This window comes from Salvia splendens, chromosome 8 (genome assembly GCF_004379255.2).
Source record: "Salvia splendens isolate huo1 chromosome 8, SspV2, whole genome shotgun sequence".
In the NCBI taxonomy this organism is placed as follows: domain Eukaryota; kingdom Viridiplantae; phylum Streptophyta; class Magnoliopsida; order Lamiales; family Lamiaceae; genus Salvia; species Salvia splendens.
Genome location: NC_056039.1, coordinates 14,704,866 through 14,776,954, shown reverse-complemented (window position 1 = coordinate 14,776,954; position 72,089 = coordinate 14,704,866). Strand labels below are relative to the sequence as shown.

The following is a 72,089-nucleotide window of genomic DNA, read 5'->3' as shown; positions in this document are numbered from 1 at the left end:
TTTAAAACATTGGCTGGAATCTTTCCTTTTTGTTGCTTGCTTGTTAACTAATGGTGTAAAAAAACACTTTGTCAATCTAGTACAATAAGCAAGCTTCTGAAGTAAACAAAGTATCTCACTAATTAAGCACTCTCGAATAGAATAAGCAAAATATTTAACAAATTAAGCAATGTCCAGCACAAATTAAGCACATTCTAAAACAAATTAAGCAAAACTAATACTCTCTTCGTCGCAACCATGATGTCCACATTTTTGAGTGGCATATGATTTTATGATGAGTTGTTAGGTGGAGTACGTTTAGAAAAAAATGTGAGGTAGTTGGAATATTTTAATGAAAAGAGGGGAGAGGGATTTCTTTCCAAATATAGAAGGTGGACATGTTGAGTGAGATGGATGGAGTGAGTATTAATATAAAAAAAATCAATATGCAACACTTTACCCATATTTGAGGTCAAATTAAACCTAGGATTATTGACACAATTATGCATCGTCAGCCATATTGCCATGGAATAAACATATTAAGCACCATCAAGAAGCAGTACACCGTTTACAAGACACTGTTTCAAATACTATACTCGGATAATCCCACAAATAACGCACGAACAATACATAATTAAGCAGCAAAATAAGCATTAAGCAATCTGCCATACCGCATAAGTGAATTATCGATTAAATTAAACAAATTTTTGCAAAACAAAAGCAACTGCTAACACATAATAAGCATAGTTTAACATAAAGTAAACAGACTTTCGCAATAAAATTGCAAAATTTAGCAAATTCTCAAACATATGAAACAAACAATAGACATATTCTCCAACATATTCTCCAATAGTACGCCGTTTACACGACATATGCTCCAGCATATTTTCATAAGTAAGCAGTACGCCGTTTACACGAACATATTCTCCAAATTACGCCGTTTACACGAACATATTCTCCAAATTACGCCGTTTAGAATGTAGCTTAAGCAAACCAAAAACCAATACACAAAATTTCAAACAAAATAAGCACATTCAAAAAAGAAATTAAACAAAAATAGCATAATTAAGTAAAAAAACATGTTGTCGCTATCAATATTCAATAACCTATTATTAAACACATTAATCAAATTCTCAAACAAATTAAGCAAATCATTAGTAGCAATAAGCAAGAAGAATACACCATTAACCAAATACCACACACCAAATCAAATAATCTACTCGAATTCTCGCAGAAATTCAGCGACAACCTGACAAAAACACGAACCCAAATAAAACACTAAATTAGTACCATTTACGAAATTTCTCCAACATCAGCCCTGGGGTGTTTGAAATTGCCCGTCTTTTAGCCATTAAGCGAATTGGTGGTCGGTAGGTGTAGAGATTCATGCTATTCGCAAAAATAGTAAATTTCGGGTCTCCAAAAATGTGGAATGCGGCGAGATTGGGCTAGGGTTTCAAATTGAGAAGGTGTTTTTGAGGGTTTGAGAGTTGAAAGGTGTGAGATGAGTTGAATGCGAGAAGAATGATCGTGTATTGAATCACCATTGAAATCACGCGCCTTCTATTTCAGAGAGTGGGGGTAATATACGAACTAACTGATTGACCCTTCTATGCAACTAAAATGCCCTAAAATACAACCTCAGTTGATGAAATCATAACCCCACAAAATGGCTCTTATAGGCAGGATGTTATATATATAAGTCTATATAAATATATAAGTACTACTCCATCCGTTCCTTAAAAATAGACAACATTTGGAACGACACATGTTTTATGCACAAGTGGTAAAGTACGAGAGAGAGAGAGAGAGAGAGAGAGAGAGAGATAGAGAAACAAAATGTGATTGAAGTATTGTTAGTGGAGAATGAGATCCACCTTATTAGAGAGAGAATTTTTTTTAAATAGAATTGGTTTGTTTTTAAGGAACATTCCAAAATGGAAAATGTGATCTATTTTCAAAGGACGGTGGAATATTATTTAGGAATAAGATGTATTCTCGCGTCTGTAAGATTTATATACTCCCTCCGTCCTATCTCAAGTGATTGACTGCTTTTCAGCACTTGTTTAGGGAAAATGGTAATAAGTATTTAAAATGGAGAGAAAGTAAATTAAGTAAGAGAATAATATAGATACGACTCTCTTCTATATAATTTTCTCTCTTACTTAACTTTCTCTCCACTCTAACTATTTATTATTGTCTTCGCCAAACAACGGACAAAAAGAAATTAATCACTTGATCTGGGACATGGGGAGTATTAGTTTTGAGTCGAAATGACTCATACTTCTGTGTTAAAACACATACTCCCTCCGTCCTTGAAAATTATGAACATTTGGTTAGGCACGGGTTTTGATGTATAACTGATAGAGAGAGAGAGAGAGAGAGAATGTGTTGTGTTAGTAGAGAGTGAGCTCCATATCATTAGTAATGTAGTGTAATGGTATAAATAGTAAATAAAATGATGCGTATGGGTGATGTAATGTTTAATTATTCCAAAATTAAAAAGTTCATATTTTTCGAAAACGGATAATTGGAAAAATACTCGTTCATACTTTTCAAGGACGGAGGAAGTATATTTCTTTAGTCCAATTGGTCTAACGGATTAACATGAACATGAAAGTTTGGGGTTGGGGTTAAACTATTGAAACTCTATCGACCGAGGTGTGTAGTGTGTGGTGTGCATTCTAATGTTCTAGGTCGAGCTACTAACTCCAATGAATCCACTAGATCACTAGGTCTAGGAACTCAAGGGAATATAGAAGACTCAGTCGTTGGACACACAAAGCTCGTGTTTCAAAGATCCCTCAACCCGTTATACTATAGACTAGTATAGAGAAGCAGGGGTCGATCCCACGAAGATGGACTCGTAAGAAAGCATCTAAAGACTTTGGTTTAGAAAGCGGCTGCTGCCACGCAAATTGGGTTGAGGTTAACTACTATTAGACCTAGCCACAAAATCAAACACTAGACCTAGGAACTGTAAACATCACGCTGGCAACGAACATCAAAATAACCAACTAACCTCCTAGACTGAGCAAACAACTTCCTGATATAACCAAACAGAAAGTGAGTAACAATGGGGACCAAATTCCAGAAATAACAAGTACGGAAGAAAAAACTGCAACTAACTAACTAAAGTTTTAACTAACAACAACATGTACCTCATCAGCTCAACTAAACACGAACATGAAGAAAACAGATCACGAACCCAGATTCAAACAGAATGTAAAAATTCGGACGTCGGAAACTTGCGACTAGCCAGAAATAAAATAGATCTACATAAACTAGATGAAATGAAACGAAAACACGAAAGCTAGGCATCAACTCCGATCACCCTGTTTCAGATCCAACTGTCGGATTCTTAATCCACTCCGGATCCAAGCATTCTGAACCCAACAACAAACAAAATCAACTCCATAACTTTTGATTCGAACGATCTGCTCCGATCAACACAAAAATCAAACATCCAATTCCGCAGGATCATCAAACTCTAAATAAATGACATCCATGATCGAAATTAATCAACAACTCAAATACGGAAACAAAAATTTCATAAACAACGGAAATGCAACAGCAAACAGGGCCGAGCTTCGAACGGCGAAGCTCGTTGAAATTCACGACAGTAAAGTAAAACGAAAGCGATTAAATTGTTTCTTCGCCCTCTGTAAGGACGGTGTTACCCAACTACTAACTAGCAAAATAAACCACAGAATACCCCACAATTTCCCGATGAAACCCAAAAGTATGTAGACGTGAGTGAGCTAGAGCTACAATCTGGTCATAAGGCCTCCACCGAGAATGTCCCCTCTGATTGCATGCTTTCTTCTTTATATAGGTACAGACATAATCTTCTAGAAGCCTTCGTAGAAATCTCCATTCTACCCTTCAGCTCCTTGATTTCCTCCGTCTTGTAACTTTTCTTCAAATCGCTCACTTATTCGCCAGTTTCCTTAGACCATGCAAATGCCCTTTTCTTTTCCTGGGTCTGGCAAAAATCTTCTACATACCTGGCTTAAAACATATGTTAGACCCCGCAAATACAAGAATTTTACCCTATAACCTATGCATGAAATTAGCCTTATTAAACTGCTCACACTTAAACCATACTTGTCCTCAAGTATAAAGACAAGAAAAATGAATAAGACGAATTTCAATGCATGATTATCCTATGACCAACTCTAAAAAAGAAAAACTCCTAGACCTAGACATAAAACAGACTCACAAAGAAAAAAAACAAACACTTAAACACGAAGAAAAACACAAAGGCATGAACCAGCTTCAACTTTTAGGCAGCCGTCCCCACAAGTTTAAGGTCAATCCGATTCGTCTACAGTCTTCAAATCCTCCCCTTTTCCTTCTTCTACCTAGTCGGTCTGTCAGTTCGTCAAGATAGCCTATTGACTTTCCACTTGTTGGATTCACTCGATCACTCATTCCTCACCAGGGATGTTAGGATCGAATCACTCTTAAGTCAAAGTTATACCACTGATGCGTCGGGTTATGAGAGTTTCTCCTTTCTACAATCTTCTCATTTTCTAATTTTTTAATTCCTGTGTCAGGTTATTATTGCTTCCTGCCCTTAGGAATTATTTTCTCTTTTATCCCCCTTTTTTTAAATTTTTCCCTGGACTTCGTCCAGCTTATACCTCCGATTTCTTAATTTTATTCCTCTCCTGGACTTCGTCCAACTTATCCCCCTTTTTTAAATTTTCTGGACTTCGTCTAGCTTATCCCCCTTTTTTAAATTTTTTAAATTATCCCCCTTTTTAAAATTTTCCCCTGGACTTCGTCCAGCTTATACCTCAATTTCCTGGACTTCGTCCAGCTTATACCTCCATAACCCAATTTTTTTATTTTTCTCCTTCTGACTCTACTCCCTAAGCCTCAAGTGGTGGCCCCTTTTTATACAAGTTAGCTCTCAATGTATAGGCTTATAACTCACTCTTAAAGTGGGGCTTCACAACTAGGTTATCTAAGGCATCTTCTATTGTTCTTACTTCATTCAAACCGCATTCAACTTATTAAGGAAAAAAGACATCAAAGTTGACATGCATTCTATCTTCAATTGCTCTTACTAAAGGGATCTTGCCTTATTATATCCACTTGCTCATGCGGTACACAAAAACACTAGACCTAGAGACTCCTAAACACAAAAACACATACTGCACTGACTTCTTCTCCCTCCCACTTCACTCAAGCTTGTCCCCAAGCTATCCTAGTGAAGGGGGGGAACAGGGAAGTATGAACAGCACAAAACAGGCAAACAAACACAAAAAAAAACAAACAACACTCATAAACAACACAAACTTCTCACACTTAGACCGAACATCGGGCTAAGTGGGAGAAATTCCAACAGAACAAAAATCAAAACATACTTGAAAAGAACACAAACTTCTCACACTTAGACCAAAGATTAGGCTAAGTGGGAGAAGACAATTATAAATGCAAGCAAATACGTACAGAGCATGCCGGAAAAAAAACACAACACAGAACAACAAACAAACACACATAAGAAAGAAAGAAAATAAAAGAAAAAAAAAACTGAGAGTAAAGTTACTTGGTCAAGGAGGGTTTATTTCGGGGTTGGGCTCCCACGGGAGCCAAACTATGGTGGAACGTAAGGGCGGGTTACTATTGCTTTCTTCCTCGCCGGTGACTCCAGCTTATCTGACTCCTTCTCACTTGGTCTAGACACGGTCTGCTTAACTGAAACGGGCTTTGATGCAGATGGGGCTGTCAAGGGCTTTGACGATGGTGGGGGATGCTGGGGAGTTGAACTTCCTGGCCCTGGCTGCTTAGGCACACTGCTAGGTCCAGTAGGAAATTTCATTTGTGGCTCGGGAAATTTCTCCTTCAGCCATTTTGTCGTCATCATCATCAGGTTGACGGCTTCCTCCATCCGATCGTTCTGTGTAGATGACTTTCCCACCAAGATAGTGATGTACCCCTTGAGGGCATGCATCTCATCCCTAATTCCGCCTAGCTCTGTCATTATCTCTGCCACTTCTTTTCTAACTGCACCCAATTCCTTGCGCATAACACTCACTTCCGTTTTCATCTCTTCAAACTCAACACTGGCTTTCGACTCAATAACGTCCTGCTCCTGCTTCACCTGGGACTCCAATCTGCCGACTTCGTAAAAGCACACATCTTTTCCAGACATGTATAGCAATCCTTTGTTGAAGAAATATTCCACGTTAAAAACCTCCGGGGGTTCACACATATCTACCTCAGGGGCAGATTTGGCGATCTTCATTATCGTGTTGCGTTGTAAGTAAGCCCCTAACAGGTGACACGTGTACATATGTCTGGAAAGATTGGCGGCCATTTGATGACACGCCTGGGCTAACCAGTAGCCTAGGTGCACTTTGACTCCTTTGGCCATGCACCATGTGAAGTAGAGATCCGCCGTAGTCAAGGCAGAGTTGGTAGTACCCATAAGATTGTAGCTGATAAAAGTCTGAGCAAAACGAAGTACGTGATTCCCAATGTGAAACCCTTTCGAGTAGCTTGTTTTGAACTGTCCCACCTTCGGATGGGTGATGAACTCCCACGCAGATTGTGGTTTGAAACCAGGAGTGAATTTCGGCGCCCCTACCATCCGATCGTTCCAGATCCCCTTGTCATCCTCCGCAAGAGTGAACAGTCCCATTCGGAGAGACCATTCTCTAATGCTCATTTCATGTTCTTCCGTGAAAAGGCGAAAAGTGATCGAATCTGCATCCAAATCTGTGGTGGGCTTTAGTCGGAAAGTAGAGAAAAACTCACGTGCCAGGGTCGTTGTTACTTCCGCAGTGCTATGCCTTAACAGCCAGTCGAACCTGATGGCCTCGATATATTGCTGGAACTCCTCATCACAAGCTATCTCCTTCAACTCTTCAGGATCATAACGTTTTCCAGACTTTGCAAGCTTACCCGTGCTACACCGTTCCTTGTAAGTTGCTGCCCGCTTGGGATCCTCGAACTCCCTCATTGCGTCTAGCAGTCCTTTAGTGATCCAACAGGCTTCGCCGAGCTTCCCGCATAATTTCCCATTTTTCCACCGGCAAAACCGTCTCTTCCGGGACATCTGCCAGATCTACCACTAGATTCACCTCCCTATCGACGGGCTCCGGGGTTTCTTCAGTAACGGGGGCCACCGCCTCCTCAGACAATTCAGGGGTTGCTCCCTCAATGTAAATAGGGGTTTCCCCCTCCACCAACTGTTTCTCCTCCTGGGCTTCACCGCCCACAATCTTCACCGGGGTTTCCCCCTTACCAGCATTACTATCAAGAACAGGGGTTCCTCCCTCAGACACACCAACAGTAACATCAGGGGTTTCCCCCTCCAAAACTTCAACAGGAACAACAGGGGTTCCCCCCTCACCAAGACTGACAACATTAAACGGGGTTTCCCCCTCAGATAACCCAGCAGAAACAACAGGGGTTTCCCCCTCAACCACAAACGTTGACATTTGGTCTCCGACCGCTAAACACTCGAACCCAGCCGCCAGATCCGCCTCACCCCCTGTTTCTTCACCTTCCGCCGCGTCCGTCACGCTGGTGGTCGGCTCTGTTATTGTTTGCAAAACGTCGTGCCGAGTCGCCGAACCTTCGGGAATAGTGGGTGGTGGTGGTGGTACTGTTGTTGATGCGGTTGTTACGGCGGACGATTTAGTTTGTCCCATCATTGCTGTAAACATGGCAAAGACTTTCATCGCCTCTTCAGGACCGCCGAACTTCTGCATTAAGTCTGACATAAACGCTGTCGCACTGGCGTCAGCAGACGTGGTAGGTTTCCTGGCTTCCGATTTGTTTTCCATGGCTTGAATCTGAAAATCACTGAAAAACTTGGAAGAAAATTCTGATTAGGGTTAAAGAAATGTGGGTATTGCGAGAGAGAAATTTGGGGATTTTTTAGAGTGAGAGAGAGTTTGGTTTGAGAAATAAAGAATAATGAAGGAAAATACGTATTAGATAAGAATGAGAACGGTTGCAGGCATGAGGTCAGCAACCGTAAGCCTTCCCATAAAGTGTGACTTTAAAATTCAAATTGTACCACTTCCCTCCCAAACTAAAACTCTCCGCCCCATGTAAACGCTCCCTTCTCGCAATACCACACTCAGGCAAAAACAACAAAAATGAAACGCGAGACTCCTAGGTCAAGGATTCAAAGGTGACAAAGCAATTTCCCTAAAGAAATCTGGCGTTCCGAAAATATTTTTGGAAGATTAGAATTTTTTTCTTTGTTTGGTAATTTTTTTATTTTTAGGAAAGCAGTTAAACTATTTACACATTCAAACGAGTGCTCCTCGAGATACCCTGGTTCAGTGTATAGGTTGAAAATGCATTTCCATTTACCTGACCCAGGAATTCATCGAAATCACTTACTCATCAGACCGATTAGGCGATAACAGAGAGTGCCCGTAGTGGCACTTTCTCCACTATGCACAACTCAGAATTATCCCTAAAAACTTTTACCCGATGACCATTCACAAGGAAATGAGTAGAGTTTGAAGCACTGCCCTGAATTTCCATAACTCTGTTTGCTCGAAGGCCAACAATAGTGTATGGCCCGACCCATTTGGACTTTGGCTTCCCGGGCATCAGCATGAGCCTGGATTGGAAAAGGAGCACTCTCTGCCCTACTTGGAGTTCCTTGACCCGGAGGTTTTGTCGTGCCAGAGCCTTGTCTTCTCTTTGTACCACATTGAGGACTCATATGACTCCAGTCTCAACTCTTCCAACTCTTGAAGTTGCAATTTTCGCTCTTCCTCACAAGACTGGGGTCGCATATTAATTTCCTTGACCGCCCAGTATGCTCTGTGCTCCACTCCTATGGGCAGATGGCACATCTTGCCAAAAACCAGCCTGTAGGGTGATATTCCTATAGACGTTTTGTATGCTGTCCGGTATGCCCACAATGCATCTCCAAGTCTCTTACTCCAGTCCTTCCTTGACGGATTCACCGTCTTCTCCAATATCTCATTTATCTCCCTATTGGAAATCTCAGTCTGTTCATTAGACTAAGGATGATACGGGGTAGAAAGTCTATGGTGGACCCCGTATTTCCTCATCCGAGCTTCTATTGTCCTGTTACGGAAGTGCGTCCCTTGGTCAGAAATGATTGCACGCGGCACTCCGTATCTATTGAAGATGTTGGTTCTAAGGAACTTGGCCACTTCTTTGGCTTCACATGAAGTGGTAGTCTTTGCTTCTATCCATTTCGAAACGTAATCTACAGCCACAAGAATATAAGTGTTGCCATATGAAGATGGAAATGGTCCCATGAAATCCATTCCCCAAACGTCGAAAATCTCGCAGACAATCACTGGGAATTGCGGCATCTCTCTTCAAAATTCCTCCCTCTGCTGGTATCTTTCACAGTTTTGACAGAATTCGAAGGCATCCTTGTGTAACGTAGGCCAATAGAAGCCACTATCTAACACCTTCCTCGCAGTTTTCCTTGGTCCAAAGTGACCTCCACAAGCTAGGGCACGACAATGATTTAGCACATCCCTCTGTTCCCAATCTGGAATACACCTCCTTATTACTTGGTCGGCTCTCATTCTCCATAAATACGGGTCGTCCCAGAAATAGTACTTAGCTTCGCTTTTCAGTTTCATCTTCTGGGCCCGGGTGATTTCTTGAGAACTGGGTACTTCTCCGGTGACCAAATAGTTTGCTAGGTCTGTGAACCAAGGTTCCGCGTTCAGTTGACACTTCCATTTTTCAGAATCCCCTGGGCCTATTACTGCCATTATCTCTTCCCATCTGATGGGTCTAGCAAAATTTTCCATGTAATACAGATGCTCATCCGGGAATGCATCAGGTATAGCTTCGTCTGTTTTCCCCCGGAAAATTCTACTCAAGTGGTCTACCACTTTATTTTCTGTCTCCTTCTTGTCTCTGACTTCCCAATCAAATTCCTGTAAAAGTAATACCCAACGAATTAACCTCGGCTTGGACTCTTTCTTCGCCAGCAAGTACTTAACAGCTGCGTGATCAGTGAAAACTATCACCCTCGACCCCAACAAGTATGGGCGGAATTTCTCAAATGAGTATACGACTGCCAGCATTTCCTTCTCCGTGGTGTCATAGTTTTTCTGAGCTTGATTGAGTGTTTTCGAAGCATAAAAAATCACATAGCTTTTCCCATCAATTCTTTGACGTAGCACTGCCCCTACTGCGTAATCACTTGCGTCACACATTATTTCAAACGGTAGACTCCGGTCGAGCGCTCTAATGATAGGAGCAGAGACTAGTTTATCCTTCAATAACTGAAAAGCTTCCTTGCACTCCTCATTGAAAACGAAATCAACATCATTATGCAACAGATGGGTGAGCGGCTGAGCAATCTTCACGAAATCCTTAATAAGTCTTCTATAGAAACCCGCATGCCCTAGGTGAAGGGGCTGGCAGCGGAAGCGTGCGTAACAAAACGGATCACATGAATTTGATCTATTTAGCAGATTATTTAGACAAAATCTATTCGCGTAATTATCACATGTATCATGCTCATAACTTGAATTAAAACATGCTTTAGCACATTAAATTCCTAAAACATGCTTACTACGGAATTAGCCAATTTACCTCGTTGATTCAATCAAGAATCGATGATAGCTTGCTCCGTCTCCACGTGAAGATCTTCAATACAAGACCTCGGATCTTCTGACTGGTGTCCCGGACTATACGCTGATATTTGTGTGGGCAAATCTCACCAACGTACTAGGACTTGAATAATGGAAGACAGAACTCAGCTCACGGAGGAGAGCACAATTTTCGAAAATTCTCTTAAAGGAGGGGGATGAAAATTTTATGAATAAATTGTTGTGTTTTCTGTCTCCTTTATTCTCCTATTTATATAAGTCACATATTGGGCCCAGTCAGGGATCTAAGGAAGAATCTGGAACAGGCCTCACCCAATTAGCTTTTTACTAATTAAATTGAACCCACAATTTAATATAAGCTTATATTGGAATATTACGAGCAGCCACTACAGAAGTAATATTGCACTGCCTTCCAAATCTGAAATTACAAGTATTCCGGGTTTCCTTTAATTGTATTTGATGTATTTCCCGCGCTTAAGATGGAAACATCCATTAATTAATTAATGTCTGCTATAAACTTAATTAATTAACATATTTCGAATTCCAAGAGTGGACTTAGCAAGAAACTCTTATTTATTATTCATAGAGTAATCAAACTCCAACTAGCTAGGTTCTGAATAATAAAACCTCGTTTCGAGCTCCTCTTGTGGATGTTATCAAACAAGACTCTCCTCGCGCACGTTTCAACATAATAGCAATCCTAGCACCTCTAGATAATGATCACCACTACCCAATATACCTGGATCGTTGGGTTACGAAAAACCCGCACCTTTGGTAAGTCAAAGTAGTGGATACTCAATATCGTATGCTCAATGCTAACGTACATTGATTAAGAAATTAATTCTCAAGACCTCGTCTTTCAGTAGATAGCATAAAGACTCGTCTTGCTGTTAGATCCACTCAGTGCTATACCACACCAACGTCATCTTATTTCAATAAGGTTTAGAAATAATCGGACTGACATTGCAACCTTTCGCGATAGGTAGTCTAGGCCTATCTAGGTTGTGAAATTCTTATTTTTCTTTGTTTAGAACTGACCGTGTTACCTTAAATTGGACGACGCCCACAACCGGTCTACTAAAACAAAGACTTAGACTTTGTTACGTTTGCTCATACATTTAAATATGCAATAAACAACCATTAAATGTAAAACATAACAACATTATGACAAAAAGAATCTGTTGCATTTATTGGAAAATAACCATTAGAGTTTTACAGTATCCAATCACTCGAAAGGTGATTTCTAGTATACAAAACCCTAACACTAGGAATCCTCTAACCACTTTCTGGTTCGTTGGGTAAGGCAACTTCGAAATCACATTGACCTTTGCTGGGTCCACCTGTATGCCCTTCTCTGAGACTACGTGCCCCAGGATGATTCCCTTGGGTACCATGAAGTGACATTTTTCAAAATTGAGGACTAAATTCTTTTCCCGACATCTCCTCAATACTACGTCCAAACTTGCTAGACAGGAATCGAAAGAGTTCCCGTACACGGTGAAATCATCCATGAAAATCTCGATACAATCCTCCAGCAAATCCGAGAAGATGCTCATCATGCAGCGTTGAAAAGTGTCTGACGCATTGCACAGCCCAAACGGCATCCTTCTATAAGCATACGTGCCAAAAGGACACGTAAACATAGTCTTCTCTTGATCTTCGGGATTTACATAGATCTGGAAGTATCCACTGTACCCGTCAAGGAAACAGAAATATTGCCTACCCGCCAATCTTTCCAGCATCTGATCAATGAAAGGTAGGGGAAAATGGTCCTTCATGGTCGCTTCATTCAACTTCCTATAATCGATGCACATCCTCCACCCAGTGACAAGTCGAGTGGGCACCAATTCATTCTTATAATTCTTAACTACCTGTATCCCTGACGTTTTAGGTACCATATGGACCGGACTAACCCATTCACTATCCGGGATAGAGTAAATGATACCCAGTGAAAGCAGCTTTAAAACTTACTTCAGAACTTCCTCTCTCATGTTCGGATTTAGCTTGCGTTGGGGATCTCTACAGGCCTTTGCACCTTCCTCCAGCCTAATGTGGTGCATACAAAGATCAGGACTGATTCCAACTAGGTCTGAGAGAGTCCATCCTATCGCTTTCTTGTTCTTTCTAATTACTTCATGTAACTCCTTTTCTTGTTCCTTGGTCAAGCTGCTGTTGTTGATTACTGGAAATGTCTCATTTGCTAGATAAGCATACTTGAGTTCTGGTGGAAGCGTTTTCAATTCCTTCTTGGGAGTGCTTGTTTCCTGGGGCAATGGATCATTTTCTTCATCAGTTTTTATTCCATTCCCCAACCTAGGAGAATTTTCCATACTAGCCACATGAGCTGATCCTCTTGACCTAGCTGACTCCGGATTTGTGCAGAACTCTGAAATAGCTTCGGCCAGCTCTTCATCTGACAAATCCCTTGTGTTCATGTAACGCCCGTACTTTTTAAGTACTAATTTAATATATGTCATGAAATAATTAATAAAATTATTTCGGATGCTATGCTTCTCGTTAATTTTCTTTATAATGGAGTATAGTATTTACGTGCTTGGTATGAAATGAGACGTCCCTTTTATGTAAATGATGGAGGTTACTAGGAGACGTGTTTGAAAGTCTCGTTGAAGAAATGAAGTTGATGTTACTTGGCATGATTGAATGAGATGGATTTTATAGTGCTTGGCGCGCGTAAATCAAGGAACGGTTGAGGAATTTATATTTGTAACAACACCAAATATTAATTGTTGCGTTGGACGATTTTAATCTTCGTTGGAAACAAGATGACGAAATTAATTAAAGTTTCCGTGTTTTTTTTAAGAATAAAAAGGAATGCGAGAATGTAAAGTATATACACTTGGGCTTCTCAATTAAAATTTGAGTCCAAATGGGGCTTTGGGCCATGGAAAATAGAAGAACTCTATGGCAAATAAATAAAGTTTGGGCTTAATTTATTTACAACAAAATAAATCATTTTGGGGCTATGAACTTCAACAAAACAAATTTAATTTAAAGTGTGGGAGCCCAATTCATTCCAAAAATGTGGGAGCAAGCCCAACACCTTTTCTTTTTTTTTCTTTTCTTCCTTCTCGGCCGATATTTCCTCCATGGAGACTCTTCATCTCCAACTTCTTCACCTTCCATCTCCCTCAATTAACTCTACAAAATCAAGAGTCACCCAAATTAAATCTTATGTTTATTTATCTTTTCCTCTACCCTTCACTTCAACATTTCAAGCAAAAAAAAAAGTGAGAGAGAGGGAGCCGAAAGGAAGTAGAAGGAAGTGGATTGCTACCATTCTTGTTTCCTCCACAACCAAGTTAAATCCATTTGAGGTATAATCTCTACCCATCTCCAAAGCATGAAGTTTAGCATATATCTCATTACATCTTTCATACATTATTTCATACTCCCACAAGTAATTCAAATAAATTCAACAATTAAAACCAATCGAACACCCGCCGTGGTTAATCGAAAACACGAAAGAACATAATTTTGTAATAAGAACGTATCTTGCGGGACGTTTCGGGGTGGTTTCGGGCTTGTTTGGAATGGTTTCGGGGGAGGGAGACGCCGGCAGTGGCGGCTGACGGACGGTAGAGCCGCCGCCGCACCCTGCGACGGCCAACCAGCGACTGGACGACGGCGAGACTGACCGGCGAGCAGCAGCGGCGGCCCGTGAACAGCTGCTGCAACAGCGACCTGCTACTGCGGCGGTGAGAGGCAGCGACGGTGACTGCCCGAGAACAGCAGCGACGACCCCTCGGCGGGATGGGACGACGGCGGTGAGCAGCGACCGGCGACGGGAAAGAATTTACGGAGACGGCGAACCAATTTTGAAAAAAAAATGTAGAAGAAAGAGATGGGGGAAAAGAGAGAACGGAGGAGGTGAAGAATGGGGGAGAATAAGGAGGTGGACCTCTTTTGTTTTAAAAGATTTGGGCCTCACTAATTTAATTATGGAGGAAAGTAATTTGGGCTTTTCTCAATTAATTGGAAGTAAAAGGTGAGGTAAATAATTAAGTCTTGGGCCGATAATTAATTGTGATGAATTATTTAATTAATTTCTGAATAATCGGAAATGCATGAAAACCGAGAAAACGAGATAAAAGACTTTAATTAGAGTGCATGCATTCTAAATGTCTTCGTTATTGAGATTGATGAGTACTTTGTGCATTTTTCGAAAACGTGGTTCGCACGCCCGCTAAAGTTGGATCGAGAAGCTATTTAAGGAAATTCTAAGCTTTTGAGGTGGGCTTTATTACTTAAACTCTTTAATTGCAATTGATATGTTTATGGTGAGATAAGGGTGGTTTAAATATTATGTCATGTCGTACTTTATGTTTTGAATTGCCTATCTGATTGTCTACTAGAATAATGTTCTACTAGACTTTGATGGTTAACGAATTCGGGTCTAACTAGGGTCCAAGCCCTACTTAGGATAGTGCACTGATGGGGATCGTGAGTCGTCCCTTGGGTCGGCCGGTACGGTGATCGAGTTTGTGGCCACATTCTCGTTTCACATGATGGTTCAGATATGGTATATGATGGAGGATGACGATGACATTGTCTGCGCGGACACTATTTTATTTAAGGAATGATTTTAGTATTTCTCGGCCTTTTAAAGTAAAACCCGAGTTTCACTCAATGATGGCTTGACATAACTTTATCTATAAAATGTATTTCGGGCATGAGTTCACTGAGTGCATCAAGTACTCAGCCCCTGCATGTGTTTTCCCTATGTGCAGGCTGAGCGTGGACGGGAGGCTGAGGATGTTGAGCATTGGACAGAGACCATATTCAATAAACGTTCTGGTTGCTATTGTGTCTTTATACATAGTAGTAGCTAACTCTCAAATGCTTCCGCTACTGTAAGTCTTAAGAACTCTTATGTTTTCTTTAATCCGTTGGACTATTTTTATTCAAACTATGTTGCTTCGTGATCTGAGACTATGATTTGATAATGAAGTTTCGTCTTTTGATCTACATGTTGTACCCATTTGATTGTTTTCCCCCTTCTTCCCCGCTTCGTAATTCTCCCATTAGTCGCGACCCACCGAGCTTTCTATCCTTAGGAAGTGCGGTCGTGACAGAATGGTATCAGAGCAAATTTTCCTTCCACTCTGGACCGTGAGTCTTTTATACAATCTAGTCTAGACTCGTTTCGCTAGACTAAAAGAGTATTCATTGAAGGCTCAACATTCCGTCTCACCGCGCTCAACAAGAAAGAAGGCACAATGTTTTGAAACGAGGCATGTTGGACGTGATGATGAATGGGATATGATTGAGATGTAGACTTCAAAGGCCTTAGACGTAGGCTAGTCATGCGCGCGAATTTTCTTTCGTTTAAAGACGATATATGTAACGATGGAACGAATGGGGCGTGGAAAAGAGCGAATCCCAAAGGATGATGAGATGAAGAGACAAGGATAACCTTGTGAAGCGCGACTCGTGCTAGATCGAAAGATTGACAAGATTGTGAGTCACTACGTTCCTAATACACGAAACATCTATCCTTAGATGATAACTTAAAAAGAAAGAATCGTTATGACCCTTTTTCCTATGGTAACCGGCAGGTATACATACGGTAGCACATATGACGTTCTCTACGCGTATTTATCCTTCTCTACCCTGTTTTGTTTCTTTTCTTCGATTCGTTACTAAGGAAACTTACTTTCATGTAGATGGCGATTATGATTCACGCACCGCTAAGGGGCAGGTACGTCAAGAATGGGCTGCGAGCTGTGGAACTGTACCGGGGGTTCGAGAGAGACGAGAGGGCCCCTTTGATGTCATACGTTTATGACTACTTGGCACTGTGGAGGATGCCCATGGGTGTGGAGTGAAACACTACGAGGGCATAATGAGGTTGATTGATGGTTTACCGGCACCTTGGAATAGGTGGGCCGATGATGCCTCGCGGCCATACCTTTGGCATAGGCTCCCCGACTATAGTGTGCAAGGAGATATGCATGGTTTCGTGAAGGTTCTTTTGGAAGCCCTAGTTGATGCTCGTGACGGACCGCCGCCCTATGCCCCACCTAAGAAGGAGGCATCCTCATCGCGTCTCAGCCCCTACAGCGGGGGTCGATACGAGAGTGAGACGTCGCAGCCAAACTTTCCCAAGAGAAGGAGGCTTGGGATGAGCACTTCTGCACCTCTTGCGACGGAAGTCCTTGTTGTCGATAAGCATATCGACATAGCTACATATGTGAGAGAGAACGATGAAGAAGAGGAGGAGGAAGATCCTCTTGAAGATGAGGAAGATCCCATGGAAGAAGAGGATGAACCGGACGAGGATGAAGAACCCCTTGAAAGGGAGATTGAAGTTGAAAATGAGGGTGCGGCGAATGTTGAGAGAGCACCCGAGGAGTAGAGTTCCTCTTTCTGTTTTTCTTAGTTTTATGGATGTTTTGTTTTAACGAACTACGTAATAATTTCTCTTGAGTTTTTCGGTTGTACTTGTTGCAAAGACCTTGAAAGACGTACTTGTTTTGAGTTATGAAATTATCGTTGTTTTATCGTTGTGCTCGTGTTTACTTTGATATGTGTTGGAAAACATGTGAAATTGTTTTGGAGAGGTTGTGTGGTGTGGTGTGGTGATGGGTAAATTTCGGACAATTGTACTAACGCGTGTGTTAAACAGAATGCCTCCCAGACGCGCAGCAGCTCATCACGAAAATGAGGCCAGCAACGAAACCCAAAGTAGTGTGGGACCCGAGGGGCAACCACCACCACCACCACCACCGCAGCCAGAACGAAACATCGAAAAGGAATTTCGAAAAGAGCACCGTCCCGTGTTTGATGGAATGGGAGATCCGGCCAAGGCTGAAACATGGATTCATGCCATAGAGCGCATTTTCAAATTCCTAAGGTGCACCGATCAGGAGCGCCTATCATGCGTGACCTACCAGCTCACTGGGTTCGCAGAATTTTGGTGGGAGACCAAGCAGTGAACGATGACGCCTGAACAACTAGACGCCCTAACGTGGGAAAACTTCAAGGAGGAATTATACGATAAATACATCCCGAGGAGTTACCGTAAGGCTAAGGAGGCTGAATTCTACAATCTGAAGCAAGGGCAGATGACAGTGACTAAATATGACCGTGCCATATGCGACATGTCTCGATATGCACCAGAGCAAGTGAATACCGATGAGAAAATGGCGGAGAAATTTTGTGCTGGTCTGAGGCACAAAATAAGAATGGCTTTGGCATGCCGTGGAAGGCTCTCGTATGCCGAGTCACTGTCTCGTGCGTTGGATGTGGAGGAGGTAATGCCACGAGAAAAGACAGCAGCGCCTACTACCCCAACACCACCTACACCACAACAAAATTTTTGAGATAAGAGAAAGTGGGACGGGAACCGAGAATCCTTTGACAACAAGAGGTTCCAAGGTACCCCAAACTCTGCACGGGGCAAGGGAAAGCAAACTACTCCATACCAAGGTGAAGAGTACCGTCAGAGAGTACCTCCCTGCGCCAAGTGCCAAAAGAATCATTTGTGGGAATACAGGATCGGGACTAATGTATTCTACAAATGTGGTGGAGTTGGACACTTTGCCAAAGAGTGCCTGAGTAACAACAACGCTGGAGCCGGGGGAACACCAAATGGGCCTCGAGGGAACCCTACACCATCTCAGCAGCCGCAACAGCGTCGCCAACCATATCCCACACATGCTACGGCCTATGCTTTAGGACACAAGCAAGCTAAAGCCGCACAGGGAGATCTGAAACAGGATAATCTGGCAGGTATGGGAACACTACTTGACATGCCTGTTGCTGTTCTGTTTGATACGGGTGCATCGCACTCCTTTATATCCCACTCCTGCGTGGATGCTTTAAAACTTCCTATTGATGAACTTGAACAAATTGACTCTCAAGAACAAGTATCATCTGCCGAGAATAGATGACATGTTTGACCAACTAAGGGGAGCAGAGGTATTTTCAAAAATGGATTTAAGGTCGGGATATCACCAACTGCGGGTATGAAGAGAAGATATATCCAAGACGGCATTCCGAACAAGATATGGGCATTATGAGTTTGTAGTAATGCCGTTTGGGCTAACAAATGCACCTGTGGTATTCATGGACTTAATGAATCTAGTATTCCATCCATACTTGGACAAGTTCGTCTTGGTGTTCATCGATGATGTGCTAGTTTACTTGAAAAATGAAAAAGAACACGAGGAACACCTAAGGATCATCCTAGAGACACTAAGAACTGAGAAGTTGTACGCCAAGTTTAGTAAGTGTGATTTCTGGCTAAAGGAAGTGAACTTTTTGGGGCATATTGTGACGGCCGAAGGGATTCCGGTTAACCCTGCAAAGGTGGAGGCCGTACAACAGTGGAAAACGCCAAAGACCCAAATGAGATTCAGAGTTTCCTGGGTCTGGCAGGATACTACCGAAGATTCATCGAAGGATTCTCCAAAATTGCAAGGCCGATGACCCAGCAACTGAAGAAAGGGGTTAAGGTCAGCTGGACGCCGGAGTGTGAGGCTAGTTTTCAGTTTTTGAAAGAGAAGTTGACCACTGCACCTATTCTAGCCGTGCCAGAACTGAGAATAGACTATGTGGTTTACACTGACGCGTCTAAGGTTGGACTTGGATGTGTATTGATGCAGAACGGTAAGGTGATTGCCTATGCATCGCGTCAATTGAGGCCACACGAGCTAAATTACCCCACGCATGATTTGGAATAAGCAGCCGTTGTGCATGCTTTGAAGATTTGGAGGCACCATCTCTACGGAGTTCGGTGTGAGATTTTTACTGATCATAAGAGCCTAAAATACTTCTTTGAGCAGAAAGACTTGAACATGAGGCAACGCAGATGGCTCGAGCTAGTCAAGGATTACGACTGTGGCATTAACTATCATCCAGGCAAAGCAAATGTAGTGGCAGATGCACTGAGCCGGAAAGCCCAACCACAACTGGCTACTTTTCTCACTCAAGAAGAAAATCTGATTCATGAATTTAGCAAGATGCGATTGGAAGTAGTGAGAGCTCCTGAGACCGTAAATGAAAAGATCGCCACCTTGGTAATTGCACCCGACCTGCGAACGAGGATAAGAGAAGGTCAAAGAAATGATAAAGATTTGGAGAAGGTTCGACTAAAGGTAAGGAAAGGTGAGCAAGAGAAGTTCCGAGAAGAGGCTGACAATGCCTCACCTACGAGGGAAGGCTATGTGTGCCGAATGACAAAGGACTTCGAAATGAAATCTTGACTGAGGCACACGAGACCCCATATACCGCTCATCCTAGAAGTACAAAGATGTACCATGATCTGAAGGGATCATTCTAGTGGGATGGAATGAAGAGGGATATAGCTTCGTTTGTGGAGAAATGCTTGGCTTGCCAGCAAGTGAAAGCTCTGCATCAACGACCCTATGGGAAGTTGCAACCGCTAGAAATTCTGGAATGGAAATAGGAACACATCGCAATGGATTTTGTGACGGGTTTACCAAAAACTCAACAAGGGAATACTGCCATCTGGGTAATCATAGACCGCCTCACTAAAAGTGCACATTTTATACCTATTCCCATAACTCATGGATCCGACAAGTTAGCCCGAATTTATGTGAAAGAAATTATTCGGCTACATGGAGTGCCCGTAACAATCACGTCAGACCGAGACACAAGATTCACTTCGAGATTTTGGATAAGCCTGCAACGAGAGCTCGGTACTCGATTAAATTTTAGTACTGCTTTTCATCCACAAACCGATGGACAGTCCGAGAGAACGATTCAGACTCTCGAGGATATGTTGAGAGCCGTAGTTCTAGACAGAGGAGAAAATTGGGAAGTCGTATTGCCGTTAATCGAGTTTGCCTACAACAACAGTTTCCAGGCAACGATATATATGGCCCCATATGAAGCATTGTATGGGAGGAAGTGTAGATCACCACTCTACTGGGATGAGGTTGGTGAAAGGAGAATACTTGGGCCAGATTCGGTAGAAGAAATGATTGAGATTGTTCGACAAATTCGTCAAAGGATAAAAGAAGCTCAAGACAGACATAAGTAATATGCTGATGTCCGGCTATAGCACCCCGGAAAATTTGTGACTTTTTTTATTATTATTCTTATTTGATGGCTTTTTTTTTATTATTATTAATGTGGATGTTGAATAAGAATTTCTTTTGTGGAAATTGAGTCACTATGTGTTTGAGTTAATTATGAGAAATTAGTTGTTGTGGGTTATGTGAGTTAATGTGATTAAACTTCCAATGTGTGAATTAAATTAAGTGGAATCATGCATAATCATTCTAGTCATTTTATTTGAAATTTTCGGCCCTCCTAATTATAGGAAATAACACTTTATTTTTTGGATTTAATTAATTGTTTTGGGATATTTATCCAAATTAAATCCTACCATACCTTGCCAAATCTTTCATTAGCCTATTTAAATTGGGATTTAAATTATTTCCTTGTGGAAATACTTATAATTTTCGCCCCCTCCCTTCTTTTCTACTTGGAGATTCTTGAATTATTTTGTTTCTATTTTGTGGGATTCTTTCTCTCCAAATAAATTTGATTTGAACCATATCTCTATTTAATTAGTCAAAAAACCCCAACCACCTCAATTTCCTTCAAAAGTACACGCCTATTCCCTATTCTTTTTCTTCCATCAATTTTAATTTGTTTTATTTAAGTGGGGGAGTAATTCTTGAATAAATAGAACAAAAAAAAACCCTAACCCTATTTTCCTCAGTCTCACGCCTCCCTCCCTCTCTCCCCCTCTCCCTCCCACACGTTTTCTCCCTCCCTGTCTTCATCCTCTCCAAAATTCCTTCCAATCCTTGTTCTTGCATCCATTGGAGTTTGATTTTCAAGAGTTCTCTACGAATCGCATCAATCTTTGCTTCTACCGTTTGGTTTTCGATCCAAGAAGGTATAATTGAAATTTTTCCTCATCTTCTCCATTGAAACCTTGTTCTTGATTCTTTCATGCATATAGTGAGTGTAGGAATCTTAGATCGCATAATTAATCGGTGGGAATTTGTGTTTGTATGAGAACAATTGTGAATATGCGATTTTGAATGAATATGGGTGAAGTTTGAATGAATCATTTGTGAATGATGTGTGATTATATGAGAACTTGATTGTGAGAACCTTTTGAAGCATGATTGTGTGTTGGAAGCATGAAAAATTTGTGTTTGGATAAATGAGGAAGAAACCCTAATTTCGAAATTGTGAAGCCTGAAAACTGTGGTGTTCGGACAGTGGATGCCGACGTGTGTTTGACTGACCAAACGATCGAATTTTGACACGATATTTCAACTGAGTAAACTTCAAGGTGTTTTCTATGTTTTGTGTGAATTTCAGCCCCTTTTGACGAAAGATGAAATTTTAATAAATGTTTGAAGTTGACTGCGCAATTCTGCTAGAAACTTGTATTCTCGCCCAGAAGGTTTCGTTTTCTATTTGACTGACCAAATGGCCTCCTTTTGATGATGTGAAAATTTTACCTAGATGAATTTTGAAGTGTCTTCTGAGTTCCGTGAAAATTTCAGCTTCATTGGACATCAGATGGAATTTTGGTGAATTTTTCAAACCAACCGTGCAGTTCTGCCAGATTTGTTGTTATGTGGAAATATCACTTGTTGCCAAGTTTGAGGGAATTATATGATGCATGTATGATTTAGGAATGTATCTTATGACGTGGTTGTGTGTTATACGTTGATGTATGCTAGGGTGTTGTTTCGTTATGGTTGTGAACGTTTGGGATGGGTAAATTAAAGAGACGATGAAAGGAACGTTAGGGTATGCATGATAATTGTTGTGATGGAAGGCTGATTGTGCTATATATTTATGGTGTTGACAAAGATTGTTGTGCGTACGCGGGTACGAAGAGCAAGTGTTTCAATAAAGTTGTGAATAATGTTTTGTAAGCAATCGAGGTGGGCTTTCTTTAACTAAACTCTTTTATTTTTCCAAAGTATGATTGTGGAGCTATAAGGGTGGTTTAAAGTGTTATGTCATGTCGTGATTGTTTTGATGTTAAGATTGTTGCCTGATGCCTAGTTCGTTTGAGCTTGCTCCGTTAGGCTATAGTGCTATGTTGAGATTGTGCTTGATGCCTAGTTTGTGAGTTCGCTCCATTAGGCTATAGGGCTATGATAAACGAATTCGGGTCTGAGTAGGGCCGCAAACCCTATCAGGCTGTGTACACAGAGGGGATCGTGAGCCGTCCTTGCTAGTCGGCCAGTCTCGTGGGCGAATAGTGTGGCCACACTTTCGTCGCACTATGGTAAGAGGATGCGAATGATTGATTGTTGAGAAAGTGGGGAGATTGTTTTGCCTGGCCAGGCTATGAAACTGTTTTTGTGATACTCGATGATATTCCTTTTCTAAAATGTTAAAACTTGAGTTCACTATAGGGCTATGTTGAGATTGTGCTTGATGCCTAGTTTGTGAGTTCGCTCCATTAGGCTATAGGGCTATGATAAACGAATTCGGGTCTGAGTAGGGCCGCAAACCCTATCAGGCTGTGTACACAGAGGGGATCGTGAGCCGTCCTTGCTAGTCGGCCGGTCTCGTGGGCGAATAGTGTAGCCACACTTTCGTCGCACTATGGTAAGAGGATGCGAATGATTGATTGTTGAGAAAGTGGGGAGATTGTTTTGCCTGGCCAGGCTATGAAACTGTTTTTGTGATACTCGATGATATTCCTTTTCTAAAATGTTAAAACTTGAGTTCACTATGGTATGGATGACATAACTTTTATCAAATATTTTGGCGTGTGTCCACTAAGTATATCAAGTACTCAGCCCTGCATATGTTTTCTTTATGTGCAGGTTGAGTGGTGATGTTGCGGCGGATGTTGAGTCGAGCCTTAAGAAATTCCGGATGCGTCGTGTCTTCATACATAGGCGTCTCCCTTTGACTCTCTAGATACCTTTATTCCGCTGCCTTGTTTCGAATCGTTTTTTTTATAAAGTCTTTCGTTTTGCTCTACACTACTTTATGACATTATTTACCTCGAGACATTAATCCGTTGTTTAACTATTCGATAGAACAAAATATTTCTTTTTTGAAGTTAATTGAGTTTTCATATTCAATCTCGTCCTTTATTGTTGTCTTTCATTGCGTCCCCATTTTCTTCCCCGCTCCTTAATCCCTCCCCTCGTCACGTTTTCCCTGTCTTCACTATCCTTAGTAAGGGCGGTCGCGACACCGGCGTATCGAGTTACTGTTCAACGCTGGAGATAAAGTGTTTTTGAAAGTATCTCCGTCGAAGGGGATAACGAGGTTTGGTGTAAAGGGTAAGTTGAAGCCACGTTACATAGGGCCTTATGAAATTCTTGAGAAGGTAGGACCCGTAACGTATAGGTTGGCACTGCCACCGAGTTTTGGGACCGTGCATAATATTTTCCATGTGTCACAATTAAGAAAGTACGTGTTCGATCCCAAACACGTGGTTCACCAAGAGGAAATGATTTTGAATCCCGACTTGAGTTATGAGGAGAAGCCTGAAGCTATTCTGGACAGGAAAGTGCAAGAATTGAGAAATAAATCAATTGTATCTGTGAAAGTGCTTTGGAAACATCATGGTCACGAGGAGGCTACTTAGGAACTCGAGGATAAAATGAAAGAGAAATACCCAGAGTTGTTCGTTAGAGATGAGTAAATTTCAGGACGAAATTTCTGTTAAGGTGGGTAGAATCTAACGCCCGTACTTTTTAAGTACTAATTTAATATATGTCATGAAATAATTAATAAAATTATTTCGGATGCTATGCTTCTCGTTAATTTTCTTTATAATGGAGTATAGTATTTACGTGCTTGGTATGAAATGAGATGTCCCTTTTATGTAAATGATGGAGGTTACTAAGAGACGTGTTTGAAAGTCTCGTTGAAGTAATGACGTTGATGTTACTAAACTTGGCATGATTGAATGAGATGGATTTTATAGTGCTTGGCGCGCGTAAATCAAGAAACGGTTGAGGAATTTATATTTGGAACTACACCAAATATTAATTATTGCGTTGGGCGATTTTAATCTTCGTTGGAAACAAGATGATGAAATTAATTAAAGTTTCCGTGTTTTTTTAAAGAATAAAAAGGAATGCGAGAATGTAAAGTATATACACTTGGGCTTCTTAATTAAAATTTGAGTCCAAATGTTTATATAAAAAAAAGGGGGGGGGGGGGGGGGGGGCTTTGGGCCATGAAAAATAGAAGAACTCTATGGCAAATAAATAAAGTTTGGGCATGATTTATTTACAACAAAATAAATCATTTTGGGGCTATGAACTTCAACAAAAAAAATTTAATTTAAAGTGTGGGAGCCCAATTCATTCAAAAAATGTGGGAGCAAGCCCAACACCTTTTCTTCTTCTTTTTTTTTTCTTTTCTTCCTTCTCGGCCGATATTTCCTCCATGGAAACTCTCCATCTCCAACTTCTTCACCTTCCATCTCCCTCAATTAACTCTACAAAATCAAGAGTCACCCAAATTAAATCTTATGTTTATTTATCTTTTCCACTACCCTTCACTTTAACATTTCAAGCAAAAAAAAAGTGAGAGAGAGGGAGCCGAGAAGAAGTAGAAGGAAGTGGATTGCTACCATTCTTGTTTCCTCCACAACCAAGTTAAATCCATTTGAGGTATAATCTCTACCCATCTCCAAAGCATGAAGTTTAGCATATATCTCATTACATCTTTCATACATTATTTCATACTCCCACAAGTAATTCAAACAAATTCAACAATTAAAACCAATCGAACACCCGCCGTGGTTAATCAAAAACACGAAAGAACATAATTTTGTAATAAGAACGTATCTTGCGGGATGTTTCGGGGTGGTTCCGGGCTTTTTCGGAATGGTTTCGGGGGAGGGAGGTGCCGGCAGTGGCGGCTGACGGACGGCAGAGCCGACGTCGGACCCTGCGACGGCCAACCAGCGACTGGACGATGGCGAGACTGACCGGCGAGCAGCAGCGGCGGCCCACGAACAGCTGCTGCAACGCCGACCTGCTACTGCGGCGGTGAGAGGCAGCGACGGTGACTGCCCGAGAACAGCAGCGACGACCCCTCGGTGGGATGGGACGACGGCGGTGAGCAGCGACCGACGACGGCGGTGAGCAGCGACCGACGACGGGAAAGAATTTGCGGAGACGGCGAACCAATTTTGAAAAAAAAAATGTCGAAGAGAGAGAGGGGGGAAGAGAGAGAACGGAGGAGGTGAAGAATGGGGGAGAATAAGGAGGTGGGCCTCTTTTGTTTTAAAAGATTTGGGCCTCACTAATTTAATTATGGAGGAAAGTAATTTGGGCTTTTCTCAATTAATTGGAAGTATAAGGTGAGGTAAATAATTAAGTCTTGGGCCGATAATTAATTGTGACGAATTATTTAATTAATTTCCGAATAATCGGAAATGCACAAAAACCGAGAAAACGAGATAAAAGACATTAATTAGAGTGCATGCATTCTAAATGTCTTCGTTATTGAGATTGATGAGTACTTTGTGCATTTTTCGAAATGGTGGTTCGCACGCCCGCTAAAGTTGGATCGAGAAGCTATTTAAGGAAATTCTAAGCTTTTGAGGTGGGTTTTATTACTTAAACTCTTTAATTGCAATTGATATGTTTATGGTGAGATAAGGGTGGTTTAAATATTATGTCATGCCGTACTTTATGTTTTGAATTGCCTATCTGATTGTCTACTAGAATAATGTTCTACTAGACTTTGATGGTTAACGAATTCGGGTCTAACTAGGGTCCAAGCCCTACTTAGGATAGTGCATTGATGGGGATTGTGAGCCGTCCCTTGGGTCGGCCGGTCCGGTGATCGAGTTTGTGGCCACATTCTCGTTTCACATGATGGTTCAGATATGGTATATGATGGAGGATGACGATGACATTGTCCGCGCGGACACTATTTTATTTAAGGAATGATTTTAGTGTTTCTCGGCCTTTTAAAGTAAAACCCGAGTTTCACTCAATGATGGCTTGACATAACTTTATCTATAAAATGTATTTCGGGCATGAGTTCACTGAGTGCATCAAGTACTCAGCCCCTGCATGTGATTTCCCTATGTGCAGGTTGAGCGTGGACGGGAGGCGGAGGATGTTGAGCATTGGACAGAGACCATATTCAATAAACGTTCCGGTTGCTATTGTGTCTTTATACATAGTAGTAGCTAACTCTCAAATGCTTCCGCTACTCTAAGTCTTAAGAACTCTTATGTTTTCTTTAATCCGTTGGACTATTTTTATTCAAATTATGTTGCTTCGTGATCTGAGACTATGATTTGATAAAGAAGTTTCGTCTTTTGATCTACATGTTGTACCCATTTGATTGTTTTCCCCCTTCTTCCCCGCTTCGTAATTCCCCCATTAGTCGCGACCCACCGTGCTTTCTATACTTAGGAAGTGCGGTCGTGACAGTTCATTGCCTCGCACCATCTAGCTACTCTATGGCAATATAGTGACTTAATTCTGAATTAACCACCTGCTCCTGCATCAGCTCAGTCTCAAGATATTCCTGGACCAGGGGGTTAATAACATCGATAGCATGCAAATTTTCAACATCTAATGGTTTCTTCATTGCTTCATCGATGCTAAATGTATATTTCTCTCCATTATAATCCCGGCATATGGTCCCATCAAAAACATCAATTATGGTCTTAGCGGTACGGAGAAAAGGTCTTCCTAGGAGCACTCCGCTAGACTCAGCAGATTCATTATCACTCATTTTAATAACATGGAAATCGGCCGGATACAGAAAATCATGCACTTTGACAATAACACTTTCTAAAACTCCTTCTGGACAAATGCACGACCTATCCGCCAATTGGATTACCACCTTTTTATCTACCATCCCTACTCCTACCTGCTTCTTGTAAATGGAAAGCGGTAAAACATTTATCGACGCCCCTAGATCACACATGGCATGCTCAATGTTTACATCACCGATGGAAATAAGTAAGGTGAACATACCTGGGTCAGTGCATTTTGATGGCATCCTTCGCTTCTGAATTACCGCTGATACATTTTCTCCAATCAGAATCTTCCCACTGGGTCTGGTCATCCCAGCTATGAACTCCTTAATGAACTTACTGAATACCGGCAACTTCAGAGCCTGCAAGAATGGTAAGTTGATCTCCAACTTTCCAAAGATATCCATAAAATCCACCGGTTCATCCTTCTTCATAGTAGCTTCTCCTCGGTGTGGGAACGGTTTCACTTGTTTCGCTGCACCTGTAGAATCTTCAGCTGAAAATTTGCCCGGATCCCTCCTTATTACTTAATTTTCTATTTCCGGCTCTAAGTCTAGGAAAAATGGGTCAGCCACACTTGGTAAAGGTCTCCCCAAATCACCTTTCTGAAGGTCATCTCTATTCCTAGAACCCCCTGCTTCCAAATTCTCGGACTCAGGAATCAGATCCTTACTCTCATTGCCCTTCACGGAAGGTGTTTATTCCTCATTCCTTATCGCTGGACCTTCATAACCTTGCCCAGATCGTAAAGTGATTTGACTGATGTTAGCTCTGTCTGGCGGCCATACTGAGGCAGGAATCTCCCCCTCGTTTCCTCGCATCTCGCTCAAGGAGGTTGCGATCTGGGACATTTGTTTTGCCAACATATCCATTGCTGCCTTCTGTTCCAATTGAGCATCCTGGAGCTTATGTACTACGTCATTGTTCGATTGCAAATTGTTCTGCATATGCTGCTGAGAACTAACGAGGTCATGCACCATTTCATCCAGATTCCTCGGTGTCTTTGAATTAGGCTGGCCAGAACTTGGTCCTGGACCCAGATGTGGACCACTTCCTTGACTCTGGCTAATGTTTCCTTGACCTCCTGAATTATTGTTGTACTGATTTCCCTGCCCTTGGTAAGTGGTTTGGAAATTCCTTTGGTGTGGTGGTACATAGGAGTTCCTTTGATGGTTTTGGTTCCTGTTCCCCCAATTCGAATGATCTCCCTGGTTCCGATTGTTCCAGTTGCCCTACCCTTCTTGATTCTTTCCAGACCAGTTACCCTGCCTCTCGGGCTGAGGTGCAAACTGGATATTCTGTTGTGGTGCTGGCTGGCTCTGTTCGTTGTCAGACCATCTAAAATTGGAATGGTTCCTCCAGGGTGCGTCTCTCTGTCTTCTTGGGTTCCAACTCCCATCGGGATTCCAACTACCCATCGCATTCACCTGGGCCTGGTAATCTCTTTCGTGAGGACCATTATATTGCTGAAGTTGGGTATCTCCTAGACCTGGAGGCTTATCTTTCACTTGTGCAGTTGGCGGAGTGGTTTTCTCTATTGCATTCAACAATGCTTTCTCGAGCCTATCTATTCTTGCCTCAACTCTCTCGTTATCCTGCTCCCTCAGAGCATTTGCTGATCCTCTCCTCATAACATTTCTCGGGCTGTCATATGCCTTTTTAGCCTCTATCAACTTTCCTAGAATTTCTCTTGCATCGCTACCCCTATTCTTCGTAAAATTTCCCCCGCTCGAGGAGTTAATCAAATCCTTCGACTCGGGTTTTGCTCCTTCATAGAACAAATAATAAATCTCTGCCTCGATCATTCTGTGATTCGGGCAGGCGTCCAGCAACCCCTTGAATCGTGACCAATATTGGCTCAACGACTCGTCGTAGTCCTGCTTGCACTCCACAATCTCCTTCTTCAGAGCATTTGCCTTGTTGGAGGGGAAAAAGTAATCTAGGAACTCCAATTTAAAGTCCCTCCATGTGCGGATATAATCTGGGGGTAACCTTAATAACCACGTGTTGGCTTCCCCCCTTCAAGGCAAAAGGAACCGCGCGCAGGCGATAATCCTCCTTCGTTGCATCATTTGGCCTCTTCTGAATGCTACACAATTTGCTGAATTCATTTAAGAACTCATACGGGCACTCATTCCTACGCCCAGAGAATGTTGGTAGGATGCCGAGCACGTTCGTCTTGATCTCAATGGCTCTCTGGCGCGGATTCATCACTATAGCTTGGGCTGGCTCACCATCTAGATGGCAGTGAGCGAACCAATCTCCGGATCTGGATCGACTACGTGTGCCATGTCTCCGATTTCTGTCTCATCTGTATCTGTCTCTGAAGAAAAATCAAAACTATATACGCCAAAATTGTTAGGGTTTTGTATACTAGAAATCACCTTTCGAGTGATTGGATACTGTAAAACTCTAATGGTTATTTTCCAATAAATGCAACAGATTATTTTTGTCATAATGTTGTTATGTCTTACATTTAATGGTTGTTTATTGCATAGTTAAATGTATGAGCAAACGTAACAAAGTCTAAGTCTTTGTTTTAGTAGACCGGTTGTGGGCGTCGTCCAATTTAAGGTAACACGGTCAGTTCTAAACAAAGAAAAATAAGAATTTCACAACCTAGATAGGCCTAGACTACCTATCGCGAAAGGTTGCAATGTCAGTCTGATTATTTCTAAACCTTATTGAAATAAGATGACGTTGGTGTGGTATAGCACTGAATGGATCTAACAGCAAGACGAGTCTTTATGCTATCTACTGAAAGACGAGGTCTTGATAATTAATTTCTTAATCAATGTACGTTAGCATTTAGCATACGATATTGAGTATCCACTACTTTGACTTACCAAAGGTGCGGGTTTTTCGTAACCCAACGATCCAGGTATATTGGGTAGTGGTGATCATTATCTAGAGGTGCTAGGATTGCTATTATGTTGAAACGTGCGCGAGGAGAGTCTCGTTTGATAACATCCACAAGAGGAGCTCGAAACGAGGTTTTATTATTCGGAACCTAGCTAGTTGGAGTTTGATTACTCTATGAATAATAAATAAGAGTTTCTTGCTAAGTCCACTCTTGGAATTCGAAATATGTTAATTAATTAAGTCTATAGCAGACATTAATTAATTAATGGATGTTTCTATCTTAAGCGAGGGAAATAAATCAAATGCAATTAAAGGAAACCCGGAATACTTGTAATTTCGGATTTGGAAAGCAGTGCAATATTACTTCTGTAGTGGCTGCTCGTAATATTCCAATATAAGCTTATATTAAATTGTAGGTTCAATTTAATTAGTAAAAAGCTAATTGGGTGAGGCCTGTTCCAAATTCTTCCTTAGATCCATGACTGGGCCCAATATGTGACTTATATAAATGGGAGAATAAAGGAGACAGAAAGAACAACAATTATTTTGTTAAAATTTTCGTCCCCCCCTCTAAAGAGAGATTTCGAAAATTGTGCTCCCTATGTGAGCAGTTTCTGTCTTCCATTATTCGAGTCCTAGTACGTTGGCGAGATTTGCCCACACAAATATCAGCGTATAGTCCGGGACACCAGTCAGAAGATCTGAGGTCTTGTATTAAAGATCTTCACGTGGAGACGGAGCAAGCCATCAACGATTCTTGATTGAATCAACGAGGTAAATTGGCTAATTCCGCAGTAAGCATGTTTTAGGGATTTTATGTGCTAAAGCATGTTTTAATTCAAGTTATGAGCATGATACATGTGATAATTACGCGAATATATTTTGTCTAAATAATCTGCTAAATAGATCAAATTCATGTGATCCGTTATGAACGCACGCTTCCGCTGCCAGCCCCTTCAGTTGGTATCAGAGCCAGTCTTTGGCTCTGATTATTTGGATTTAAATTTTGCGAAATTCATGTATGCATGTGTTATTTGATTGCGACGCATGTTCTTGGTGTTGTTGTTAAATTTTATGCAGATGAACTCAAGAACTATCGAATCAAAGAACTTGAATTGCTCGAACGCACCACGTGCGATCGAGGTAGGGATGTCGAGACAGTGGGAGCCGGGAGCCGTGATCACTGGGAGACGCGCAGACGAGTGGGGACTCGTGCGCGCCGCCGGCCGAGACCACACGCACCAGACGGCATCCGGGTCGAGGCCGACACGGCGGTGACTGGCGCGGAGTGGTGGTTCGTCCGAGAACCACCGAGACACCACGAGACACCAGGCCAACCCTAGGCGGAAGACTTCCTGAGACGAAGCTCCAGTCGTGGACGAGACGTGTGCGCCATATGGCGCAACGTGCCAAGACGAGGGAAGAATCCAGGCTCGGGAGGGTCGAGCCGGGCGATGAGACACTGGCCGAGAGGAGCCGCGCCACCGCGCAAGCTCCTGGCCGAGGACCGCGTCACCCGACGTGCCGAGACGGGCGCTCGAGCTGGCCGAGAGCAGCCGCGCCACCGCGCGCGCCGCTGGCCGAGAGCTCACGCCACCCGTCGAGACGGCGGGCCGAAACGGGCGCTCGAGCTGGCCGAGAGGCATGTGCGCACCTGGCCGAGAAGCAGCGACACCCGACGAGCCAGGCGGCCGAGCGCCATCTGCGCGCTGGTGGCCGAGACGCTACGTGCGTCGTGGTCCGACGAAGAAATCGTCGGATTTTTGTCGTTCATCGTGCGAACCTCGTACGATGAGATAACGATGAAAGATTATTTTAATGATTATTTAATTATTTTATTAAAAGATATCATTAAAATATTATTATTTAATGGAATCTTTTTGGAAGATTTACCTAGATTTTAGGAATATTTTTATTATTATCTATATCTATGGAAATAAATAATATTATTTTATTCCTAGATGATATAGATGAGAATAATTTAATAGTTTCCTAATATTTATCTAGATTTAAGGAATATTTTTATTATTTTCTATATCTATGGAAATAAATAATAATATTTTGATTCCTAGATGATATGGATAAGAATAATTTAATAATTTCCTAATATTTATATATCTAAGATCCTAAAAAGGATAGATATGTATGAATACATTAAATAATGAAATATCTCTTCCTAATCTTGAACATGGAATTAATTTGAATTTAATTTTTCATGTCTTATTAAGAATTAAATAATTCATTTATTTTAGTCAAATCTTATAGCAGACATGAATAAGAATTATATTCTAGAATAATTATTCCCTAAAGGAAGATACCAATTAATAAAAGGTTTAATTATCCAGTAGATTAAATACCAACAGAATTTAATTAAGCCTTAAACTGTCTCAAGGCTAAGGATAATTAAAGTAAAACCATAACCCAAAATATCTAAGCTGTAATTACGAACTCAACGTTTGTATATGGTCTCCATCAATTGGTCTGCAATTTATGAAGCCTTTTTCCAATATTATCGCCACCTGCTCTGTGGGGACAATAATCCTAAGAAAACAACAAGTTCATGAGGGCGGACTTCTCAAATATAAATAGTATGAACTAGAATGTAGTTTCCAATATTATCGCCACCTGCTCTGTGGGGACAATAATCCTAAGAAACTGCGAGATTCAGAAGTTCACACAGGATTTATGAGATAGCTTGATCTTGTTAGTAGCACATGAGCATTGTTATGGGAGTGTGTTGTAGAAATGAGACTCTGTAATGCTAAAGAGATGGTCTTGCTTAGGCAACATTAGGCGGCCATGCCACTCTGTGGTCTCTGGACTATTCGTCGGTGTTGTGACCAGTAAAATTGTAAGATTTTAATGCGTATTGACTTCCTCTAGAGGGTACAAAATTTTAATTTTACAGTTGTAAGATTTTGAAAAGTTTCATGGTTAATCTAATCAAACTTCTTACATAAGTTTATGACAATAGTAAAATACTCTGTTTTGCAGTGCAAATCAAATCGTCATTATGTCGTTTAATCCTCTTTCCGCAATTCTCAAAGAAAATAAACTCGAGGGCCAAAATTACATAGAATGGAAACAAAATTTGGACATCGTTCTCACAGCAGATGAGTACATCTTTGTGCTCACCACCCCGCGACCTCTAGTGCCGGCGGCTACCGCTGCGGCAGGAGTCAGAGATGCACACAGACGGTGGCATAAGGCGAATGAGATGGATAAGTGCTACGTGTTGGCTTCTATGTCTTCAGTACTCAAGCATCAGCATTCAGCCATGGAAACAGCCGCCGAGATTATGCAGAATCTCAAAAATTTGGTACTCAGAATCGAACGGCGAAGTCTCAAGCCTTTCGGAGTATCATGTCGAAGACAATGAAGGAAGGCTCGTCTGTGAGGGACCACGTCCTCGAGATGATGGGCCACCTCAACCAAATTGAGATCTTGGGAGGGACAATCGATCCCGAGTCCCAGGTAACTATCATCCTTCAAAGTCTTCCCCCTAGCTTCCAACAGTTCAAGCTCAACTTCGAGATGAACAAAAGGAATTACACCTTGGCAGAGTTGTTGACTGAACTTCAGTCGGCAGAGGACCTTATGGTCCAGGCTAAGGCGGCCATGATGACTTCGGCGCCTCGTTCCTCTGGCTTAAAGCCTAGCAAAGGAAAAAGGCAGGCACCGAACTCAGGACCGGCCAAGATAGCTAAGGGAAAGAAGAAGAAGAGGGCTAACAAGAAGCCCACGGGGAAGTGTTTCAAGTGTGGAGAAAATGGGCATTGGAAGCCAGACTGTCCTAAACGGGGCAAGGCTACAGGTATGCACCAGGCTCTAGTTGTCGAGTCTTGTTTGACTTCGACATCAATTTGCACTTGGGTTATTGACACAGGAGCCACTGATCATATTTGTTTTGATCCTGACTTAATGCAGGTGACAAGACGGCTACATGATAGTGAGATCGAAGTCCAGCTGGGCGACGCTACCAAAGTGGCGGCCGTTGCAGTGGGAGACATTTATTTGCGTTTTAGTAGTGATAGAATTTTGATTTTGAAGAATGTTTTGTTGATACCTTCTTTTAGAAGAAATTTAATTTCAGTTTCTAAATTGGTTTATGATGGATATTCGATTTCTTTTAATGACAACTGCCTTATTAAGAAAGATGGTTCTTATATCTGTCGTGGTATCATGGAAAATAATCTGTACACAATCACTTCTACACAGTTTAATAATGGCAATCAGAACTCAATACAACATCGAAAATTTCAAAGAAACGAAAGGAACCTTCAAGTTCAATGAACGAAACGTACTTGTGGCACCTTAGACTTGGTCATGCCAATGAAAGGAGGATCCATTCTCTTGTTCAACAAGATCTTATCAAAGGTCTAGAGGAGGAACCTTTTCATAAGTGTGAGTCATGCTTAGAAGGCAAGATGACCAAGAGGCCTTTTAAGGCTAAGGGCAATAGGTACAAGGAAGTACTTGAGCTCGTTCATTCCAATGTATGTGGACCAATGTCAACTGAGGCAAGAGGTGGTTTTCGATACTTCATCACATTTATTGATGACTTCTCGAAAATTGGATATGTCTACTTGATGCGTCACAAGTCAGAGTCTTTTGACAAGTTTAAAGACTTTAAGACTCTTGTGGAGAAGTATCATGGGAAGAATATCAAATGCCTACGATCTGATCGTGGAGGCGAATACCTCAGTGCCGAATTTTTGGACTACTTATCGGAAGTGGGAATTCAATCCCAGCTGACTGCGCCGGGCACGCCCCAGTAGAACGGCGTGGCTGAAAGAAGGAACAGGACCTTATTAAACATGGTTCGATCGATGATGAGTTATGCACGTCTGCCTATTTCGTTTTGGGGACATGCCTTGCTTTCCGCAAGTCACATTTTAGACAATTTACCATCAAAATCCATACCTAAAACTCCATATGAGTTGTGGACTGGGCGTAAGCCCAATCTAGCACATCTCAAGGTTTGGGGTTGCCCGGCTCATGTATTGGAAAAGGATCCAACTAAGCTAGGATCTAGGACGGAGTTATGTTTGTTTTTAGGATACCCCAAAGGAACGAAAGGTTATGAATTCTTTAGTCTCCGAGATAAGAAAGTCATTGTGAGCACTCACGCGACATTCTTAGAGGAAGACTATGTAATGAATCATAAACCCAGCAGTGAAGTGGCTCTTGATGAGCTAACTTCTGTCACAAGTTCCATTAACCAAGAACAAGTACCAAGTGTACAAACAATTCCCGAAACTTCAACTTCTACTCAAAATATTGTATTGCCCCGCCGCAGTGGGAGGGTCTCACATGAGCCCGACAGATAAATTGGTTTGGGAGAATCTATGGATCACTCCTCGGACAGCAATGTATTAGATCCCTGGAACTTTGCGGAGGCGCAGACAGATATCGATCATTGTGAATGGGTAAAAGCAATGGATTCGGAACTACAATCTATGATAGACAAAGACGTCTACGATTTGTCCGTCCAACCCGAAGGTTGTACTGCCATTGGGAGCAAGTGGATATATAAACGTAAACGTGGACCCGATGGATGAGTTAAAGTCTACAAAGCAAGACTAGTGGCCAAGGGGTATACCCAAAAGGAAGGCATCGATTATGATGAGACCTTCTCTCCTATGGCCATGCTCAAATCGATCCGGATACTGTTGTCTATTGCAGCTTATATGGATTGGGATGTATGGCAGATGGACGTTAAGACTGCATTTCTAAATGGCAGTCTTGAGGAGACCATCTACATGGAACAACCCGAAGGATATGCCATAAAGGGCAAAGAACACATGGTTTGGAAGCTTAAGAAGGCCATTTATGGCCTCAAGCAAGCATCCAGATCGTGGAACCAATGTTTCGATCAAACTGTTTGCAAGTTTGGATTTGAAAAGTGCCCAAGTGAAAGCTGCGTGTATAAGAAAGTTGATGAGGGGAATGTGGTGTTCTTAGTTTTATATGTAGATGACATTCTTCTAATTGGAAACAATAAAAAGATGTTGTCATCAGTTCGAACATGGTTATCAAACCAGTTCGAGATGAAGGATATGGGAGACGCGGGACACATCCTCGGGATCAAGGTTCTTCGGAATCGAGAGAAGAAGATGTTGTGCTTATCTCAAGAATCTTACATCGAAACAGTACTTAGTCGTTTTAGCATGCAGGACGCCAAGAAAGGTTTCTTACCTTTTAGACATGGCATCCATTTATCTCAAGAGATGTGCCCTAAAACGTCGTCTGAGATACAAGCAATGAGAAGGATTTCATATGCTTCGGCAGTTGGAAGTCTCATGTATGCTATGTTTTGTATTAGACCAGATATTTGCTTTGCTGTTGGCATGGTGGCAAGATATCAGTCGAATCCTGGCCAAGGACATTGGACTGCCGTAAAGAACATACTCAAGTACCTTAAACGGACTAAGGACTATGCTCTAGTTTACAATGCAGCCGAGCTCTGTCCTTTGGGATATACTGACTCAGACTTTCAAGCTGATCAGGACTCGAGAAAATCTACTTCAGGATATGTATTCACCTTAGGAGGTGGAGCCGTAATTTGGAAGAGTGTGAAGCAGAAATGCATCGCGGACTCGACCATGGAAGCCGAGTATGTGGCCGCTTCGGAGGCTGCAAAAGAGGTTGTATGGTTCAAGAACTTCCTTATGGATTTAGGTGTGGTTTTGAATCTGCCCAAGAGCATCACCATTTATTGTGACAATTCTGGTGTTGTGGCAAACTCGAAAGAACCAAGAGCTCACAAAGCGAGTAAACACATAGAGCGGAAGTATCATATCATTAGAGATATAGTGCAGAGAGGAGACAAGATTGCGTCAGAGAACAACCTGGCAGATCCTTTTACAAAGGCTTTGGCGGTAAAACCGTTCGAGTGCCACGTTGAAGGGATGGGAGTTCGACTCATTCAAGACCTCAACTCGCTTTCAGTATAAGTGGGAGAAATTTAGACGTGTGCACTACTATTTAGTATACTCGAAAGCTGTTTTGAGTATAAGTGGGAGATTGTTAGGGTTTTGTATACTAGAAATCACCTTTCGAGTGATTGGATACTGTAAAACTCTAATGGTTATTTTCCAATAAATGCAACAGATTATTTTTGTCATAATGTTGTTATGTCTTACATTTAATGGTTGTTTATTGCATATTTAAATGTATGAGCAAACGTAACAAAGTCTAAGTCTTTGTTTTAGTAGACCGGTTGTGGGCGTCGTCCAATTTAAGGTAACACGGTCAGTTCTAAACAAAGAAAAATAAGAATTTCACAACCTAGATAGGCCTAGACTACCTATCGCGAAAGGTTACGATCCCACGAAGATGGACTCGTAAGAAAGCATCTAAAGACTTTGGTTTAGAAAGCGGCTGTTGCCACACAAATTGGGTTGAGGTTAACTACTATTAGACCTAGGCACAAAATCAAACACTAGACCTAGGAACTGTAAATATCACGCTGGCAACGAACATCAAAATAACCAATTAACTTCCTAGACTGAGCAAACAACTTCCTGATATAACCAAACAGAAAGCGAGTAACAGTGGGGGACTAAATTCCAGAAATAACAAGTACGGAAGAAAGAGCTGCAACTAACTAACTAGAGTTTTAACTAACAGCAACATGCACCTCATCAGCAGAACTAAACACGAACATGAAGAAAACAGATCACGACCCCAGATTCAAACAGAATGTAAAAATTCAGACGTCGGAAACTTGCGACTAGCCGAAAATAAAATAGATCTACATAAACTAGACGGAATGAAACGAAAACACGAAAGCTAGGCATCAACTCCGATCACCCTATTTCAGATCCAACCGTCGGATGCTTAATCCACTCCGGATCCGAGCATTCCGAACCCAACAACAAACAAAATCAACTCCATAACTTCTGATTCGAACGATCTACTCCGATCAACACAAAAATCGAACATCCAATTCTGCAGTATCATCAAACTCAAAATTAATGGCATCCATGATCGAAATTAATCAACAACTCAAATACGGAAATAGAAATTTCATAAACAACGGAAATGCAACAGCAAACAGGGCCGAGCTTCGAACGGCGAAGCTCGGTGAAATTCACGACAGTAAAGTAAAACGAAAGCGATTAAATTGTTCCTTCGCCCTCTGTAAGGACGGTGTTACCCAACTACTAACTAGCAAAATAAACCCCAGAATACCCCACAATTTCCCGATGAAACCCAAAAGTATGTAAAAGTGAGTGAGCTAGAGCTACAATCTGGTCATAAGGCCTCCACCGAGAAGGTCCCCTCTGATTGCATGCTTTCTTCTTTATATAGGTGCGGACATAATCTTCTAGAAGCCTTCGTAGAAATCTTCATTCTACCCTTCAGCTCCTTGATTTCCTCCGTCTTGTAACTTTTCTTCAAATCGCTCACTTATTCGCCAATTTCCTTGGACCATGCAAATGTCCTTTTCTTTTCCTGGGTCTGGCGAAAATCTTCTACATACCTGGCTTAAAACATATGTTAGACTCCGCAAATACAAGAATTTTACCCTATAACCTATGCATGAAATTAGCCTTATCAAACTGCTCACACTTAAACCATACTTGTCCTCAAGCATAAAGACAAGAAAAAGGAATAAGCGAATTTCAATGCATGATTATCCTATGACCAACTCTAAAAAATAAAAATTCCTAGACCTAGACATAAAACAGACTCACAAAGAAAAAAAAAACAAACACTTAAACACGAAGAAAAACACAAAGGCATGAACCAGCTTCAACTTTTAGGCAGCCGTCTAAATAATAAATACTCCCTTCGTCTAGTCTCATTTTACTATTTTAGGATGTCCACGAAAAATAGTCTCATTTCTAAAAATGGAAAATTTATATCTCATACTTTACCTATTTTTTTCTTTTCTCTCTTACTTTATTAATTTCTCCTTAGAACTCGTGCCGTCCACAAATAAGACTATATTTTGTGAACGGGGTGGAGTAATATTTTGAAGCAAACCACTCTTGGTATAAGACGTTAATTAATTAAAGTAAGTAGCCAACTTAATTAAATTAATTAATTAAAGTAGCGAACTTAATTAAATTAATTGATAGATATTTATATCTTAAATACAATAAATAATTAAATTAAAGAGGAAGTTTGGACATATTAGCCCATCGTGATGTATCCAAAAATTTTATATCATAAACATCATTGTATATAAAAATTAGATTACTTTCTACAAATTCATGACAAGTGCTATTAAAGAGTACTTTTCAGCCAAAATATTTTTATCATAAACATCATTGTATATAAAAATTAGATTACTTTCTACAAATTCATGACATGTGCTATTAAAGAGTACTTTTCAGCCATTGCTGTGAAATTTCATGAAATAGAAGACATATGAAAGAGGAGGATTGAGATAGAAGGAAAATACTTCATTAAACTTCAATCAATGAGGATTACAAAACTTCACTTATTTATACTAAGAGCTAAAACAATCGCAACTAGATATTTTGTGAAGCAAGCTAATTAACTCCTCAACTAATATCCTAACTAACTCCTAACTTCTTAACTAATTTCATGCTGACTGGATTCCAGCTGTATGATGAGTCAGTAACTAATTTCAATGCACAGTAACTTCTTAACTAACTTCTCATTAACTAATTTCAATGCACAGTAATCATTCCACGTCACCTCTTCTTCATTGCTATGCATACGTGCTCCCATCTTCCCTCTTCTCTTCTTTATTTCATGCATGGCTTTCTCTTGGTTCTCTATCTTTCACGTGCCCCTTCAAGATGGATTGTAGATACTTTCGAAATTCATCTTGCTAAGCATAGAATGGAAAGCCATTGGCCCCAATGGTTTAGTGAAGATGTCGGCTACTTGCAAATTGTTCCTGATATGCAAGGGTTTGATCACTCCTTCCAAGTATCTTTCCCTCACGGTGTGGTAGTCTATTTCAATGTGTTTTGTCCTCTCATGAAAAACTGGATTGGAGCAAATGTATATAGCCGATTGATTATCACAATAAAGAGGCACAGCTTTCTCAACCTTGACTCCAAAATCTCCAAGCAATGCTACTGCCCACACTACTTCACAAGTCGCTTGTGCCATTGCTCTATATTCTGCCTCGGCTGACGACCTTGAAATGGTATTTTGCTTCTTTAACTTCCAAGATATCAGAGAATTTCCAAGATATAGGCAATAACCTGTCATTGATTTCCTTGTATCTTGGCATGATGCCCAATCTGCATCAGAGAACATACTTAGGCTCAATTTGCAGCTGCTTGAGTAAAACAATCCATGGCCTGGAGTCCCTTTCAGATACCTCAAAACTCTCTCTGCTGCTTCCCAGTGTTCATCTGTGGGACTAGCCACATATTGGCTTAATTTGTGTACAACAAAGGTTACATCAGGTCTGGTTATGCATAGGTATAGCAGCTTACCAATCAACCTTCTGTATCTTGATGCATCCTCCATAGGTTTCCCTGAATCTACTCTCAGTTTCTTCAAGGGATCCATAGGTATTCCAGAAGGCTTACACCCCAACATTCCAGTGTCTCTCAACAAATCCATAATATATTTCCTCTGAGAAATCAGAATACCTTTCTTGTTTCTTGCAATCTCAACATCAAGAAAGTATTTGGGAACTCCCAAATCTTTGAACTTAAAATGCTGGGATAGGAAGGTCTTGAAACTCTCTGTCATCTCAGGATCTGTTGTGGCTACTAAAATGTCATCAACATATACAACAATCCCAAAGAAGCCACTGTTATCACTTTTAAAAAAGAAAGAGTGGTCTAATGCAGACTGTTGCAAACCAAAACCCTTCAAAACTTCTGAAAATTTCAAGTACCATTGCCTAGAAGCTTGTTTAAGGCCATAGAGAGATTTCTTCATCTTGCAAACCAATGTTAACTGAGAAGTTGCCCCCTCAACAGTCTGCCACTCTACATTGTAGCCTGGTGGTAATGTCATATATATGTCCTCCTCCAAATCCCCATACAAAAATGCATTATTTATATCAAGATGAGAAAGGGACCATCCTTTGATTGCTGCTAAAGCCAATAAAAGCTTAACCGTGGTCAGTTTAGCAACAGGAGAGTAAGTATCCAAAAAGTCCACACCTTCAAGTTGTGTGAATCCCTTGGCTACAAGCCTTGCCTTGAATCTTTCCACTGATGCATCTGGGTTGTATTTCACTTTATAGACCCATTTGCAGTCAATAGGTATCTTCTCCGATGGCAAGATAGTGACAAACCATGTTTCAGTTCTAAAAAAGGCAGCCAACTCTTCTTGCATAGCTTCCTGCCACTCAGGGTATTGTTAGGATTGAGCATATGTGGTAGGTTCGTAAATAGCTTACATGAGAATTATGTATTTAAGGTGTTCTGGAGAGAGTTTAGAAAGGGTAAAGTATGAAGAGATTGGATAAGGAGTGTCTGAGCTGACAGAATTGCAAATGAAGTCTGTCAAGTGAGATAGAGCTTTTATTTTTCTTCCAGTTCTGGAGAGATTAGGAGGAGAATTATATGTGTCTGGGATAGACAAGGATGAATGATTATTTGTGTCTGGAATAGAAGAGGATGGGGCAGAATGGTGGGTGGATGAAGCAGAATCAGAAGTGTTTGGTGGAATATCAGTGGATGATGGAGGTAAGTTTGGAGTTTCTGTGATTTCTAGATAAGATGGGAAAACAGATGGAGACTGATGTGAAAGAGGGAAGACATCCTCATGGAATACTACATCTCTTATGATAAGCTCTTGCATAGTTTCCAAATCCAAGAGTTTATAGCCTCTGAAATCTGAGGGATAGCCTAAGAGCACACATTTGCTTGCTCTAGGTGAGAATTTGTCTTTGCCTCTTTGTAGGGTTGAAGCATAACAAAGGCAGCCTATCACTTTCAAATGGGAGTATGAAGGTGGTTTTTGAAAGAAAGTTTGGAAAGGAGTGGAATTATGTGGCAAAATGGAAGAAGGGGTTCTGTTTATAAGATAAGAAGCACTTAGAACACATTCTCCCCAGAAATGAATGGGTAAGTGTGACTGAAAAAGAAGACTCCTAGCAACATTCAGCAGATGCTGATGTTTTCTTTCTACCCGGGCGTTTTGTTGAGGAGTTTCAACACAAGAGTGTTGTATGATAGTACCAAAAGAAGAGTACAAAGAGGGAATGTTGAACTCAGGGGCATTATCACATCGAATGGCCTTAATTTTCTTGCCAAACTGAGTTAAAACTGTACTGAAAAACTGAGGTAAGATTATTCCAGCATCTGATTTGTTTTGCATCAAGAAAGTCCAAACAAATCTTGAACAATCATCTACCAAGGTAAGAAAATATTTGAAGTTTTGATTGGTGGGAGGATTAAAAGGGCCCCAGGTATCACAATGCACAAAATCAAAGCAATTCACTGCAATACTATCAGATCTCAATGTTTAGGATGATGGATCCATCATCGCAGCCAAGCCGGAAACAAAAGATCATCATCGGCCGGTCGAAGAAGAACTCCATTGACGAAGGCAATTTTATTCTTCGCTAACAAAGCTGTGGTAACTGATCTGCTCCAATTGATGTAGTTTGAGCCAGTAAGGGCGTGAGGAACAAGTTGAAAGCTCGGATTATTACTCGGATTATCCAGCTGTATGATGAGTCAGCAAGCTCTCAATGCACAGTAATCATTCCACATCACCTCTTCTTCATTGCTATGCATACGTGCTCCCATCTTCCCTCTTCTCTTCTTTATTCCATGCATGGCTTTCTCTTGGTTCTCTATCTTTCACAATTGCATAACTAATGCTTTATTTGGAAAAGATCTCACTGCATTATTAGTCTTTTTTTCTTCAGACTACAATAGTTATGCTCTTGTTCTAATATATCCCAACCCTCGTTATTGGGATAAAGCTTTCTCTGACTACCTTGCTTATTCTCTTTTCCCCTCAGTTATTAGTTACCCCTCCGTTCCATACTAATGAAGTCATTTTGATATTTTTGTACGTTCCATAGTAGTGGAGTCATTTCTCTTTTTCAGTAAAAGTCAACACATTTCTTATCACTTACCTTATTCTCTCTTCATCTCTCTACATTTTTCATTTCCTACTTTAGTCTTGATTTACTTAACTCATTTAACACAATTTTTCTTAAATCGCGGGCCGAAAAGATATGCATCCACTACTATAAAACTAAAAGAATATTACTCTTAAAACTAATGATGTCAATAAGGTCGGAAATGCTAGTCAATGTGCCATTACACTAAAACTAACTTCCCACCCATCTACACCTGCTGTTCCCCACCCATCTACACCTGCTGTTCATAGGCCCCTCAACTTTGACCTCTAAGTCCCAACTCAAGCATTTTCACATGACATACTCCCTCCGTCCGCGAATAGAAGTCTCGTTTTACCATTTTAGTCTGTAAATAGGAGTCTCGGTTCACTTTTACCATAAATGATAATAGGGTCTCACCTTCCACTAACTCATTTCACTCACATTTCATTTAAAACTAATATATACAAGTGAGACATTTATCCCACTAACCATTTTCCACCCACTTTTCTGAACATTTCTTAAAACCCATGCCACCAAAAAATGAGACTCCTAATGACAGACAAATGGAGTATATCCTATTCCGATTAAGATAATAAAAAAGAAGTGACACGGTTTTATGATCTCTATACATTATCAGTGAGATAAATGCCCCAACAAAGTAACAACAGTGAAGCATAACACAATTAGACACATTTAAGTTACAAAAGAGCAAAGACATTATAGCACATCAGCTTGTCACTACTACAATACAACTCTACAACCAGTTAGGTGTCGCCTTCATTGGTAGTGGCTTTGAAGATGGACTCTCTGAAACTTTAGCTAGCGAGCGATATTGAAGCTTCACGCTTTCTGCATTATCCAAAGTCTTCACCACATACCTAGCACGGTGTATAGGCGAAGCAGATTGAGCAAAAGCAGCCATATAATAGTAAAAGACAAACCAAAAGGCTGATCAATAATCAGTGGATAATATTAGTATTTCAATAAAAAACAGAGGAAGGAGTTCATTTCATCTGTTTTTTCCTGACAAGCTTTGCTCTCTCTAGGATTGCACATTCAAGAACATTGAAGTTTTTTACATGCATCACAGCCACCTGGGAACTTGCAGATATGAATCTAATCTAAAGTATATTTTTCATCCCTCCTAGAAATTTAGAGCATGAATACTCAAAACGTTCACTGACAGCCTGATGTTGCACACAAGGAAATTGCATCTGTAGCAGCTTCTACACTCAACTTTATTTGGTTATTCCAATTCACTATCATTGTCTTTTTCCTTCTAATCAAGACGTATAGAGATTTAGTGGAACAGATGCTACTCAAACCATGATGATAGGAAATTCATTTGCAATTATTTAAACTTCCTCCAAAAAGATCAATCTTAAATCTTCCTTATAAATAGGGAGCGAATACACCATACGCATAGAGTATACAGTAACAATGTCCATTTATCAGATATATACCCACATAATAATGAAGGCTATCATTAAAGAATAGTACTGCAGGGTTTAGGACTAAGATTTACCATCCATTCAAGCACTGAGAGGTAACAATTGCCTCACGCCCCACAAATCGTTGAGGTGTTCTCTTGTTACCCTGATTCAGTTATTCAGAGTTAGAAATTAACTTGATTCACCAAGTTGTGCGCAGGAAATTTTGATATTCTTCAGATAAACCTTTATTATAACTCGATCCATAACGGCAAATGGGAACTGGACACCTTTTGCCCTTGGCTGATCTGTGAGCATAGAATCAACAAATGTCCCCTTCTGCTGTACAACAGGGCAATGGAAACTTTTGTTAAATTCAATAAATTATAAATGAAGCCCGAAGCTATGGAAGGCTGAAAATTAGTGTAGTTAGAGAAACCAAAGTAGCTATTTAATGGTTTCTTCCTATTGGCTTCTCACTTGGAAGGCTTGCTATATTTAATTTACAAGAGAAGTATAGTAGAAGATGAGTCAATGACTAACCAGATCATATCTTTCTCTTCTTCTTTTCGGCATATAATTAACATGTGATTCTTCTTCCCTAATGAAAGCCTGAACAGCTAAGCGAAGAGCTACAGAAAACAAAGCCAAAGAAGTACAAAAAAAGTTAAAATCAGTTAGATTTTCGTTATACCAACTGGCATTTGCAGATCTTTTAGCCATTTCTAATTCACGAATTTGCATAACTGAGAGTCCAATTGTTATGGCTTTAGCACTACGAGCCTGTTTACTTTGCAAGTTATGTCAAGAAAAAGAATTTTTAAATGGATATTACATGTGTTTAGTTTGCAAGCTACAATTTATGATGGGCCCTCGAAACAACCACAGGCCTGAGCATTTGTCATGTAATAATAAAACTGCAAACTAAACAACCTACCATTATATATGCTCCAAACATAGTTATAAAACCTAACCCTGTCTTGACTTGTCATAACTAGTGAACCAACGTAAACAGCCCAAAAGGATGATTTGCAAGTATTTGTTGACAGAAAATGAAGGCAGAAGTTGAAACGATGTATAGAATTATAGCATTTGATAAGCACACGTACAAAGTCCAAATTCATGTAATTGTCGAGAGAAAATGGTATTGACATTCACACCCCAAGAGACAATAGGGGGACTCATCAGTTTAACAATTTTTCTTTCCCCAATAACTGTAGTGTATTAAACTTACAGAGGTTTGGAGTAATTCTGTCCTCTGACACTGGTTGTGAGCATGTATAGCAAGCTTTCTGAAAATGCATTAGCTAACGTTAATTGCGTATTGTGCATTCTTAACATAATTAATAAAAGTAGTCAACTGGAAAAACCCAGAAATTCACTATTTAACTGTATCAGTTGTTTGATATTCCTTGAAACATAATTCAAAAATTATTCCCATGTTATTAGAAAGTGAACTCAATACAGACAATCATAGTATAATATTAGCTGTTCTTGTAGGCTTAAACTGTTGTTTGGTGCTACTTAAGTTTTAGTTTGACAACATACATCACAATATAGTTTATTTGTATGCACATTTGTATAGAACCTTTTATATATTTATTAAAGTTCTTTAGTACAGTAAGTTCTAAAATCTCAAACTAGATTATGCATAGATTGAAATTTTAAGAAAAAAGTAGATATTTGATTTATAATATTTCTCCCTCTGTCCACCAGTACAAGGCCTAGTTTGACCGGACATGGGTTTTAAGAAATGTTGTGGAAAGTGAGTGGAAAGTGGGTCCTACTTTTTATACATTAGTTATAGAATGAAATGTGAGTAAGATAAAGTTAGTGGAATGTGAGGTCTATTACCAAAAGTAGTAAAAAAGTAAATGGTATCAGTGGACGGACGAAAATAGCAAAATGAGACGATTATTGGTGGACGGAGGGAGTATAATGCTAGCTGGAGCATATTGCAGTTTCAGTTGGTGGTCGCATTCCTAAGTTCATACGCTCATCCTTTTATTTCTGACAACCTATAAATTTGAAATAGTGTAGATTTTCTGAATCCCGTAAGTTACTTTTTTATGTTAATATTAACGAAAACTTGTTTGAACATGTGAAGGGGAAGGCTGATTGATTGGTTGGATATGAAATTCAGATAGATTGTAAGTTGGGGTTAGAATCTCTTAGCTAGCCCTTGCAACTTTGCAAGCATTATTGCTTGACAGAAAGTCCAAAAGGTAAATTAATTACATTGCTACTACAAATAGAAATTCGGTGTATATAAACAATAAATATGTTCCCTCTCAAGAGTGAAGTCATAGCTTTCCTTGGAAACTTACCATTCTAATAACTTGTTGTATTCCATCACTGCCGAAGGAATGCCCACAAGGTAATATCATAGCTTCTTCCATAAGTGTCCCGCTGTAAAGAGGGAACATTAATGCATTTATAATATCTAATAACATTACATAAAGCCTACTAATATATCATAGAAGATAAATGATACTAACACTATTTAGTAGAAACCATCCACATGTTATTCTTTTATGTTTCATTTTCACAAAGAAACAAGTACTCCCTCAGTCCCACCAAAAGCGACTCGTATTCCTTTTTGGGACGTCACAACTAAAGTGAGCATTTCCTATTTTGGCAAAATATAACATAATTATTTGCTCTTACTTTATTCTCTCTTCACTCCTCTACTTGATTCTTTCTCCACTCAACTCTCTAAACACCATTTTCTCAAATCCCATGCCCAAAGAACGCCTCGGTTATGACGGGACATAGTACTATTATATGCCATGAAATATAATAAGTAATTCTTTTACCATGGGTCCATGCGATACAAAAACTTTAGATACACCAAAAGCGACTCGTATTCCTTTTTGGGACGTCACAACTAAAGTGAGCATTTCCTATTTTGGCAAAATATAACATAATTATTTGCTCTTACTTTATTCTCTCTTCACTCCTCTACTTGATTCTTTCTCCACTCAACTCTCTAAACACCATTTTCTCTAATCCCATGCCCAAAGAAATGCCTCGGTTATGACGGGACATAGTACTATTATATGCCATGAAATATAATAAGTAATTCTTTTACCATGGGTCCATGCGATACAAAAACTTTAGATACAGTGAAGCTCAATACATAAATATACTTGCTAAATGTATAGAAATGCCATTAAAAGATAGTACATAAAAATAAAATAAGTGAGAGACACTAACTATCCTTCTTTTCAGTCACAAGACAAAACCATATTTTTATAAGACAGGAAACATATCCATTAGGCTAATTTATCAAAATACATGTTTAAGAATGATAGCTGCATATTACTTTCCAGAATCAGGTACTCATTTTCAAGAAAAGACAATTTCTTCCTAATTTGAGAAAATGTGATTACCCTAAAATGATTACCATCTCCAATTCAACCAGTCACCAGTGTTAGAAACAGGACAGGCACCAGAAACTACTAAAGAAATCTGATCCTTGACTCCTGTCCCAATTTGAGTACTTGAAAAAATGTGATCCTTCACAGTTAGGATCGGCTATTTAGTATATTAACAAAAATATGCGGCTGCACTTTCGATTCAACTACGTTTAGGAATAACCAAATACTAATAGTAGCAGTTGAATGCAAAAACACGTATGATGGAGAAGCACATACGTTAGAGGGTCCAAAAAGGTAGCCCTCAACAAATCCCCCGATTCACTTAGATATGAGCCCTCCTTACTTCCACTAAATCCACAACCATTCTCCGCCGTTGGAATATCCTTCTGCCCTGATGAAGTGCTGGGACCCTCTGCCCCATTCAAATACTGCGAGTAGTATTTTCCACACTGCCCCATATTTGCATCTTTGAAACCTAAAGGGCAACAGAGGATAGATGAATTCCAATAGTATTCAAATTGCAACTGATCACCTCTGAGTTTAAGGGAACCAAGTACACGAATAAATATTGGTTTGATTACTTCTTTCCCTCTTTCAACTCACCTAATGATGAAATGTGTTTCATCTTGTCACTATTACTGTTAGCACTATACCTATCTTTCTGATTGCTGTCGCATGCTTTAGTGACAGTAACAATATTATTCTCCATATCATTTCCAACTTCCTCCTCCTCCTCATCGTCCGCGTCGTCGTCGTCTTCGTCATCGTTGGCGTCGTCCACGTCACCAGGCTCCGCCGCGTCGCCACCAGAGCTGCGGCTGCTGGCATTCCATTGGTGGCGGAATTGGGACGGCTGAGGGTTGAAATAGTGGTGGTGATCGAGGAAGGAGGCGGTGAGCTCTCGGGTGGCAGATTTTGGAGCGGGATCGGCGGCGGCGGAGGGACGGCGATGCGGCGGCGGAGGAGTGCAGGCGAAAGCTTCGGGGAAAACTAGCTGGGGATGCTGGTTGAGAATTTGTTGGGAGGGGACTATTCCCAACTTTTCAGATGCCATTAAGATTAGGGTTTTGAGATTGGGGAGAGGGATTAGGGCTAGCGTTGTGAAAATTGGTGAGGAAGAGAAACCGATGGAAGAGCAGGCGCAGTAGGCACATATGTCAACTCAACTGCTGCTCAGCCGCAACTTCTTTTTTTATACATGGATCAAAAACTAATTTTAATACTTATCAAATTTATTAGTGAAATCAGAACAACTTTTTATTTTAATACTTATCAAAATTAATAGGGAAATCAAAATTAAAAAAAAAAAGTGAATGGTCTGAGTTTAGAGTCTTTAGATTTGAAAAATATCTCTAATAGTGTCTGACTCCTTGTTTATTTTGAAATTGGTCATTTTGCACTATTTTCTCTACAAAATGCTCTTTTGGGGCTAGATAATTTGATCTTTTCACATTTTTAACTTTTTCAATCTGATGTTATTTTAATGATGTAATTAATATGATATTATTTTAAATTTTATTTTTTTCTTTTTTTATCGTTATTCTCTTTATTTCTTTATTTCAATATTAAACTTAAATTTATAAAATTATATTTAAAATTTAAATTTTTAAATGTGAATGCTTATTTTTTTTTTATTTAGAATGAATGCGTACTCTCATTTCAGATTTTGAGATACAATGATAGGAGTGATATGCACGTCAACTGCTAGTAGCGTTTTTTATCCAAATGTATTTTTCAGTTTCACATGAAAAGCAAAATAGTACTCCACAAATTAGTTAAAAAAATCTTACACAGTCCACCAACAATAGAAGAAGGGCCAGCTTGTCACAAATTATTAATTCCGCGTGTTGCCATAACCGCGATTTAGAATTGAGAACCACTAAATAAAGGCATAACCCCATTCTTAAACCCTCTCAATCTAATCTTCAGCTCAGTATCAATTTGGGGAGAGATCAAAGGTATTTTTCTGTATCTCAAATTCTCTATCTACCTATATTCCCATCTTTCTCCCCACCATTTTTGGGGAGTTACTCGCTTGGTTTTTCATTATATCGTCTGCCTTAATCCTCTTTAGATTTATTGGAATGTTTCAACACCAAATTACAATTATTTATTTTAAACAGATAAATTGCTGCACTTTCCTAAAATCAAGTTTGCAACATGGTGAAAAGTTTGACACTCTCAAATCATCGAGGAATCCATTTTCCCCACCATCGAGTAGAAGGTGGCGTCAGAAGCTCAAGCATCGCCTCCTTCTCCTTCGGAGTCAATGGGACTCCTCGGACGAGGTCTAGGGCCATGATATGCACGTTGTTCTTTCGCCTGTATCTCTTGAAGGCCCATATCAACACAGCGCCACCAGTAAGTGTAAGCTGTTTCCAGATTTTGCATAATCAACAACATTAGTGAGAGGTAACTGGGGAGACGAACGTAAATTACAGAGCAAGTTCAGAGTGCGTCATGCTACTAACCGGTGCCATCCATATAGCCGCTGTTTGTATATCGAATTTTGGTGTATAAAGCACTGTCTCTCCAAAATCTTCCTCCAGCTTCTTGTAGATCTCTTTGTCATTTTTACCAGACCGAATCTCATCTCGTATTAACTTACACAAACAAAGATGCAAGAGATATCAAAATCAATGTACACAATCAAATGTATACACATTACAAAAGCTAGTAGAGAAATGGGATTTGCTGTTTATAGCAGAAGTGCCTAAAAGTTGAACCTTGTCAAATAAATGCGTTCCAAATTTATCAGTTCCACCAAATTCAAGTCATATATCGAATTACTGTGTTTATCCGAGTGATCCACAAATGACGAAAACTTCTCTTTTAGTATAGATTCATCAAAATTTGTTTAGATCTAAAATAATAACATACCCCCCATACGATCCCTCCCTATATACATAATGATATACATATAAATCAACCAACTTTAAATTTTAGTCATCCAGCGATTTTTACCAACAGGTTTTAACAGAGATGAAATTCCAGATAAATCATCACAATTTTCCCATCTCACAATAGCATGTTAGAGAACAAGAAGCAAAAACATAGCATGCCCAGAAAGAACCAAATAACAGGCACCTTGCGGAGGAGAATGGCAATGTCAGCTTGTGAGTCTTCAATAGATTGACTACCACATTCAGTGCACCGCACGTTGTGGCTTATATTTCTGGCCCGTGCTTCAACCACTCGATCCTGCCTCACTTCATCCCCATTCTCCATAAACCTTTCACTCCAATGTAACTGCTCTGTGATATGAATAAACAAAGAACACGTGTATTTCAGCTATCCCTAAAGCCACCATTCAAAACAATTAAATCTAAATTATAGATGCAACCATAACGAAATCTGAGCTATTATGATGTACACACAATCAAGCAGAGGCGAGGACAGAAAAGCCGTCTTTCTCGACCTTCAAGTAGAGCTCCAAGAGTAATATTGAATATTGATATGATCCTCCTATCCCCTCCCCTAACCCTAAACCCCCAAATCAACACTCAGTCAGAAAATACAAGATTTCACAATTTACCTAGTTCATATAAACAGCTTACACTTACTGGTGGCGAAGGCTAGGCATCAATCTCCACACCAGATATCAAAGGCTAACATATGAAATTTCTAAATTTTCTACTGGCAAAGAGTTGAATTTCCAGTTTATTTAATACTGAAAAAAAATACATTGGTATGTATAATGCTTTAGCAAAATGTGTATGATATTCATATAAAGCAATCAAAATTGACAAAAAAAAACATTTGTATGTGTAAAGCTTTAGCAAAATCAGAAGCAACATTAAAGAGAGGAAACCGTGAGAGGAAGGTTGAGGAGGTCGACGGAAACTGGTGAGGGAGGCGGGAGAGGAAGTGGTGGCGACGGGATTGAGTAGAATTCTGTATAATGAAGAATTGTGTGCTATTAGACATGATATTGTGGGATATTGACCTAATTAAATAAGATTTTCGAAGACATACCTGATTTACAGAGAGAAGGAAGAACTTGTTTGTTGAAGAAGAGGAACTCACAGAAGACACGTTAAATGGCCTTTGGGCTGATAATTTTAGTATATAAAATTAATGCTATATGAATTAATTTGATTGGAGATGCGCATATTTATTTAGGAGATTAGCGTAATTTAACTTTTTTATACTACTATATTACTATTTAACTAATAAAGATTTCACCACTGTTCCGCGCTGCCAACTACGCTACAACTAGTTGGTATTAACTATGGTTTATTAATTAAAGAAATTAGTTTATTTTGTCATTATGTAGTACTCCTACTATTTAATTTTTGTTTACTCGATAACTTTAAAGATATAGTTGAAGGGTTATTATTTAGTCAAATGATTTAAATATTGCAGTATATGTACTATACAATAATGTATTTTAATTTACAATAATGTAAATAGTTAAGTTGGAGTAGTATAAATAAAAAAATCTCCAGATTTACAATTTAGACAAATATTAGTAAAAGATATAGTATTGATCACCATGAATTAAGATAATATATGTACAAAATTACCTTATTAGTTTTATTTAAGAAGTTTCAATAATGAGAAAGAATAGGAAAAGAGAATTCATAATTAAATAATATTCCATCCATCTGCCAATATGAGACTTATACTTCTTTCGTCTTGTTATAAATGATTGATTTCTCTTGAAGACTGAATTTTAGAGTTATTATTAATTAATATTTTGTAACCTTAATTTTGTCTAATAATTATCAACATTTGGCTCCAAATTTGAGTTTGGATTTGTACGTGCCTTTTTATTTCTTCATGAAAGAGAAAATATCACAAACGAAATTTCTCCACCGCTGATTTCCCACTAACCATTCTCCACTAGTAATTTTGGCAACTAAGATCCACTCCAATTCCGTTGGTAATTTATTGTCACCAGCATTTCCCCATCGATAATTACATGTGAACCATTTTCCGTTGCTACTTCGTTAGTAATTTATTACCAGCAACAATTTTTGTTGTTATTTAGTCGCATACCATTCATTGTTGCTAATTAGTTGGTAATTTATTGCCAACGACATTTGTTCGTTGCTACATACCAGTGAACATCAATTTGTTGCTATACACATGGCTAATTATGACGTGTGGCCGAAGAATCAAAATCCAATATAGATTTGCTACTCCATTGGTAAAATTACTAGCTGGCATTCCGCCACCAATCCGCTATTAATAGGGTTAATTCTTTTTTTATTCTAGGGTGTTTTTTACGAGAAAATCGGGTTTATAGGGTACTTTACGTTTAAAATAACGTAAATGTACCCATTTTGTTATCTCTTCCATATATGGGAAAAACGTCACTCACATTGGCGTGTTTATTAGTGAAAACACCACCCGTATTGACGTTTTACAATTAAAAACCGTATGTGTCATCGTATATAGGTACGTTAAAAAATGCCGACGGGGTTGGCGTGTTAACTAAAAAACGCCGACGGAGTTGGCGTGTTAACCAAAAAACGCCACAGCCGTCTGCGTGTTTTATGCCTAAAAACGCCACAGATGTTGGCGTGTTATCACCTAAAGACGCCTCTGGAGTTGGCGTCTCTACCACAAACACGCCTACCACGTAGGCGTGTTTGACTTGTAACTGAAAAATGCCAATTGGACTGACGTCTTTTATAAACACGTCACCCATGTTGGCGTTTTTCTAGAAACGCCAATCACTGTGGCGAGTTATTACAGAATGTTACCCTCCGTCGTGCAAAAAAGGCCGAAATTTTCCCAACTGAAAAACGCCAATGGGATTGGCGTTTTTGACACACACTAAAACATGCAATAAGACTGGCGTCTTTGGTCAGACTGGTTGCATGAAATTGCAAGCTTCCTTTTTTTTCATCCATATAAGTAAGTATAACAAGAGGATGTATCAAATTATCAATATAAATAAGTATAAAAAGAGGACGTATCAAATTACCAATATAAAGAGTTTAACTCAATGAAAAAACACGAATATCAATTGCATCATCAAATATAATTAGTTGGGGTTTAGTTTAATCGTCTTGCCATTTCCGCATAAACAGACCCCATATCCCCTTCCCAATTCTGGATGTAGATCTAGGGATCTTAGAGGGAGGAGTATCTTGAACAACAACGTTCTCTAGATCCACCCAAAAAAAATCATCTCGCACAGACGACCGCGGTGGAGAAGTGTGGGGATGTAACCCGTCACAGCCTTCGAGGGGATGTAACCCATCACAGCCTCTCCGTCAACTTTGAGGCCCCATAAGACCTCCACGTCTTCCAATGTCATAGTCGCTTCACCGACTGGAAAGTGAAACGTGTGAGTCTCTGGCCTCCAACGTTCAATCAATGCGGTGATAAGATGGTGGTCAATGTCCTTTGGTTGACCACACCTCAATATATCGCCTAACCCCATCTGGCCCACTACTGCCTAAACGCGGGGATGTATGGGAACATCCCAAATGATTCCTTCATATCTTCGGCAGCGTACGTCTTCTGATGGAACTCCTGCCCATATATTATTAGAGACGTGTTGTCTCTGAAAATACAATACAGAAGGATCCGCAGGACCACATAAGAGCCGACGACGAGAAGTTGAAGATGATGCCATAATTTACCTACACAACATTCACACTTCTAATTAAACAATAAACAAACCTAAACAATTTCAATAATTAGATACAATTTAATCCAATATCACAAAATGAAACACCAATACCAAATAATTCACAATACACAAATTCACCTACACTACATTGCACAAAATCATAACACAATTCACCTACACAAAATTAACAATTCAAAATAAACAATATACATCAACCTAACAATTTCAATAAACCAAATATTGAACCCAAATAAAACCCAAATAAACCAAAACCCACATAAACCAAATCAATTTTCCCAATTTTTAAGCTACAACAACCCTAGGGTTTAAGTTTATAATCAAATTTATACTATAGATAAACACCAATATCTCAACAATCTCAACAATACACAAATTCACTTAAACCCAAACAATGCAACATCAATTTACAAACCAAATAAACCTAAATAACAACGGTATTCAAATACTCTAATATTGTAAAAAAATAAGCATACTAACCGGACAATTTATCAAATACGGGGAAGAATAGCACCGATTGATGGAGGGAGGGCCAAATCACCGATTTCAGGAAGGAGAGGTTGAGAGACTCGCGATTTGGGGAGGAGAAGATGAAAAGGGCGATGATAATTTGTTGTGTGTGCTGAGTGTTTCGCGTTTGAGGGAGGAATACTGATATACGGTTTCTGGATAAACACACCATAGGCGTTTTTCCCATATATGGAAGAGATAACAAAATGGGTACATTTACGTTATTTTAAACATAAAGTACCCTACAAACCCGATTTTCTCGTTTTTTACATTCTATAAGTGTACTGAGCTTTTTTTAAATTCTGGCTTTGGGAGAGACGCATGACCCTCATGCGGCTCCCGTTAATGAAATGCATGACCGTGATGCGTTTTAGGGTAAGACGCATGAGCGTAATGCGTCTTTCAATTTTTTTTATTTTAATTAAAAGACGCATGATGCACATGCGTCTTAGGGTAAAACGCATGACACGCATGCGTCTCTCTTTTAAACATAAAGTGACTTTGTAGTTTAGTGGTGAGAATTCCATGTTGTGGCTGTGGAGACCTGGATTCGAATCCCAGCAGCCACAAACACTGGAATGTAATACTGGAGTATGTTTTATTTAGGGCTATTTAAAATTTTTTTATTGTTTACTGTATAAAATAATAAATTGTTGTAAGTTCTAATTATAAAACTAATTTAAATTTATGTAAAAGAATGAGTTTTTCTACTATATGCATTAATGTAAAAAAAATTAGTGTCAAGTTATGTATTTTTTTCTTATTTAATAATCATTACTATTGATTAATTGTATATATAATTTTATGTTCATGTAAAATGAGTTACCTCAACTTAAACACCTTTTTTTCTCTCTAAATTTTTATCATTTTCCAAGAAAAATTAAGTGTGCCTATAATTTTATGTTCATATAAAATGAGTTTTTTTTTCAGTACATTGGGTGTTTAATAATGATTAAATATACAAAAAATATGAAAAATGTTGGTCCCGGTGGATGCGATCGATAAAATGTTAGTCTAACCAAAAAATCAATTAATGTGCTTTATTTAAAATGATAAATTAAAGAAAAGATAGAAGGTCGGTCCTCTTGTCAATATAAAGTTGTACTAGTAATTAATTAAAAAATTGTAGTGTGGCTGCTGGGATTCGAACCCAGGTCTCCACAACCACAATATGGAATTCTTACCACTAAACTACAAAGCTACTTTATGTTTAAAAGAGAGACGCATGTGTGTCATGCGTTTTACCCTAGGACGCATGTGCACCATGCGTCTTTTAATTAAAAAAATATTGAAAGACGCATTACGCTCATGCGTCTTACCCTAAAACGCATCACAGTCATGCGTTTCATTAACTGGAGATGCATGAGGGTCATGCGTCTCTCCCAAAGCCGGAATTCAAAAAAAAAGCTCAGTACACTTATGGAATGTAAAAAACACTCTAGAATAAAAAAAGAATTACCCCGCTATTGATAGCAACATTCCGCCACCAATCCGCTACTAATAGCAACATACTATATTTGCTACTAATTTTTGCTGGTACACTGTGAGTTTTTTGTAGTGATACACCTCATAGCAAGCTCACTTAGATATCTTTCGGCTACATCTCTTAGAGTCTCGTTAGGTCTTTTATCTTGGTGTTTTAGAAAATTGATGGAATTACAAGAGATAAACAATACCGGACGTAATACAACCCAAGAAGGAAGAACTAAAACTGAAAATTACAATGAAATCGAAACTGTAAACTGGAAATAAAACTTAGCCGAGTCGAGGAGGCCTCTTTCCGCAAGACGAGATATGCCCCGGTAGTGCTCTCGGTTTGGCGTGTCGTCCCCAAAGATAAAACGACTACGTCTCTGGTGAAGCAGCACCGCAATCAACAGAGCTCCAGCGAACTGGAAGAGAAGGCAGAGCTTCGGGAAGAAAGACAATGCAGAGAGAGTATGATGCTTGTGAGTATGTTCGTATGTTGTTCTATTCTCCTAATGCAAGGAATGACTAGCCTATTTATAGGCTTGGTCCACTGCGGGGGTCAACTTAGCCTTGATGGCTGTCATCATGGCTCATCATGGCGGGCCTGTAACCGCCGGCCGTAACGAGTTTGAAAGCTGGAGTGGTCGACGTTGAATCTAGACGCTGTACACGCCCTAGTTCAACCGTCACATGTGGACTTCGTGAAGCGACTTGATCAAGACACTGATCAAGCCATCGCTCAAGGAGCAGCAGGCCGAGTTGATCAGGCTGCTGCCCAAAACTGAGGTGGTCCAAAACATTAAGTCTGGGTCCCGGGACAAGCCCAAAGACCAATTGCCAAGATCCAAGTCCAAGTCCAAGTCCAAGACCAAGGGCAAGGGCACGGGCACGGGCACGGCTCGGCGCGCGTGTGGGCTCTTCACCCATCTTAGTCCACGATAATTACTAAGTGTAGTAAGTCACTTAATAAATACACATTTAAAGATGTGTCTCATCTCCTATGTGGGATAATTAACACTAGTTAATTACTCCCTACACTTTCAACTCATAGCTTTATCAAAAGCTACAATGTGACCAACTTTTATCCACTATTTCTCACTCACCGGGAATCGGATTTGAGAAAGTGATATACTTTGGTCATCTACGCAGAATGTAGATCGACGTTATATCATTTAATTTCCAAAAAATTAAATGTCTCGTCACATTTATTATTGGTCAAACTTCGTTGACCCGACATCTTAAATTCAAGATTCCAACAATCCCCCACATGAGTGGAAATAGCCAAATGCATATGCATGCAGACACAAGCTCAACCCTCACGAGGTATATAAGCATAAGGATAGGTAGTTTTTGGCTTTGAACCTTCCATAGTCGACACCATCGGATACACAGGCGGATTAGTAGCGCGATGCTTTGAACTAATCCCCCACGGCGTGCACCGAGACAATGGTGTTAACGCTTAAACACCTCAACCTTATCCGTTCTCACGTTTTGTGTCCTTTGCGGCCTTGGACACCACTTTGGATTCATAAGTGTGTTATTCGAAGCGGCCTCACTTCACACTTATATAGGTGATTCCTAATCGAGTATCTTGCCCTACTCGGTCTTCTTGAGAACTCAATCTCCTCGAGATCCTTAGGAGTCATTAAAAGTCATAGACTTAGCCTCACCACTAGGCAGGTTTTCCAACACTCTATTGCTCTCTAGGAAATAGATATAGTTGAGTGTTTCTCATGAACTCTCATAACTTAGTTGTCCCTTTGAACCAAGTTCTTGAGATCTCCAGTCATCATGGTTGGGTTACCACTATGACAATTCTTTAGTTTGTGGATTTCAAACCTATTCCCTCTAGCAACTTATTCATTAGATCACGGTTTAACTGTAACACCCGTACTTTTTAAGTACTAATTAAAATATGTCTTGTTAAAGTGAAATTCTGTCATCATGCTATGCTTCTCGATTTTTTTATTTTGTTGTATTTGAGTATGGTATTTATGTGCTTGGTGTGAAGAGAGACGCCCCTTTTTCTTTAAATAATAGAATTTTCTAGGGGACGTGTTTGAAAGTCTTGTTGAAGTAATGACGTTGATGTTGCTATACTTAGCATGGTTGAGATGGATTTTATAGTACTTGGAATAACACCAAGTTACTACGAGACAAATAATACTTTGTCGAAACGAAAGAAAACGAACAAAAATAAATATAGGAACTTGGGCCGACCCAAGTAAATATAAATCAAAGTCCAAATGTCCTTATTAATTTTAAGAGTGTTGGGTCATCCAAATTTTCTTCTTCTTCTTTAACCAACTTGGGCCAAACTCTACAAATAACATTTTGAGCCCAATTTCTTCATAGAATTTCTTTGCAAGCCCAAGCTCTTTCCTCTCCTTCCCTAACGCCAACTCTTGAGACTCCCAACCTTCCAAGGTGATCTTCCATTTTCCATTCTACAACCAAAGGTCACACAAGTTAAATGCATCAGTTTCTTCACTTATCTCCTTCCCTAACACCTCACAACATACACTTCACAATCTACAGCAATGAGAGAGCCGAGAGAGTGAGAGGGTAGAAGAAACTGCTGTCTTTCTTTTTTGTTTCAATCTCATACGAACCAAGGTAATTTCTTTTCACAAACTCATAGCTCAAGCTACTCAATTCCATTCCAGTTTCAAACATATGCAACAATCTGTGACAGAAACGGACCTGCAAAGTTCAAGGAGCCATTCTTTTCCCTACCAATTTCACAATCAAATTCATAGCAACGAAGGTATAACTCATTCCCTTTTGATTGTTGTTATACATTGCATATCATCACCATCACTCCCACACATAAATTCAATTAAGACTGAATTGAACCTTTAACGAATCGGGTTGGTATCGGAGGCGTCAGGGCTGTTTCAGGGTAAATCGGGGTGACGGAGTGGCAGAGACTGACCGACGGACACTGCTGACAGCAGCGGCGTCGCGTCTTCCCGGTGAGACAGCAGCAGCGTCGCGTTTCCCAGCAACGACGGCAGTGTCTCCTGGCTGCGATGGAGCAGCGGCATCGTGATTTCTGACAGCAACAGCAGCATCGTGATTTCGACGGTGAGCGGTGGCCGACGTCGAGGGGTGAGTTGGAGGAGGCGACGACGGATTGAGAGCTTCTGAAAATTTGGTCGAATGAGAGAATTAGAGAGATAGAGAGAGAGAGAGGAAGAGTGGGGCGTGAAGGAGAGGAGTTGACCGAGAGTGATGGAGAATGGGAGTATATTTGGGCTACTCTTTTTGGGCTCCATTCTTTATTTAAGATGGGCCACTTTTTTGATTAGGAGTTTGGGCTCATAAAATAAAATGGAGAAATAAGGTGGGTTGTTTGATAATTACATTGGGCTCGAATACAAAATAGCTTGGGCTAGTTGAATAAATCTTTGGGCCAATAATTAATTTAATCGTGGGGATTTATTTAATTAACTCCTGAATAATTCGAAGGATGAATAATTTAACCTAAGTCCGAGATAAATATAATTGTTGAGGGGAAATAATTGCGATAATTAACTTATGCGCTTGAATAATGTTGAGGTTCTGTAATTAGATACCGTGGAGAAACATACGAGGAGCCAACAGAGGAAGTATTGGTGTAAGCGGCCGACCGGCGTCGAATGCGACACCTTGGGCGGCCGCCGAATAATAGAAAAAAATGCATGAAAACCGAGAAACGAGATAAAAGACTCTAATTAGAGTGCATGCATTCTAAATGGTTTCTTTCTTGTGATTGACGTGTACTTTATTTTTCTCAAAAAGGTTGTTTAAGGAAATAACTAAGCTTTTGAGGTGGGCTCTATTACTTAAACTCCTTTATTTGCAATGATATGTACATGGTGAGATAAGGGTGGTTTAAATGTTATGTCATGCTATATTTTGTTTTGAATTGCCTATCTGATTGTCTACTAGGATAATGTCCTACTAGACTTTGATGGTTAACGAATTCGGGTCTAACTAGGGTCTAAGCCCTACTTAGGCTAGTGCACTGATGGGGATCGTGAGCCGTCTTTTGGGTCGGTCGGTCCGGTGATCGAGTTTGTGGCTACACTCTCGTTTCACATGATGGTTCAGATATGATACATGATGGAGGATGATGATGATATTTGTCTGCGCAAACACCTTTTTAATTATGGAAATGATTCTTGTGTTCTCGGTATTTTAAAGAAAAACCCGAGTTTCACTCAATGTTGGCTTGACATAACCTTATTGAAAAAAATGTATTTTGGCATGAGTTCACTAAGTGCATCAAGTACTCAGCCCTGCATGTGTTTTCCCTATGTGCAGATTGAGCGTTGACGAGGACGGAGGATGTTGAGCATTTGGACAAAGACCGTATTCAATAAATGTTCCGGTTGCTATTGTGTCTTCATACATAGTAGTAGCCAACTCTCAAATGCTTCCGCTACGCCAAGTTTTAAAATCTTATGTTTCCTTAGTCTGTTGGACTATTTTCATACAAACTTTGTTGCTTCGTGATTTTAAGACTATGATTTGGTAATAAAGTTTCATCTTTTGATCTATATGTCGTACCCCTTGATTGTTTCCCATTTCTTCCCCGCTTCTTAATTCCCCCATTAGTCGCGACCCATCGTACTTTCTATCCTTAGGAAGTGCGGTCGTGATAGAATGATATCAGAGCCACTTTTCCTTCCGCTCTGGACCGAGAGTCTCTTATTCAATCGAGTCTAGACTCGTTTCGCTAGACTAAAAGAGTATTCATTGAAGGCTCAACATTCCATCTCGCCGCGCTCAACAAGAGAGAAGGTAAAATGTTTTGAAATGAGAAATGTTTATGCAATTGATGTTGGACGTGATAATGAATGGAGTATGATTGATAATATTATGAGACGTAGACTTCAAAGGCCTTAGATGTAGGCTAATTATATACGCGCGGACTATACTTTCTTTTAAGGCAAAATATTTATCGATGGAACGAATGAGGCATAGAAAAGAGCGAATTCCAAGGGGTGATGAGACGACAAGACAATGGCGACCCTGTGAAGCACGACTTGTTCTAGTTCGAAAGATTGGCGAGGTTGCAAGTTACTACATTTCTTCATACCAGGGCGAGATGCTCAAACAAAAATAACGCACGAAACATCTATCCCTAGATGGTATCCAGCATGTATACCCACTGTAGCACGTATGACGTTCTCTACGCGTATTTATTAACCTTGCATCCTTCTCTACCCTGCATTTTTGATTTGTTACTAAGGAAACTTACTTTCATGTAGATGTCAATTATGATTCACGCACGCGAGCTGTGGAATTGTACCGAGGGTTCGAGAGAGATGAGAGGGCCCCTTTGATGACGTACGTTGCTGACTACTTGGCCCTGTGGAGGGATGCCCATGGGTGTGGGTTAACACACTGCGAAGGCATAATGAGGTTGATTGATGGTTTACCGGCGCCATGGAATAGGTGGGCTGACGACCCCTCGCGGCCGTACCTTTGGTATGGGCTCCCCAACTATAGGGTACAAGGAGATATGCATGGTTTTGTGAAAGTTCTTTTGGAGGCCCTAGTTGATGCTCGTGATGGACCATCGCCCTATGCTGCACCTAAGAAGGAGCCATCCTCATCACGTCTAAGCCCCTACAGCGGGGGTCGATATGAGAGTGAGACGCCGCAGCCAAACTTTCCCAAGAGAATGAGGCTTGGGATGAGCACTTCTGCACCTCCTGAGACAGAAGTCCTTGTTATTGATGAGTATGTCGACGTAGCTACCTATGTGAGAGAGAACAATGAGGAAGAGGAGGAGGACGATCCTCTTGAAGATGATGAAGATCCCATTGAAGAAGAGGATGACCCAGTCGAGGATGAGGAACCCCTTGAAAGGAAGACTGAAGTTGGAAACGAGGATGCGGCGAATGTCAAGAGAGCACCCGAGGAGTAGAGACTTTTTTTTGTTTTAGTTTTATGTCGATGTTATGGATGCTTTGTTTTGTCGAACTATGTAGCAGTTTTTCTTTTGAGTTCTTTCGGTTGTACTGGATACAAAGACCTTGTTGAAACCCGTACTTATTTTAGGTTATGAATTTGTCGTTGTTTAATCGTTGTGTTCATGTTTACTTTGATATGTGTATGGAAAACATGTGAAATTATTTTGAGAGGTTGTGTGGTGTGGTGTGGTGATGGGTAAAATTCAGACAATTGTACTAACATGTGTGTTAATCACAATGCCTCCCAGACGCGCAACAGTTCATAACGAAAATGAGGCCAGCAATGAAACCCAGAGTAGTGTGGGACCCGAGGGACAACCACCACCACCGCAACCCGAACGAAACATTGAAAAGGAATTTTGAAAAGAACGCCCTCCAGTGTTTAATGGAATGGGAGATCCGCCCAAGGCTGAAACATGGATATGTGCCATAGAGCGCATATTTAAATTCATAAGGTGCACCGATCAGGAGCGCCTATCTTGCGTGACCTACCAGCTCACTGGGTTCGCAGAATTTTGGTGGGAGACCAAGCAGCGAACGATGTCGTGTGAACAACTGGATGCCCTAACTTGGGAAAACTTCAAGGAAGAATTATATGATAAGTACATTCCGAGGAGTTACCGTAAAGCTAAATAGGCTGAATTTTACAATCTGAAGCAAGGGCGGATGACAGTGACTGAATATGATCATGCCCTATGCGATATGTCTCGTTATGCACTAGAACAAGTGAAAACCGATGAAAAATGGCGGAGAAATTTTGTGCTAGTCTGAGGCACGAAATAAGAATGGCTTTAGCATGCCGTGGAAGGCTCTCATATGCCGAATCACTGTCTCGTGCTTTGGATGTGGAGGAAGCAATGCCACGAGAAAGGACAACAACGCCTACTACCCCAACACCACCTACACCACAACAGAATTTCCGTGAGAAGAGAAAGTGGGATGGGAACCGAGGATCCTTTGACGACAAAAGGTTCCAAGGTACCCCAAACTCTAAACGGTGCAAGGGAAAATAAGCCATTCCCTACCAAGATGGAGAGTACCGTCAAAGAGCGCCTCCCTGCGTCAAGTGCCAAAAGAATCATTTGGGTGAATGTAGAATTGGGACTAGTATGTGCTACAAATGTGGTGGAGTTGGACACTTTGCCAAAGAGTGTCCGAGCAACAACAATGCTGGAATGGGAGGAACACCAAATGGGCCTCGAGGGAACCCTACACCACCTCAGCAGCCGCAACAGCGTCGCCAACCATATCCCACTCAGGCTAGAGCCTATGCTTTGGGGCGCAAGCAAGCTAAAGCCGCACAAGGAGATCCGAAACAAGATAATCTGGCAGGTATGGGAACACTACTTGGCCTTTGTATCGTTCATTACTTGAGTGTTCCTAACCAAGATTAACATATCATCAACGTATAGACACACTATAACATGACTGTTATCAGTGCTCTTGATGTAGACACATTTATTGTACTCGTTGATTTTAAACCCATTTGATTGAAGGGGTTGGTAACGGAAGCGTGCGTTCTAACGGATCACATAAAACTGATCTATTTAGCAGATTATTTAGACAAATTCTATTTGGGTAATTATCACATGTATCATGCTCATAACTTGAATTTTAAACATGCTCTAGTACAAATAATCCCTAAAACATGCATACTACGGAGTTAGCCAATTTACCTTGTTGATTCACTTAAGAATCGAAGATGGCTTGCTTCTTCTCCGCGTGAAGATCTTGAGAACTCGACCTCAGATCTTCTGACTGGTGTCCCAGACTGTAGACTGATATTTGTGTGGGTAAATCTCACCAGTGTAGAAGTTGAAGTTTCAGGAATTATTTGTACACTTAGTACTTGTTCTTGGTTAATGGAACTTGTGACAGAAGTTAGCTCTTCAAGAGCCACTTCACTGTTGGGTTTATGATTCATTACATAGTCTTCCTCTAAGAATGTGGCGTGAGTGCTCACAATAACTTTCTTATCTCGGAGACTAAAGAATTCATAAGCTTTCGTCCCTCTGGGGTACCCTATAAACAAACATACCTCCGTCCTTGATCCTAGCTTAGTTGGATCCTTTTCCAATACATGAGCCGGGCAACCCCAAATCTTGAGATGTGCTAGATTGGGCTTGCACCCAGTCCACAACTCATAAGGAGTAGTAAGTACGGATTTTGACGGTAAATTGTCTAATATATAGCTTGCAGAAAGCAAGGCATGTCCCCAAAACGAAGTAGGTAGCCGTGCATAACTCATCATTGATCGGACTATGTTTAACAAGGTCCTGTTCTGCTGGGGCATGCCCGGCGCAGTCAATTGGGATTGGATTCCCGACTCCGATAAGTAGTCCAAAAACTCGGCACTGAGGTATTCGCCTCCACGATCAGATCGCAGACATTTGATACTCTTACCATGATACTTCTCCACTTGAGCTTTAAAGTCCTTGAACTTGTCAAAAGACTCTGACTTGTGGGTCATCAAATAGACGTATCCAATTTTCGAGAAGTCATCAATGAATGTGATGAAGTATCGAAAACCACCTCTTGCTTCAGTAGACATTGGTCCACATACATCGGAATGAACGAGCTCAAGTACTTCCTTGGCCCTATTGCTTTTAGCCTGAAAAGGCCTCTTGGTCATCTTGCCTTCTAAGCATGACTCATACTTATGAAAAGGTTCCTCCTCTAGACCTTTAATAAGATCTTGTTGAACAAGAGAATGGATCCTCTTTTCATTAGCATGACCAAGTCTAAGGTGCCATAAGTATGTTTCGTTCATTGAACTTGAAGGTTCCTTTCGTTTCTTTGAAATTTTCGATGTTGTATTGAGTTCTGATTTGTGATTATTAAATTGTGTGGATATGATTGTGTACATATCGTTTTCCATGATACCACTACAGATATAAGAACCATCTTTCTTAATAACGCAGTTGTCATTAAAATAAATCTAATATCCATAAAAAATTAATTTAGAAACTGAAATTAAATTTCTTCTAAAAGAATGTATCAATAAAACATTCTTCAAAATAAAAAATTTATCACTACTAAAGCGCAAATAAACGTCTCCCACTGCAATGGCCGCCACTTTTGTAGTGTTTCCCAGCTGGACTTCGATCTCACGATCATGTAGCCGTCTTGTCACCTGCATTAAGTTAGGATCAAAACAAATATGATCAGTGGCTCATGTGTCAATAACTCAAGTGCAAGTAGACGTCGATGCCAAACATGACTCGACTACTAAAGCTTGGTGCATACCTGTAGCCTTGCCCTTTTTAGGACAGTCTGGCTTCCAAAGCCCCTTTCCCCACACTTGAAACACTTCCCCGTGGGCTTCTTGTTAGCCCTCTTCTTCTTCTTTCCCTTAGCCATCTTGGCCGCTTCTGAGTTCGGTGCCTGCCTTTTTCCTTTGCTAGGCCTAAAGCCAGAGGAACGAGGCGCCGAAGTCATCATGGCCGCCTTATCCTGGACCATAAGGTCCTCTGCCGACTGGAGTTCAGTCAACAACTATGCCAAGGTGTAGTTCCTTTTGTTCATCTCAAAATTGAGCTTGAACTGTTGGAAGCTAGGGGGAAGACTTTGAAGGATAATAGTCACCTGGGACTCGGGATCGATCGTCCCTCCCAAGACCTCAATTTGGTTGAGGTGGCTCATCATCTCGAGGACATGGTCCCTCACTGACTTGCCTTCCTTCATTGTCTTCGACATGATACTCAGAAAGGCTTGAGACTTAGCCGTTCGATTCTGAGTACCAAAAAGATTCTTGAGATTCTGCATGATCTCGGCGGCTGTTTCCATGGTTGAATGCTGATGCTTGAGTACTGAAGACATAGAAGCCAACATGTAGCACTTAGCCATCTCATCCGCCTTATGCCACCGTCTGTGTGCATCTTTGACTCCTGCCGCAGCATTAGTAGCCGGCACTGGAGGTCGCGGGGTTGTGAGTACAAAGATGTACTCATCTGCTGTAAGAACGATGTCCAAGTTTTGTTTCCATTCTATGTAATTTTGGCCCTCGAGTTTGTTTTCTTTAAGAATTGCAGAAAGAGGATTGAATGACATCTTGACGATTTGATTTTGCACTACAAAACAGAGTATTTACTATTTGTCATAAACTTATGTAAGATGTTTGATCAGATTAACCATAAAACTTTTCAAAATCTTACAACTGTAAAATTAAAATTTTGTACCCTCCAGAGGAAGTCAATACGCATTAAAATCTTACAATTTAACTGGTCACAATCATCGACGAATAGTTCAGAGACCACAGAGTGACATGGCCGCCTAATGTTGCCTAAGCAAGACCATAGAATTTAGCATTACAGAGTCTCATTCCTACAACACACTCCCATAACAATGCTCATGTGTTGCTAACAAGATCAAGCTATCCCATAAATCCTGTGTGAACTTCTGAATCTCGCAGTTTCTTAGGATTATTGTCCCCACAGAGCAGGTGGCGATAATATTGGAAACCACATTCTGGATCATACTATTTATATTCGATAAGTCCGCCCTCATGAACTCGATATTTCTTAGGATTATTGTACCCACAGAGCAGGTGGCAATAATATTAGAAAAAAGCTTCATGAATTGCAGACCAATTGATGGAGACCATATACAAACGTTGAGTTCGTAATTACAGCTTAGATATTTTGGTTATGGTTTTTCTTTGATTATCCTTAGCCTTGAGGCAGATTAAGGCTTAATTAAATTCTGTTGGTATTTAATATGCTGGATAATTAAATCTTTTGTTCATTATTGGTATCTTCATTTAGGAAAGTAATGTTCTAGAATTTAATTCTTATTCATGTCTACTATAAGATATATCTAAAATAATTAAGTTATTTAATTCTTAATAAGACATAAAAAATTAAATTCAAATTATTTCGATGTTCAAGATTAGGAAGAGAAGATTTAATATTTAATGTATTCATACATATCTATCCTTATTAGGATTCTAGATATATAAATATTAGGTAACTATTAAATTATCCTCATCCATATCATCTAGAAATAAAATAATATTATTTATTACCACATCGAAAGTGAAACATAAAACATTCAAGGATGTCTCTATAAAAGAGAAACAACCAAGAATGATTTTGTCCCACATCGAAAGTGAAACATAAAACATTCAAGGATGTCTCTATAAAAGAGAAACAACCAAGAAAGGTTTCATAAATTCACAAGCCCATCAAATATATATGGGCTATTATGAATTTCTTGTATTCATTTATTTGTAAAAATTACTTTTAAATATAAAAATCAATTTTTATAAATAATTTTTTTAAAAATATTCGGTTGAACCGGCGTACCGCCGGTTCACGGTTCAACATTACTTCGACCCTGAACCGGCCCATTGGAACCGGCAACCCGTCGGACGGTTCAAACCGCCGATTCCAGCCCCGGTTCATGAACCGGCGGGCCCGAACTGGCGGTTAACAGCCGAGTCGGTTCGGTTTGTGCACGCTTAACGATGCACATTGCGTTTCAGCCAGCAGCGCATGTGTGCGCGCATGATCTCGGCCGCCTGGCTTGACCACCGGCTCGTCGGTGTCTCGGCAGCTCTCGGCCAGCGAGACACGCATAGGCGCCTCAGCTCTCGGCCAGCCGCTGATTCCTTCTCGGTGTCCTGGCACGTCGAGTGCCGAGATTCTCGGCCAGCAGTGTGCACGACGGTGGCGCTGCTCTCCGCCAGCCGTGAAGACCCGTCTCAGCCATTGTCCATCCGCCGCTCCTACTGGCTCAGCTAGCGTCGCGCAGGGTGCATCGCTCTCGGCCTTGTCTGGGGCGGACGGTCGGTATCTTCCGCCTAGGGTTGGGGTTCGGCATCTCGGTGTTCTGGTGCGTTCCGGTCGAACTTCCGCACCGCGCCATCCTCCATGCGTCGAGCTTGGTGCGGGTGCCACCTAGGGTTTGGTCTCGGTCGGCGGCGGGCACGAGCCTACGCTCGTTTCAGCGTCGTCTTGTGACCTATGATCCCTCGGCTCCCACTATTTTGACTACCCTTCTCGATCGCGCGTGGTGCGATCCGTCTCGGCGCGAGCGCCGACGGATCGCACGTCTCGTACGATCAAAAAATTCAAGTTCTTTGATTCGATTGTTCTTGAGTTCAACATGTATACAATTAAACAAAAACTAACAAGAACATGCTTCGTAATCAAATAACACATGCATACATGAATTTCGTGAAATTTATATCCAAATAATCAGAGCCAAAGACTGGCTCTGATACCAATTGAAGGGGTTGGTAGCAGAAGCGTGCGTTCTAACGGATCACATAAAACTAATCTATTTAGCAGATTATTTAGACAAATTCTATTCGCGTAATTATCACATGTATCAGAGCCCATCGGTTACATAACCTTTTCCGAGGGATTTTCCAAACTTATACAATACGAACCTATCAGATTCAAATACAAGTTTAAAACCCTTATTAACTACTATAGATCCAGAGACTAGGTTCTTTCGGATGTCGGGCACATGCAGCACATCCTTTAGCGTGACAAAGACGCCAGACGTCATTTTGAGAATCACATCTCCAGTTCCTTTGACTTCAGATGATGCTTGATTCCCCATGTTGATCTTCCTCCCATCAACAGGACTGTAAGTTGAAAACTTACTCCTATCGGCACAAACATGAGCAGTTGCTCTAGTGTCGATGTACCAGCCTCCCTTATTTTCAATCAAGTTGGCTTCTTCGGTGACCACAACGATGAAGTCATTTTCGTCCCAGTCTTTGAACACTTTTTCAATGACGTGGGCTGCCGGCTTCTTCTTCTTGCTGCGGCAGTCTTTGGCAAAGTGGCCGGTTTTGCCACACTTGAAGCATTCGCCTTCAAATTTCTTTGCAGGCTGCTTTCCTTTTCCTTTATCCTTTTGACTTGGACGAGGGCGTTTGTTGGAGGGATCGCCCCGCTCCAACAGATTGGCTTTGACTTCAAGTGGGCTAGTGCCCTTAGCCTTTTGGTCGCTTTTGCGCACATCGGCCTCAATGCGCAATTTCACGATCAAGTCTTCAAGGGTCATCTGCTTTCACTTGTGCTTGAGATAGCTCTTGAAGTCCTTCCAACTGGGTGGAAGCTTGTCAATGATCGTGCACCTTAAGAATTTGTCGGGCAAGGTCTGAAAGGGCTGGCAGCGGAAGCCTGCGTAACAAAACGGATCACATGAATTTGATCTATTTAGCAGATTATTTAGACAAAATCTATTCGCGTAATTATCACATGTATCATGCTCATAACTTGAATTAAAACATGCTTTAGCACATTAAATTCCTAAAACATGCTTACTACGGAATTAGCCAATTTACCTCGTTGATTCAATCAAGAATCGATGATGGCTTGCTCCGTCTCCACGTGAAGATCTTCAATACAAGACCTCGGATCTTCTGACTGGTGTCCCGGACTTTACGCTGATATTTGTGTGGGAAAATCTCACCAACGTACTAGGACTCGAATAATGGAAGACAGAACTCAGCTCACGGAGGAGAGCACAATTTTCGAAAATTCTCTTAAAGGAGGGGGACGAAAATTTTATGAATAAATTGTTGTGTTTTATGTCTCCTTTATTCTCCTATTTATATAAGTCACATATTGGGCCCAGTTAGGGATCTAAGGAAGAATCTGGAACAGGCCTCACCCAATTAGCTTTTTACTAATTAAATTGAACCCACAATTTAATATAAGCTTATATTGGAATATTACGAGCAGCCACTACAGAAGTAATATTGCACTGCCTTCCAAATCCGAAATTACAAGTATTCCGGGTTTCCTTTAATTGTATTTGATTTATTTCCCGCGCTTAAGATGGAAACATCCATTAATTAATTAATGTCTGCTATAGACTTAATTAATTAACATATTTCGAATTCCAAGAGTGGACTTAGCAAGAAACTCTTATTTATTATTCATAGAGTAATCAAACTCCAACTAGCTAGGTTTCGAATAATAAAACTTCGTTTCGAGCTCCTCTTGTGGATGTTATCAAACGAGACTCTCCTCGCGCACGTTTCAACATAATAGCAATCCTAGCACCTCTAGATAATGATCACCACTACCCAATATACCTGGATCGTTGGGTTACGAAAAATCCGTACCTTTGGTAAGTCAAAGTAGTGGATACTCAATATCGTATGCTCAATGCTAACGTACATTGATTAAGAAATTAATTCTCAAGACCTCGTCTTTCAGTAGATAGCATAAAGACTCGTCTTGCTGTTAGATCCATTCAGTGCTATACCACACCAACGTCATCTTATTTCAATAAGGTTTAGAAATAATCGGACTGACATTGCAACCTTTCGCGATAGGTAGTCTAGGCCTATCTAGGTTTTGAAATTCTTATTTTTCTTTGTTTAGAACTGACCGTGTTACCTTAAATTGGACGACGCCCACAACCGGTCTACTAAAACAAAGACTTAGACTTTGTTACGTTTGCTCATACATTTAAATATGCAATAAACAACCATTAAATGTAAAACATAACAACATTATGACAAAAATAATCTGTTGCATTTATTGGAAAATAACCATTAGAGTTTTACAGTATCCAATCACTCGAAAGGTGATTTCTAGTATACAAAACCCTAACAATCTCCCACTTATACTCAAAACAGCTTTCGAGTATACAAAATAGTAGTGCACACGTCTAAATTTCTCCCACTTATACTGAAAGCGAGTTGAGGTCTTGAATGAGTCGAACTCCCATCCCTTCAACGTGGCAATCGAACGGTTTTACAGCCAAAGCCTTTGTAAAAGGATCTGCCAGGTTGTTCTCTGACGCAATCTTGACCACTTTTATGTCTCCTCTCTGCACTATATCTCTAATGATATGATACTTCCGCTTTATGTGTTTGCTCGCTTTGTGAGCTCTTGGTTCTTTCGAGTTTGCCACAGCACCAGAATTGTCACAATAAATGGTGATGCTCTTGGGCAGATTCGAAACTACACCTAAATCCATAAGGAAGTTCTTGAACCATACAGCCTCTTTTGCAGCCTCTGAAGCGGCCACATACTCGGCTTCCATGGTCGAGTCCGCGATGCCTTTTTGCTTCACACTCTTCCAAATTACGGCTCCACCTCCTAAGGTAAACACATATCCTGAAGTAGATTTTCTCGAGTCCTGATCAGCTTGAAAGTCTGAGTCAGTATATCCCAAAGGACAGAGCTCGGCTGCATTGTAAACTAGAGCATAGTCCTTAGTCCGTTTAAGGTACTTGAGTATGTTCTTTACGGCAGTCCAATGTCCTTTGCCCGGATTCGACTGATATCTTGCCACCATGCCAACAGCAAAGCAAATATCTGGTCTAGTACAAAGCATAGCATACATGAGACTTCTAACTGCCGAAGCATATGGAATCCTTCTCATTGCTTGTATCTCAGACGGCGTTTTAGGGCACATCTCTTGAGATAAATGAATGCCATGTCTAAAAGGTAAGAAACCTTTCTTGGCATCCTGCATGCTAAAACGACTAAGTACTGTTTCGATGTAAGATTCTTGAGATAAGCACAACATCTTCTTATCTCGATTCCGAAGAACCTTGATCCCGAG

At 40.4% G+C, this 72,089-nt stretch overlaps 2 protein-coding genes, 1 long non-coding RNA gene and 1 other non-coding gene across 8 annotated transcripts; all 4 read right to left on the bottom strand.

Annotated features, from left to right (window-relative positions):
• Positions 1-654: 654 nt before the first annotated feature.
• LOC121743972 lies at positions 655-1,628 on the bottom strand. The gene is made up of 2 exons (XR_006038352.1): positions 1,270-1,628; positions 655-962 (listed from the first exon to the last, which is right to left on the bottom strand). It is a non-coding gene; the product is annotated as an uncharacterized LOC121743972 (long non-coding RNA).
• A 42,111-nt stretch (positions 1,629-43,739) lies between these two features.
• Positions 43,740-49,180, bottom strand: LOC121743964 (U-box domain-containing protein 62-like). 2 transcript variants are annotated; one of them, XM_042137380.1, is made up of 8 exons: positions 48,600-49,180; positions 48,273-48,471; positions 46,944-47,025; positions 45,851-45,908; positions 45,160-45,248; positions 44,863-44,958; positions 44,712-44,782; positions 43,740-44,064 (listed from the first exon to the last, which is right to left on the bottom strand). In XM_042137380.1, exons 1-8 carry the CDS (start codon positions 49,048-49,050, stop codon positions 43,941-43,943), a joined length of 1,170 nt encoding a protein of 389 aa, XP_041993314.1. In that variant the 5' UTR covers positions 49,051-49,180; the 3' UTR covers positions 43,740-43,940. The 2 variants fall into 2 exon arrangements, with proteins under 2 accessions (XP_041993314.1, XP_041993317.1); XM_042137383.1 differs by having other exon boundaries at positions 44,863-44,955.
• Positions 49,181-50,035: 855 nt separating this feature from the next.
• Positions 50,036-52,091, bottom strand: LOC121743970 (cytochrome c-type biogenesis CcmH-like mitochondrial protein). 4 transcript variants are annotated; one of them, XM_042137390.1, is made up of 5 exons: positions 51,972-52,091; positions 51,792-51,890; positions 51,084-51,250; positions 50,468-50,599; positions 50,036-50,368 (listed from the first exon to the last, which is right to left on the bottom strand). In XM_042137390.1, the coding sequence occupies exons 3-5, from the start codon at positions 51,222-51,224 to the stop codon at positions 50,183-50,185; spliced, it is 459 nt and encodes a 152-aa protein (XP_041993324.1). In that variant the 5' UTR covers positions 51,225-51,250; positions 51,792-51,890; positions 51,972-52,091; the 3' UTR covers positions 50,036-50,182. The 4 variants fall into 4 exon arrangements, with proteins under 4 accessions (XP_041993324.1, XP_041993323.1, XP_041993326.1 ...); XM_042137389.1 differs by having other exon boundaries at positions 51,808-51,890; XM_042137392.1 differs by lacking the exons at positions 51,792-51,890; positions 51,972-52,091 and adding exons at positions 51,374-51,479; positions 51,560-51,781.
• A 4,151-nt stretch (positions 52,092-56,242) lies between these two features.
• Positions 56,243-56,316, bottom strand: TRNAH-GUG. The gene has a single exon. It is a non-coding gene; the product is annotated as a tRNA-His (tRNA).
• Positions 56,317-72,089: the final 15,773 nt, after the last annotated feature.

Excerpts from the sequence above, each read along its gene's own strand:
- LOC121743964 (XM_042137380.1), bottom strand. The coding sequence starts at position 49,050 with ATGGCATCTGAAAAGTTGGGAATAGTCCCCTCCCAACAAATTCTCAAC. Across the intron at positions 44,959-45,159 it reads GAAGAGAAAGATATGATCTG|CAGAAGGGGACATTTGTTGA; the intron begins GTTAGTCATTGA and ends CCTGTTGTACAG. Across the intron at positions 44,065-44,711 it reads TCTCAGTGCTTGAATGGATG|GTATGTGGTGAAGACTTTGG; the intron begins GTAAATCTTAGT and ends ACACCGTGCTAG.
- LOC121743970 (XM_042137390.1), bottom strand. The coding sequence starts at position 51,224 with ATGGAGAATGGGGATGAAGTGAGGCAGGATCGAGTGGTTGAAGCACGG. Across the intron at positions 50,600-51,083 it reads TTGCCATTCTCCTCCGCAAG|TTAATACGAGATGAGATTCG; the intron begins GTGCCTGTTATT and ends TGTTTGTGTAAG. Across the intron at positions 50,369-50,467 it reads CGGCTATATGGATGGCACCG|CTTACACTTACTGGTGGCGC; the intron begins GTTAGTAGCATG and ends ATCTGGAAACAG.